The sequence below is a fragment of the Scomber scombrus genome, chromosome 8, assembly GCF_963691925.1.
Source record: "Scomber scombrus chromosome 8, fScoSco1.1, whole genome shotgun sequence".
In the NCBI taxonomy this organism is placed as follows: Eukaryota; Metazoa; Chordata; class Actinopteri; order Scombriformes; family Scombridae; genus Scomber; species Scomber scombrus.
The window spans coordinates 11,698,804-11,770,722 of record NC_084977.1 but is presented as its reverse complement, the minus strand read 5'-3'; the positions used below and the strand labels follow the sequence as shown (position 1 = coordinate 11,770,722).

The 71,919-nt window shown below is 40.1% G+C and overlaps 5 protein-coding genes across 6 annotated transcripts; 1 reads left to right on the top strand and 4 right to left on the bottom strand.

Moving 5' to 3' along the window:
- Positions 1-2,815: 2,815 nt before the first annotated feature.
- Positions 2,816-10,070, bottom strand: rgmd (RGM domain family, member D). Its single transcript, XM_062424067.1, has 3 exons — positions 9,903-10,070; positions 6,130-6,641; positions 2,816-4,385 (listed from the first exon to the last, which is right to left on the bottom strand). Exons 1-3 carry the CDS (start codon positions 9,994-9,996, stop codon positions 3,684-3,686), a joined length of 1,308 nt encoding a protein of 435 aa, XP_062280051.1. The 5' UTR covers positions 9,997-10,070; the 3' UTR covers positions 2,816-3,683.
- A 41,026-nt stretch (positions 10,071-51,096) lies between these two features.
- hsd11b1la (hydroxysteroid (11-beta) dehydrogenase 1-like a) lies at positions 51,097-55,281 on the bottom strand. Of its 2 annotated transcripts, none has more exons than XM_062423604.1 (6): positions 55,099-55,281; positions 53,289-53,419; positions 52,840-53,043; positions 52,590-52,683; positions 51,522-51,687; positions 51,097-51,283 (listed from the first exon to the last, which is right to left on the bottom strand). In XM_062423604.1, the coding sequence occupies exons 1-6, from the start codon at positions 55,181-55,183 to the stop codon at positions 51,148-51,150; spliced, it is 816 nt and encodes a 271-aa protein (XP_062279588.1). In that variant the 5' UTR covers positions 55,184-55,281; the 3' UTR covers positions 51,097-51,147. The 2 variants fall into 2 exon arrangements, with proteins under 2 accessions (XP_062279588.1, XP_062279587.1); XM_062423603.1 differs by having other exon boundaries at positions 51,097-51,318; positions 55,099-55,279.
- A 3,671-nt stretch (positions 55,282-58,952) lies between these two features.
- On the top strand, positions 58,953-62,095 carry micos13 (mitochondrial contact site and cristae organizing system subunit 13). The gene is made up of 4 exons (XM_062424155.1): positions 58,953-59,113; positions 59,517-59,673; positions 60,710-60,767; positions 61,593-62,095. The coding sequence occupies exons 1-4, from the start codon at positions 59,085-59,087 to the stop codon at positions 61,688-61,690; spliced, it is 342 nt and encodes a 113-aa protein (XP_062280139.1). The 5' UTR covers positions 58,953-59,084; the 3' UTR covers positions 61,691-62,095.
- A 96-nt stretch (positions 62,096-62,191) lies between these two features.
- LOC133984700 (spindlin-1-like) lies at positions 62,192-67,703 on the bottom strand. Its single transcript, XM_062424154.1, has 5 exons — positions 67,621-67,703; positions 66,838-66,880; positions 66,192-66,439; positions 65,834-66,067; positions 62,192-64,444 (listed from the first exon to the last, which is right to left on the bottom strand). Exons 2-5 carry the CDS (start codon positions 66,855-66,857, stop codon positions 64,239-64,241), a joined length of 708 nt encoding a protein of 235 aa, XP_062280138.1. The 5' UTR covers positions 66,858-66,880; positions 67,621-67,703; the 3' UTR covers positions 62,192-64,238.
- A 1,350-nt stretch (positions 67,704-69,053) lies between these two features.
- LOC133984979 (mast cell protease 1A-like) lies at positions 69,054-71,397 on the bottom strand. The gene is given in 5 exon segments (XM_062424511.1): positions 69,054-69,529; positions 69,725-69,979; positions 70,133-70,262; positions 71,106-71,259; positions 71,355-71,397. Coding segments are annotated over 5 exon segments (756 nt in total). The 3' UTR covers positions 69,054-69,355.
- Between the last annotated feature and the right edge of the window lie 522 nt (positions 71,398-71,919).

Sequence of the window (71,919 nt, the reverse complement as noted above, 5' to 3'; positions counted from 1 at the left end):
TCAGCTGTTCCCCACTGTTACAGTAGCACTGCTGAAATGGCAGGAACTTGTAGAACTTGCAGGTTGTTCTCCTTTAGTCGTGGCATTTTACCTTTAAAGGAGAATACATATGAAGATGCAGAAACCCAGGGGATGCAACGTGTTTACTAAAGTAGGACTGCCAATCATACAGTGTTACCCCAACCACCCACGACTGCTACCACCCCCCATACCCCTCAAATCTCTATCACAGAAGCCAGGAGTGTATGATTTGATATGTAGGTCACCCATTCTGGAGTGAGCCAGTGGGTGAGATGTGTCTAGTTGCTTGCTGTCACTCCGATTATTGAGGAGACACAGAAGGATTGAGTTGGTCAGGTATGAGAGAGCCTGCGGTGTGAGATAGCTGTATAATCGCTGCGACTAGAGCTGTCTAAAAAAAACAACAACAAAAACACACACACACACACACACACAAACTTTCACACTCTCACACAAACTCCCTGAGAAATGAGTAACTTCTCGCTCTCTGTTCTGCAGCAGTGACCCATGTAACAGGGTGTAATGCGTGTGTGTATGTTAAACGTCTTCCACTTGGTGCAACAATCAGACGTTGAGTGCATCATTAAGCAAAATGCTTCGGCGAGAAGGTCAGGGGGTCTTAGCAGTCATCAGTAACTGCGAGAATAACGCACGGTGATCATCTAAGTAGCTACTTATGAAAGTGAAGGCAAACACAACCTCACAAGAACAGCTGAAGGGATTTTACAACTGTGGCTGACGAACATCCCACGCGCCATTGAACGTGCATACTTTTGCATCAATTAATCTACAAAGAGTCTTTACTGCTGCACATTTGAATGTTGTTGTTTTTTCATATGCAAGATGTTTTATGCAGCAATCATCCCTTTAAATCAAACTCTACATTATCTGATATTAATATTTTTAGCTTTGGGTAAACTTCTCTCTAACTTAAATAACAGTAAAAGTAATTTGAATCTCCATGAACACTTGATCATCTTGTGATGCAAAAATGTCTCCTCATCAGGCCACCTCATTTAAGTCCCAGGAACATCTTGCATTAAGACAGCCATCAATCTATCCATTATCAATCAAGGAGAGGACTCACACACCACTATCTATTTATCTTGCCAAGTGCTCTATTAATATCAAATTAATTTCCCCATTGAGAGTATCAATCATTCAAGCACATTTTTTTTCCTCAACTCATTATCTTGGTAATTGTCCTTGTTTACGGGGGAAAGTCAAGACAGGATGGCTCAAAGAGGGTGGACGAGCAATCCATACAGGCGTGAGCAGTTTCCTGCATCCCTATGCTACATCCTCCTCACTAATACTTTACATGGACAGGACTCCGTGAACAGAGAAAAAAAATAACTTTTCAATGTCAATATACATTTTTTTTAAAGGAGTTTCCAAATTTCAAGTTGTCAAGAAACCCCTTTCAAGCGTGAGAGAGGGCGTTCTCACATGGGGTTATTATATAAGGCTGGTGCTGCCTGACAGTGCTGTCACATGGCTGCATCTCAACAGATGACATGAATCAAGTCGAGGCCTCAAGCTTTTTTCTTTTTCTTTTAGGTTTGTTTAAAACTATAAAGCAAATAGAGTCTCATCATCTCAGTGTACAACTCATCTGAAAACACACATCGAGAGAAAGAAACATTGTGAGTTGAGCCAAAGGGAGATGCTTGATGAATGTCATCAATGCCAAGAAAAATTACTTTCAAAGGGTCCAATTAGTGGTAAAAATCTGTTTTACTTTTGATCACCTGCCTCCTTTTCTTCATTCCCCTCCATCTCCCTGCCTTCCTCCTACTATTAATAATTAGACGATGAAGTCACCCAACTTCATTCAGAATATCTGTAAAGTGCTTAACATGTAATGGGTGAAAATGGTGACACGTTTCATTGAGCATCATCCAAACCAAGCAGCTCAGTGGTGTCTTTATTTGAAGAAAATGGTGCATGGAGAGATAAAGTATTAGTACATGAGTGGGAAACCATGCTCAGAGCAATATGAGGATCAAGTTACTTTTAACTCACTTCAGAATATAAATTTAATCTACATCTGCTAATTAGAGAGCATGAATTGTTAATGTCTCCATAAGGAGCGTGCAGGGCCTCTCTTGATTGCATTTTTGATGGCGATAAAAAAACTGATGATGTCCCTCTCTGTAATCACAGCGCTCATTGTTCAGATATAATGTGAATATCAGCACCCTGTGCTGTTGTTGTTGACTCTAACCTGGTGTTAACCACACACTAAATCCTATTTGGAGCCGTGCAGCGCTCTGGCAGACAAAAGCAAAGCAGCAGCCAGCTCAGCACTCAGAGGTAGCATTTACACAGGGGACTGAGAACATACTGTGGATCCCTACAGCTACACAGCCAGCTTGTCAAAACCGTCTTCATACTGAAAGCTGTCAGGCCTTATAGACTGAGGACCCCACCTGGACAGAGAGGGGATCGCAAGCACACATTTAGCTAACACTGCCATTGTGCAACACTGGAGATTTTTCCATGTTTTGCATGTATATGTTATGTGCTGTTACTGGTTGTCTGGAGGTCTTGAACCAAAAACAGCAAGAGCATTTCCATTTTAAGGCTACAGTAACTACAAGAGTTCATGACCTCTCGTTTGGAGGATGATAGAAGCTGATAAACAACCTCTTACCACAACTACAGACCATGATTTGTGGTGGTAAAAAATGTAAATACTAATCCTCAACTCTATTCTTTTCTCCTAGCAAGATTTTAAGTACAAGTGTGACAAAAAAAGGAGGAAAAACAAACCTTACTAAGGAGTGTCCAACACTTTAATACAGAAAATTACAGATACAGCACAACACTTTTACTTTTCTTAAAATGACTCAAAAATAACCTACTAAACACAACAAATGTAAAACATATTACAGTTAAAACATCTATACACAGGCAAATGTACACAATATAAAACACATATATACACTTTTAATATATTATTATATAAAGATTTGTGGGGTTTTTTAACCTTTAAAACTGGAAGCCAAACAGCTTGAAGAGGGAGTGTTTTTACAGAAGATGAGAACTGAGAATTGTTGAATATCACACTGACACATCGTATATTATGCATAGGTAGTTTTTACATACAGTTGTTGGATCCTGTGTATTTAAAGAATTCTGAAAGAATAGTTGTAATAGACAAAGAAATAACATTTAAATACACAAAACTTGCTGTTAAAACCTTTAAGTGCTCTTGATATTACTGGATTATACAGGATCTAGAAGCCACATTGCTCCGTATAACAAAACTGCTTACATACAGTATGGAGTCATATGCATCTTCATACATGGAGTGTTTGCAGGTTGTGCACTATGATGAGTTGTATATTTACAAAAGCTAATCTCTTTCGTAAACCAATTATTAGTGAGCATGTGAAAACAACATTTCTTCAAAATGATGTGACCAATGTGTGAATCACCCAGAAAAAATGCAAAGTGGGAGAAACACCATCTTTTATGAGTGTGAATTCCTTCAAATGACAAAAACAGAAAAAGATCACAACATTCACAAATTTAAAAAAAAACAATATATGTCAGAGCTCAAGTCACTCTTTCCTCAAGCTGGTAATGCTTCCACGTTCTGTTTGTTTCCATGTTTCACTCTTTAAAAAAAAAAATCATTTATATATAATTTTTTTTTACAAAAGCAGCAGAATGAGGAGTAAGAGTGCGAGCAGGGAGCCGCTGTTAACTGCTGCTGATGTGTGTGACATCCCTCTGTTGTGGGGAGGAGGAGTCCTTGGTGGATTCTGCTTCAGTTTACTGGGTGGCAGCGCCTTTAAATCCTCCAGAGCGCTGTAGGCTGCCATAGAGAACTCAGGGTCTCCTGTGGTCAGCAAGTCAAACACGCAGGACTGAAAGTACACATCCTCCACCTGCAGAGTCTCTCTACACTTGGCTGTGGCCCGCTCTACCGTATAGACTTGGTGAGGAGGCCGCAGTGGACCCAACTCTGTGTTGGTGCCCTGCCCAGCACCTGGCAGGCGGGGCTGCTGGCGGCCCAGCGTGTGCTCTTTGATGAGCTCGTTGCGTGGGCATCCGTGCAGGCAGAGCTGCAGACCGCCATTGTCCTCCGAGAAGTCCAGGGTGTCTTCTGGCATGCGGATTGCGAAGGTCAGGTAGCTGCCCACACGCCGGACGATGATGGACGTGCCGATGTAACGGGCCTGTATCTTCACCTGCCGGCCCACGCCAGAGCCTCCTCGCTCTACGATCGTAAGGCTGCCACTCTCACCTCCGCTGCGGGTTCCATCCTGAAAGGCAAGCGGCAGATCTTCTGTGGTGGCCTGGTACACCTTCTGATCTGTACAGCCGTGATACGACTTGAAAATCACTGTGATCTGAAACAGGAGGAAAACATAAGATCAGTATTAACAAACCGTTTCATTTTGATAGTTTGCTACATAAATCAATTGCCCAACACGGTCACATCTTTACTGAAATATACTGATAATCACTTCATTGTTCTTATTTCCAACCTGGGAAAATACACCAAAATGAATCCTGAACAAGAGCAGTACCCACTAACACCACAAAGTGGCAGCAGCGAACCAAACATGTAAAACACAGTGGATGACAACACTGACCTTTTTACCTACAGTGATTTTTTTTTCTCTGGTGTAATGTAATGCAGGTTAATCCATGATGGGATTGGACTACTGGTAATATCAACCAAACAGATAAGCTCTTAAACAAACCACAAAGTATAAACATAACTATTGATTTTACCTAAAAAATATATATATATATATATATATATATATATATATATATATATATATATATATATATATATATATATATATATATATATATATATATATATATATAGACACACACTGGAGCTAAAAATAATGGCAATAACTCATCTAATCTTCCTTGAATGTCGGATCAGGCAAACACCATTTCATAACTGCCTCCTCATCTCCATGTCCTCCATCCCTCCTGCTACGCTGGCAATGCTCGTACTCGCTCAGTGACCGACTGTGATTTGTATTCCAGCTGAGCTTTGAAAAATCGGGGCCTAACCTCAGTTTCTTCAAAGTACCTTAACAAAGCGGTGGCTGTGGTTACGTTTACACTTGCGAGGATACTGTATTTGATGGATGATTTCCTGTCTTAAGTCTGGCAGTTGAAAACAACTCCAAAAGTGTGATGGGGGCATGCGGGTGCTGGCAGAGATAAACCCACCACAGGTTTGTATTAGACTGCACCACCAGGACACACCGCAAAAGCTTTTGAAAGAGCTTGTTCGGAAATCTCACACGTATTACATTGTTCGTTTTCACGTTGAAGAATTAAAATGTGTAAGTTTAGCAAAGTCAGTGGCATTAGCTGAAAGTGAGAAACCAAATTATTTGCTATTTAAACATAAAATTCATATCATAAAAGCAGCTTAATGGACCAATGTTAATTTCAAGCACCAAATAGAGATAAAGATATGATGCAGCTTTTAACAAATGACTACAATACAATTCAAGTCCCCCTCAGGATGAACTCATTCGAGCAAAAAAAAAGCATATTTAATTATCTACATTAAAAAAAACTTGCCGTTGTTCAATTATTCTTATATTTTTCCACATTATTCCATATTTACACAAAAAGCGCACAGTTAATTATTTGACCAGAGGGGTGAAAAAACATTCCAGATCATGCTGGTGGAGGAAAATGTTTGAGTGAGCGTTAATCACTACCATATGACCACCCATGTGTTAAAGGTAGAGCGCTCAAGCATGTCTGTGATTCAACACCACTGAAGGACTCCCTCCTCTCTTTTTCCCCTCATAGATCTGAAGGAGCTCCAAGACAAGAGGAATGCTAGAGGCTCGAGAGGCACCATGGAATGACGATTAACTTCACATGTTTGATACTTTATGGCAATACTTGAGGCTAGTGAGCGAGCGAGCGAGCACTCCAAAGCAGCTTACTCATGCAAGCCGTTAGCTTCAAACATACTAAAATCTGAGGGTTTTTTGTGGATATAGGGTGATTGTTGTGAGAAAAGTAGAAGATTTCCATCACATTAAAAACAATAAGCAACTAAACTGACACTCGCTCTGGCGCACCCTTTACATTTGCTCTTACCTTGCTGGTCGCTGTGGCGCTGGAGCCGAGGACGACGGGCACATTGGTCACCTGCACCGACAGGAAGCGGTTATCGATCAGAGGCCACGCCCCTTCCACCTTGCAGGTCTGAAATTCGTCTCGGAAAGTCCGTAGGTGCGGGTCTCCGAATAATCCACAGTGGGCATATTTCTTCTGCTGACCAGCTGAGCCGGAGACAAGGACCCGATTCTCGTAGTCGCACAGCTCTGACATGGCCGGCCGAGACGTGCTGGGGACCTTTGCAGAGGAGGTGGGCCCGTCGCTCGAGCAGTTGTGCTGAGAGAATAACTCCTTAATGCGGAAGACAGCCGAATGGTAGACCAGGTCACCCCGGCAGCTCCGTGCCTGCCGGCGGGTGCACAAGGCATAGGCCCGCAGGGCGATGCAGTAGTCCACATCCAGAGCCACGTCCTCCTGAAGCCCACTAGAGGGTGAGGTAAAAGCCACATACTCCGCATTGCAGCGCTGGATTCGACACTGCTGGCAGTGAGCTGAAAAACAAAAACAATCATCATCAGTATTTTTGCAGTGCAGTGTCATTAATATGTCACCAAGTTTGTGAAAATGTGTGTTAGTTGTGGGTTAATCTGTCTTCTCTGCTGACGAAGATGCTATTTGATACAACTACTCCAGAAACTGATCGTGTAAAGCCAAACCAAACAAAATCATTTATCCCTAATAAGAATCTCAAAATCCGTCTGACATTTATGGGTACGTTACCTCAGCTCGGTGCACGAGGCAGAAGCAGAGTCAAAACTTTTCCACTATCAAGTTTAGCTCAATCAGGAGAGCCATTAAAACCCAAATGCATGAGCTCACGAGGCCATGATCCCACACTGTGCTACAGAGTCAGTCAAAACTTATTTCCCCCAACTAGCCCTCACAGAAATAGCATGTAGTCTCACCGTAGGAGGAAACCAACCTGTGTTAGTTTGCCTGAGGTTGCTGAATGTGGTTTGGCTGTTGCTGAGGTAATTGAAGTCCATTAAGCTACACTACATGGCACGGCAGGGCTCGATTCATGGGGGCAACTGAATTCAAGAGGATCGCAAGAGGAATATCACAAAGAGTCAAACTTGCTCAGCAAAGTCAAGGTCCAAACTGGAGGCTGATGGGAGTGTTGGGGAGGGGGCAGCAAGACACAGCGTGTTAATTTTGGGTGTTATAGCCCAATTTTTAGGGTTGTAGTCAAGTTATGGCTCTTAAGAGTATATTAATGATCAAGGAAAACAAAGGACTGCAACTACTGCTGGGGGAAATAAAATCAAGGATATTCATCAAGTTCAGTAGAGTTCTGTGTTGCTTTAGGCTCAGACCCCTCGACTGGGTTGGATTTCGTTTTCCATTTCTAACAGACAGAAGTTCAGCATCAGCCAGCATCCACAACACATACATCACTTTTACTGCACATCCAGCACTCCTGTTGCAACACACTGCTTTTCTACTGCAACAGAATAATCTCCTGAAGACGCCGAAGCTCCATCTAATCTCCTAACGCCCGGACAAAGACGACAAGATAAGCATGAAGATTTCACATATTTTGCACCACTTCTTCCCTTTCAATTAAAGTCTGATGCACTGAGGGGGCATGACAGACGATTAATGCATCTCACAGTCGCTGCACTTCAACACGGGCCCTGATAAAACCGAGATGGAGAGCGAGAGGTCAAGTTAGAGGCATTCAACATCCCTCCTTTGAATTCCAACGGGCCTCCTCTGTCTCGCCGCGGGGTCACCCAAGTCTGCTGTGATTGACACTTTCTGACAACCATTGCCTGCACAGCCATCAGCAACCATGCATCTGCCTTAAGGCTCTTAATTCTGCGGTGCTTTGTAGACTAACAACAAGTGTGAAGAGCACGTGGCCAAAGTGAGAACAACAAAAAACACAGCAGTATTGATATCAGTGTATTATGTGTAAGTACATTATATGTGCAGGTGTTTATGTAGACAGATGGAAATGAAGAAGCTGTTTTTGAATGGCTTGGGCCCACTCTTTAGGCTGCAGCGGTTTAACACCCAATATTTTATTTTTTAAATACTCACATAAATAAACGCATTTTTGACACAGCTTTTGGCAAGTATATTTGAACGAACAATTATATGTGTTAGACAGAGTCTATATTATTATACCCAACTTCTGAATGACTTTAAGCAACTATTTTTTGCATATTTCAACGATGGCACAACTTTTAAAAACAAAACAAAAACAAGAAAACATCTTAGGTGCTACATCCAGTTAGGCCAAGCTAAAGTACCAAAACAATAAAAAAAAAAAAAAACAGGGGGCCTCCAGGAGTCTTCATCATCTTATCTTTATATTTGATTTGTCACAGGGATTCAAGCAAGAAAAGATTTGTGTGCCTGAAAAAGTAAATGTTTACAACGTAGTAAGTATTATATTAATTTAAAACTGCTCTTAGCTGAAACTGTAACCCCTATTTATCATGATTAAATTATTATTTTGAGATGTAATGGCCTGGTTTTTCATGTCTAATCTAGCATATTCTGTCAATTTGATGTCTTTAATACCTGGCTACTTTTAATCGTATGATTTTGTACATTTTGATAAAGACACTAAACATCCATTTCTAATCAATACTGTGATCATTATCAGTGTATTACTAATACTCACCAGGTGACTGTCTCATAACAGTAACATAAATAGATAGAGTAGCCTAGTACTGTTAATTTTAGTTTTTACTTGAGATCCAACAGAGTTAACACAACATTAACATCTAACAAAGGTCCTTGTTTAAAAAAAAAACTCGTATCAAATTTGTGCCAACTTTTGAAGTCTTTGACATAAACACAAAATTGAGACGCACTTAAAAAAACATGACCATAACATGTGAAACAGATGAACATCATTAGGTTTGGGTTTGGTACTCGTTAGCTGGTGGTTTGGCTTCTTGTCCTCTCGGTTTGGGGACGGAGCGACCAACACGTTCAGAGGCCAAAAAGTTGGACCCCCATGCATGGTAGCTAACACAGTTAATAAATGAAGCATGAATTGGGGAAAATACCGTGGTCCAGCTTGACTCGAGAACAACTGCAACCCCCAAAGTTCGGTGTTAAAGTTACACCTGTGACTTAAGTACTAAAAGTAACAGTTTGTTGTCCGGTTGGTGGTATTTTCAGTTTTTTATATGAATAAAAACAAGCTCCGTGGTTTTCTTTTGGTCCGACTAACGGAGGCTGGACGCCAGTCAGCTAGTGTGCTAACTTATGCTAACGGGCAGCTAAGCCGTAACTTCACGTAACTTGGTTAGCTTAAACTAATAGCAGCGACGCTTGCGTTGGATAAAACATGATAAGGGTTTAGCGGTTGTTGACAAATTGTTTGGTGGCGTTGTTTTGCGTGGGAAATGTGGTAAATTTGGTCAAAAACACGTCCGTGAAGTGAGTTAACTCGTGCTGCTCGGCTAGCGATACAAGCGGAGGCTGGAGGCTGGGATACTCGGCAGCAACAGGACATTACTTTGTCCCAACAGTGGACGGGATACTTTTCAACAACATCGACTTTTCTCCCTCTTAGAAACCACTAAACACTTAGAAACGTGAGCAAATAACATACGTGTAAGAAAAGTGTTTTTAAAAATCGTTAAAGACTTTGAGTTAAGCCACACAAACGCCAGGAAAAAGTTAACTTTTTCCATCTCCACCTCCATTCCGGGGAGTGCGGGACACAGCTTAGCGTTTTGCATGCAGTGCAAGAGTGGAGGAGCACGGATTGAAAAGCAGTAACTTACCTGATCGAAACAGCAGCGAAAGTACAACCATCGTCAACGTTACACAGTCCCAAAGCTGCCGCTTAGCCGAGATTTGAGGTCCGCTTCTCCCCATACCAATCCATTCAGTTAGAATGGAGTTCCTCGACTGCTTCTCATCGACGCTGTGGCTGCGGGAAATCAGACAAAAATTCGTCTTCCTTCCCAAGCGCTGTCATTCAAAAGGGGCCCCTGTCTTCAGGGCGGCTCAACGAGGGAGGGGTCTAAAGTGTAGACGGGGCCCAGAGGTGATTGCTGGCCAATGAAAGACTAATTATTCACTAACCACTTGATATTTACATGTAGTGGCAATTACTGGGGATGGGGACAGTGGAAAAGTGCCTCCAACATCAGAGGGGGCGGTGTGAAATTATAATTGCCCTGATTATAATTGAAGAATCACAGGGTGTTGTGTTATAATAGTTATACAACTGCCTATTATCCACAGTATATCTAAGCTGTGGTTAGAATTTGAGGCCATTCCGGGTATCAGAAGTGACATATAATAAAGGCTGGTATAAATCTGAGCCAAACTCTTCATTGCAGTAGACTGTTTTTTGCACTACAAAGCACTCAGGGCATTTGTCTTGCTTGACTACCCCTCCTCCTCCTGAGGACAAATGTTTGTGTGTTTTCAGCATTAAGCAGGATTCTCTCACCTGTTGTTTTCTCACTCCAGACAGTGCTTAAATAACAGGGTTTGACTGATAATCGTGAGTGCAAACTAACAGATTATATCTTGCTTAAATTATCTTTATTCATGAAGTTAGAACCCTTATTGCTCATGCTTAACGGCTGGCATTAGTGGCTGAAAAGTAGAGAATAGGTATTGACCTACACTGTGGGGTTTTCTCCATTTCTCTGAATAGTTGTTATATCTCCTTAAGTCTTGTTTTTAGTTGTTTATAACCAAGTGGCCTGTTACCTGCCAAAGAACATATGGGCATTGTTTATTTTAGCCACTTACAAAATTCAGATAAAATATTGAGTCAATTATTTTCTCTCAGCAAATCTCAGTGTGCCATTAATTTTTCCATTACATTCTCAGTTAGCAACTTTACTCTTTTCCTTTTGTGGCCAACTTTCCATCTCTCTCACTCCTTCAACGACACTCTGTCTTTCATTTGCACAGCTGCTGTGAGGCCGGACCATCTGCAAGGCACAGAGGCTCGTAAGCTTTCAGCCTTCGCCTGAGACACACTCTGTGGTTTTTGTGCCATGTAAATAAAGAATTTTAATGCACCAACCAATTACTGGATACAATATTGGTATTAAGAAAACCAACAGTCAGAGTTTGCATAATTTATACAATTAGATTAAACTTTAGGGTTTTGTTTTGGTGCAGCTGAAACATTTGGGTTGGAGCTATGGGTCTCCCTCTGCGCCTCCCTCCTGACTTTATGAGAGAGAAGTGAACCCAGACAGTTATTGGATCACTGGTTTTTCTATACACATGCTGGCTCCTCCGGCCACACAATTGTGTGATTCAGGTGGCCTGTCAGTCTTGTGAAAGGTCTTCACAGGCCCATGTTGATGTGGGACTGATATATATAGTGGAGGGGGAAACGAAGACAGCTCAACCCAAGTGGAACGTTTGGATTGTTCTGAGCTGCCAGAAGGGCCTCTGTCACACTGGATCCAGTGTGCCAAGTTTTTCCCCCAAGAGGGCTCTACCTTACTCTGTTTGTTCAGCTAATTTTGGAGGCTTGGTTGGTTGATCTGCTTTATGGCTGTGCTTTATGGTCACATTTTAATCCCCTCCCAAACAGGTTACACTCCGTATTCCCCTTGACAACTTGGACTCAGCGACACAGTGTGTGAGAAAGATTTGCTGGTTGTGAGGATTTACTGTGCAGCAGATAAATAAAAATGAATTCCTGCAAGGCATGTCTCACCTGTTAAAGTCTTCACAATCGATCAACGGCATTTCCTGAAGGAGAAAACACATTGTTTACATCAGTTTGTAACAGATGAAGATGAGAACATAATCCATTTTAGAAGTAGTGATACGCATAATTAGAAGGCAAAAAAAAAAATCAAAGCTGAAGCACAAATAAGACAGTTGCACTCAATAAGCTGCTGTCTACTAAATGAACTCAGGTTCCACACTGCAGGACTGATGACCAGTGAAGCAAACAGTTAATTGATCCAGGTGGACGGTAAGGATGAATTCAGCACATGAAAGAAACTCTTGGACCGCCTGTCAGGCTTGATGGGTGGAGAAAGACCTCTTTCTTCCCACGTTTCCTTATGAGCGTATTGCATTGCATGACCCAGCAAATATGTATATTCCAGCTCTAAAACAAGCTGGAGAAAGTGAGTGAGTGAGTGGGTGGACTGCAAGTGTGCATATCAGGTAAAAAACAAGGCCAGTATATTTCTCATGTTGACAGAGGGTCACTTGTTCTGGTACAATAGGAAAAAAATAAAGTCTAAAGAGGCAGTCTCTGTGGACCTCAGAAAGAAGAGGAAAGAGTTTTGAGTTCTGGACAAACATTAATAATGTTTGACAGAGACCAGGAGAAGTGCAGAGGATCAAAAAACAATGCTACTTTATAAAAATGCAGGACTTAGCGACAGAAAATGTAGAGAGTAAAAAGAAAGAGAGCAAGAAAGAAAGAATGGGAGTGGGGGGGATGGTAGAAGGAATGGGGATGGTGGTGGGGGGAGGGTTTGAGGGATTGGGTTTCCTCTGACTGTGTGTCTGGGCAGCTCCACATGTTCCTCATTAAGGTCCTCACACTGTGGGACCAGCTCCACACCAGGATGCTTGTTTTTGTTATTAGGCCCAACGTGCTGTGGTCTGGTGCAAGCCTGAAAACAGGGCCAGTCCAGGACCATCTCCTCAGCTCGCTCTTCTCCAGTGACAAACTAACTGCACTGACCTTACATACAGTATACACAGCGCATCATGGCAAACTTACAGTTTGTTTTAAGAGCCTGCAGAGTTGATGCATTTGGTGGCAATTAAACTGGAATATTTGTATTGAAATCTAATCTGACATGCAGTTATCTATTAAATTTCTGTGCTGCTGTTTTCAACCTGCAAACAAAAAGCTGCTTAATTGCACAGTCCTGAACCATCTGTTCTGTTAACAGGCATTGTTCAGTTTTTCCGGAAATACAATGTTTATAAAATAATAAAAAAGAACAGATGCAGGAAATTGACAATGTTTCATGCTTCTGATTTTTGCTTAATTTCATGCCCATCTAGATTTTTTCAACTGAGACATGTATCGTGTTTCTTCTAGGGGCTGATAACATCAGAGATTGGAATCAGGAGTAGCACGCGCCCTCTGTAGCCTCCGCTAGCACCACACGGTTGCAATATAAGAGACACACTTATTGAATTTTAAACAGGAACCAGAGCAAATTGACTGTTTTTTTTCTAAGGGCCCCTGACTGAAATTAAGTGGCCTATAGCACAGTTGAGACAGAGAGTGAGAGAGAGAGATGCAGAAAGAGTGTGTGTGTGTGTGTGTCTGGTTCAGGCCTCTCGCTGTTAGAGGGGATCTGTTATCTCAGCAGAGATAAGGGAAACTGTGGTGTGAGTGTATACGGGGCAGCATTGATAGTATCTTTACTCAAGGATCCCACTTACGGCACCCTGATTGATAGCTGACAGCACTCACAGGGGGGGCTTTTGGACTGTTTTTGTAGGTACCCCTCAATAGGTGCCCAAGCAGGCATCTGTTTACTTTGTTCCTTTGGATCTTTGCCTTTGCGTAAACAGGAATTATCACACATGCATGTCATGTGTGCAGAGAGTCTGCTGCTGCGCTACTTAGAAGTCTGAACTTACTCTATGTAGAAGCAAAGGGGATACATTTTATTCATTTATTTTAATATAAAACAAATGATTTCTTTCTGACTTTCTTTCACTTTTCTGTGTGTCGCTTTGGTCTTCACCACACAGAACCAAACCCTTTTCTTTTTCCTCCCTCCTTTTTCAAAGAACAAATGTTGACACAGCGTCAAGCTCTGTGCTCATGAATAGACAGTCAACTGACAGGTAACCCTAGCTCTGGGGTCACAGGGTCATCCTGGCCTGATGAGGGATGATGGGTAAAATAAATGGAGAGCAGCACACAGAGGGACCTCTGATGTCCTCAGCCTAAAGGGAGAGAGTTCAGGGCTATTTGACCTCTGACCTAAGCCCGGCCTATGTGTTTGTATATGTGTGTGTGTGTGTGTTTTGATGGTTAAACCTCACCCCAATCTTGAATTCTCAAATATTTTTCTGCCCTTCTTTCCTGGCCAAGTTTTTTTTTTTTTTTTTTTTTTTTTAAACCAATAAATCATATAGGAAAACAGTCCAATGTAAGAGCAACCTGTGAGGCTTATTCCAGAACAACTTTGTTTGAACATGCCTTCTTTTTCTTTTCATGATGACACTCCCTGCTTCCAGTCACCTGAGCCATGATGCATTGTGGAAACAAGCAACAAATTGCTTTGTAATGATCTTTGACAACTGTCTTTGCTCCCAGAGCAGAACTATTAAGACTATTAAGACCTCTGTACCCAAGAGCTAATTAATCCTTGATAGCCACAAAATTCTTATCTCATCGTTTTCCTTGGTGTGAAAGCACATAAAATATATTGTATTTTCATCTTTAGTTTGTAATTTATTTATTTATTTTTACCTCTCATCATTCTTTTTACATCATTTGTTTCTTTCTATCTTTGACTTTTTACTAATACGTTCCACAGATAAACACATTTTAAGCTGTTTGTATAGGGAAACTTTTTATCTCTGCTGTTCTGGCTGTCTTTACACTTCTTTACTTAAAGCTATGACATGAAAAGGGTAATGAAAACCATGTGTTCCATGGGCTTAAAAAATCTCTTCCTGAATCTTTAGCCCAACGAGAAGCATTTTTTTTGCCATATGCTGTCAACTGTTCCCCTTTAACACCTGACGGCTTGAGGCTTAATCTGCAGATGCATTTGTGATGAAGCATGTCCTTCAGTTAGTATGCAACCGTTGCTATTGTCTCTGCCTTGACCCACCCAGAACAACTGCCCTGAACCAGGAATAGGTACATAGACAATAACTCATGAAAGCCATTCTAATCTACCAAATTTTAATCTACCAAGAAGCTATTCAAAGAATCCTCCCCCATGCCAAAGTTGGTTTAAGGACATCAAAAATGGAGGAACATGGCAAGGATGTACACTTCTACCAACCAAGTTGACTCATTGCTACAGTATATACTCTCAGCACAGACCTGTTAGGTTGGGAAAAGTCCACATGCAGTGCAGGGGAATTGATATTGCTGTTTTGCCCCCCTTTTTTCTTTTTTGCGGATGTTTCTCACGTTCACATTTAGGTAATAGAAAAACAACAAATGCTTACATTCACTCACTCTGTACATTTAAAACAATACAATATTGGAAATCATCTGCTATGTTTGTGTTTATGAGTAATTACTGACACCCTGGTTAGCTAGTGTGTTAGTTTCTTATTGTTATTGAACACCTGGAAATGTATTAAACTTTAAGATCATAACTTTAGTGCCTTTTTTTTTCTTCAGTAAATTAACATTCAAAGCCAGTTCTAATAGAAACAGTGTTTCTATTAACATCATTTTCTCTGATCTTCAGTCATGTATGATTCTGAGTAAGTAATGCCACAGAGGAGGAGAAAAAAAAAGAAACTTACCTTGGATCAGTATATTTATGGCGTATGCTGTGTTTTGAATTGGGGCACTGCTCTAACAGGATTGGCAGAAGCTGTTAACCCTCGTTCCCCTACAACTTCAGCTGGCCAACTAAGAAGTTAGGGCAGCTACAGGGACAGATAGCCATTGGAATCAAGGCACATGACAACAGCTGTCTGTTTCAAGAATCGGCACTTTGATTAGAGTAGGATGGTAGTGAGCGATGTGGCCTAATTCCTACATATCTGGGTAGGGCACTTCTGAGAAGAGAGGGGAAAAAAAGTGAAAGCATAGAATGGAAAAAAAGATTGAAGACAATCATACGCATGCATATTCAGAAACACGCACACTTGCAAACACACCCACACTTATACTACTCTTATACTAGTCATATTCATAGATATTCTTAGGCTTGAAACCATGTGTCACATTTGGAAAGCTTCCCGTATTCTCTAAAACTCCATCAAACACACAGACAGAAGGATATGAGTGCAGCCGACCATTGGCCCCAGTGTAAGTTGAGCATGTGTGCAATGTGAATGAGACTTCTGTCTGCTATTATGGTCGATCCTCATGCACTATACCCCAGCCCCACCCCTATCTGTCTCTCTCCTTTTATAGCTATTCTTTGTCTGTTTTGGCTTTATTTGTACTGTTCAAACACCTGAGACACCTCTGTTTATGCTAGGTATCAATCACTAAAACACTATGGACCCACAGCTCTACCTACATCCAGCACTTTCATGTGGCGTCACTTATAAAGAACGATATGAGCAGAATTCACAAACAAGAGGGATCATGTCCTGTAATGTAAGTTTGGTTATAAGTTGACTGCTACAAACAGGCTGAGGAGATGTGAATGTGATTAACCTTGCCAGACTGACTCAGTGCACTCACTCCGGGATGCGTTCCTGGTGATTTATAGATGTGGAGTAGTAAGCCACAAGGCCTCAGGCTGAAGGAGAGAGAGGGAGAGAGCAAAACAACAGTACTTAATTCAAGTCTGACAAATATTCTGCAGGAAATCCATACAGACTGCTCGATCAAATCCTTTACACCCCCCTGGTTCTTCCACAGTTGTAATTTGCAACTAGTAAACTCACAAATTCCACATTAACAAAGCTGAAAGAAAAAAAACACATTGTCTGCTTTAGTTTACTTTATTCAGTTATGCACCATACTGTTTCTGCCTTGTCCAGACAGCATAGAAAATGCATCTTTGCAGGCTCCCTGGGAAATGTGTCTTGGAACAGATGTGAATTTCCAATAAAAGTGATTCTTAATCCTGCATGCATTTTTCAAAGTTGTGAAATTGCAAAATACCTCATAGGCTGCATATGATTCATCCCACATTGTTTTTTTCCGCCCTCCCAGAGTCTGTTCCGTCCAATCTTTTTAGGCAAGCAGCTGTTCATGCAGACAGCTGCATCGGCCATTCATTGCAGCCGAGAGGCAATTAAAAAAATCAAGCCAATGTTGTGTTTCAGTTGATCCATAACTATTTCTACATATAATCCACTCTCTCATGCCTCCCCTCTCTTTTACATACACACACATACAGCAATCCTTTCTCCAGCACACACACATGCACATGAACAGCCCCATCCAGAGTGTCAGAGACCACTGATGGTGAGATGGTATGGAGATTCTTTTTTTTTTCTAAAAACAAAAGCCCCAAATTGCAGTGACATGGCACCATTGGATTTAGGGCATTATTGAGGCCAGAGCTGAGAGGAGCCACGTAATCTCTAAGATTTACTGGTCCACAGATTTTTTCCATATCTTCTTCAGTGAAGGTATGCGGCCACACAAAGTCTGACTGGCGTCAGAGTGGCATTCAGCGGAGGGTTAAATTGAGCTGAGGCCATGCCTTGTGCCACAAGCACTGACGCATTCTATGTCCGTGCGCACGTAAACACACTCATTTATACAAGAGCATGCATGCCTAGTTGTGCTCTCTTCCAAGCACAATCATACATACACACACACATGCACACAAACACGCATACACACTGTCCATGCCTCCAGTTGTTCCCTCCTCTCACGGCACACAGCAGGTGTGAGGCGGAGTGTGATAGAGCTGGCCTGGGTGGGGGTGGCTGGGTGATCTGCAGTCTTAAGAACAGATTTTCTATTGTTTCAAATGTGTGTGCTCTTTTGGAATTGATTTGGAAAATGTAATGGGATTAAACCATGCACTCTGGTTTCCAGCACATCCCTCATTTACTGAGTATGATTTCGTTACATTAGCCCTATGTGATTCTTATTCCAAGGACTGTTTTTTTTATGTTCAACATTTTCTGGTGTTTTTTGTAGTGAACAGAGAGATTTCTCCCCTCACACATGACTAAAACTGTCACCCAACATGGTGTCAAAATGACTTAGCCACTGGTCAGCTGCGTTGACAAAGCGAGTGATGGCTTTGGGTAAAAGGACAAGTACTTTCAGCAGGAGATTTTGCAAATCAGATTCATCTCCAAGCAGCCACAATGTGTATTGTACGTGAAGAAGCAGCAAGAGAAAGTATGATGAAAGGAGACTCACTTGCTGAGTAATCAGAAGACAAGCTTGGATGCAGAAGAGCAGCTCCCTTTGTCAGGAAATTGCAGAAGCAAGCTAGCTTGCTCCTGCAGAGTTCTTATATAAAGGATTAGCCAAGTTATTGTCATGACTTGAATTAATCCATCGCAAAGAATAAAGATATTCAGTATAATATGACATCATTTTCCAATACTTTCTAAGCTTTCCAGAGATAAGAAAAAAACTGTATTTTCTTCTCCAAAATTTGCTTTCAGTGGTGGAATATCAAATGCTGAGTAAGCAATTATTTTCCTACTCTCCAGACAAGTAAACATCATCCTTGCTGCCAACTCTAATAGCTGCACCTCATTCTTAGTTCTGGAAGCATAAAAGATTCAGTTTTATTTTCCACAATTTTATGTGAAATGTGCCAAGATTGTCATCGATCCATGATTCAGAATGTGTTTCAGTTTGCAGGAGAACTATGGCTGGAGAAGACTAACTCACTTGTTAAATCTGCAGCATAAACTAATGATGTTTCATCAAAGTTCCTGTTAGTCAGTGCTATGTTTTAGATTCAAGGTAAAACTATTAAACTGACTCCAACACTTTATTCCTCCTTATTTTTTCTTTACCTCCCACACAAAATTGTATTTAAATATAAAGTGTGCTCTTCTGTTTGTTTTTCCTTTTGCTTTGCACTTGCTGTCTCTCTGCATGTTATTCTTGGCAGATGCCATTGCAATGTGCAAATGAAAGTGCAGAGAATAATTGTCCCTAACCAAAGAGATGGTCCACATGATTTATTTGTAGTAGATGGTGTACAGACAGACCATTGTGCAGTTTGAATGGCAGGCTGTAACCAGCTGTGAACTCACTGTTTCCACACACACTGAATATTTTTAAAAAGCACCGTCCTACATTCTGGGAAGACGGGAAGTATGGATCATATGGGATGGTGATTTCTGACTTCCTCTGGAGTCTTGTCTAATGATTGCTAGGGATAAAGGGGCCATCATCTTTCCTGCTCCCCCTTACCCCTCATACCCAAATACTTCCTGTTTGCCACATGTGTGCTCCAGCATCCAGACGTCCATATTCCCTCTTCTGGTTAGATGGGACAGCTGCCAATCAGAGTGACAAACAGGTTCCAGGCCAGGATGCATTTTCTATTTTGAGTCTTTATATCTTTTAAAATCATTTGCCTCAGTACTGCAATAGAATTTTACATAGTTTGTAGAGCTACATCAAATCAAACACCGCTCCTCTCCTTTTTATTTGTCTCTTCCTTGTTCTCTTCCTCCTCTTCATCCATCTTTGCCTCCACCTCCTCCTCTTCCTCTTGATCCAGACAGGAGCATTTCAGAGTAATAGCAGTCGGCTAGGAGTGCTTTCGTAATTGCCTGGGCTCATGTGCTGTGGAAAGCCAGGGCAGGGGCCAGCGGCATCAAAGCCTGACTGATCATTCCTCAGCCTCCCTCCACTGAAAGGGGGACAGAGGGAGAGGAGGGGGAAGAAACACAAATACAGATGGACAAACAAACCAGGGGAAACCAGAAGTGGAGCAGATGTGCTGATAGCAGTAGATGGACCGATAGATGGACGGACAGGAACAGAAGAACCTTGGATTCACTTCTCCTTCTCTGCTCCAACACCTGTTAATATTTAACAAACAATGGGGGTGGCACCAACAGTAGAGATGGAAAAAAAAAAGAAAAGCAAAAAAGTGATGTTGAGGTGACATCATGGATTATTAAGGTGGGGGTGGGTCTAATAAGGGTCTGGTTTGGCCTGGCCGGTAAAAAGGGCAGGAAACTGAGGCAGAAGCAATTTGAGAAGTTGAGGCCTCAGTCTGCAGCTGTGCACTCAGTTTTTCTCTCCCAGCTACACAGCTGCAGGACTGACAATACTACAAGTATTTACCCATGACCTCTCCTCTACTTCACAATTCAATGCATATTTATTTGATGCATATGTTCCAAAGAAATATACAAATCTCCCATGCATTTTTCAATACAGTCGCACACATATTCAGAGAGGAAAAAATTGGAATTCATAATAAGCTGCAATTTTTTTCTTCTTTGTAGCTGCATAATGCAAAACTGAAGACAAAAGTATGTAAAATATTGTCCAAATGCTTTTTTGAAGCTATTCTTGGCATCTTTTCCCAGAGCCGTTTGAGTCAGTGGTGCAGCTTACTTCTTATTTATGTCATGTGTTTTTCCATGGAGACATTGTATCATGAGCGGTGCTAACATGGAAAACGCGCAGTCATCCTAGCAGATGTTGTCCAGAGTGCAGAGATTAGTAAAGTCTACACTAAAACAATGAGGTGAGGACTTATAAGAGACTGTTGGACGACGCTGCACCACACACTGTGATCAGAGTCACATACCAACAAAAAGATCACTGCAGACTGTGATGCTCCACTTTTGAACCACCACTCGTGTGTGTGTATGTGTGCAGGCGTGTTTGCTGTATCGTGCCAAACACAGAGAATTTATCTGTGGGATCATTTTATTGGCTGTGTTTAAAGTTGCCAGATTGTGAGCAGCTTTCCCCTTTGAAAGTGTGCGCTGCTTGTAGTGTCACTGTGCAGTGCATTCATCTTTGCAGACGCCTCAATTACAACCCACTGATATCCTTAAAGTCAGAGAGGAGCTCAGGAATGCTCTGGCGGGACAACAGCCAAACATTACTACACAACACCATCAGCTCCTAGCGCCCCACAGAGAGAGAGAGAGTGAGAGAGGAGAGAGAAAGAGGGATGAACATCAGTGTGTTTGCAGACTAAACCAGGAGAGAGAGGAGCAGGAGGAGAGAATAATATGTGGCACCACTCTGAGAGCTGAGCCCTCCGCCACGGCGCTTTTGTTGCCAGATCACAACCAGATGTGCCAAGTGTGTCCAAACAGGAATGACTGTGTGAAGGCAATTTTCGGCAATTTGTCAGGTTTTAGAGTTGCCCCCTCCCTCCCTCCTTCCCTCCGCCTTCCTCCACCCAGAGCCTCCTGAAAGACAAATACAAACGTTAGAGGAGCACAACTATCATTTCAAACAGGCTCCCACAAATGCTTGCTCCTCTCTTTGCCTCCAGCGCAGTCTTGTGATGAGAGATATACAGTATGATGTCTGAACATAGAAAGGGCAAGACAAGGCCTGCAGTATTGACAAATAACCACCCACCTAACTTTCATGCATCAGCATTACTGAATCTACTGATCCAAAATGTGCAGCGCGTTTATTTACCCTGGGCCTTTTGCTTGTAGAGTCAAAATCCCTGACAACATTCACACACCCTAAATCCATCATGTTAACTCTCTCTGGACAACAAAGCCACAATAAAGAGAGATAAAAAGAAAAAAAAGTTGTTAGTCTTTCTCTATACACCTCGTAAATTATAGTTTCAATCTCAAGGTTATGCAACCAGTTTAGACCAAGTTCTTTTCATTTCTAACCCTGATCCTTAGATAAATATTATAAAGAAATATAAAAACCCTTAAGTCTCCTAATAATAACCACATTTTCCTATAGACATTGTGGACAAAAATATGCTTTGTTACCCTTTTTGGCCTCTTTCATAGGAAATTGAGAGCAGTGTCTCGTCTTTATAGCAGCCATGAAATGTGTCAGCTCAAGGGATTGGGTTGGTAGGTGGGTGGGTACATAGATTCACCTCACTCTCCACTTTCCCCATTTCTCTGCATCTCCAGGCACAAACATCCCAGACCCTCGACTGGGAAGAGGATCATATGAACCCAGTCGATAGCCCCCTCGGGTCCTGCTCTGTTGTTTTGCCCCTCTTGACATCACGAGAAAATTATAGAAATGGCTTTTGTGCCCTTGCATGCCATTGCATGTAAACAGGCAATCTACTGACAGAGGTGAAGAGGTATGGGAAGGCAGCTCCCCAGCCTGATGAGACTCACAACTGCATTTTTGGCTCGGAGTGGCAGTCAGGAAGGCCTGGTTGCAAACACACAAGCAAACCAGAAGCATCAGGCGAGCTCTGATTCTGTTTAGTGCAATGAGAGGACACATGATGCTCTCAGATGCTAATAGGCAAAACACGTGGAGGTGGTTGGAAGCTCCTGTACAGCATCTTCATTGTCTGGGTCTTATGTGACATCTTAGTTGCTTTGTTGTGGAGTGACATTTGCTGGCTGCAACAGTTTTCTTTTAATGGATCCCACCCAGCTAGTTCTAGTTTTTCTCTTTCCTTGAGTCACACTTTTTGGTAGACAACAAGCCTAAATCCAAGACCGATGAAAGGGACAACTGTGGGAGGGTTTACATAACATTTCTGTCAGTCATGTGTCTTGTTACTCCGAAAGAGAGCTCAAATTCACCACTAATGCCTGTTTTAATTTGTTGCCTCATTGCTCTGGAATCCAGGATAAAATGCAGCCGTTGTTCACTTTGCTTACAAAATGGGTAGTCGCTTGGTAAGTTAGTAAGTGTTTACCACTTTTATTAAAGCTTGTTGTTTTGGTTTTGGTTATATAACAGAAGGCATTCTGCTTATGCTTAAGGAAAAAAGGGATGCTGAATGGACAACTCAACCATGCAATATTTCAATATAATTTCATTTGCAATATACAGCATGTAGTCCTTATAATGAAATCAGTATGGACATTTACTGTTTTGGTGTTACACCAATAAAAATGAGTAAAATTCAGTGTATGTGGGGATGACTTTTGATCAAAACTGAAATTGCCATAAAGAAAGACATATCGGCTGTTGTGGTGTAGACTGTCATAACCCAGAAATCGAGTCAACGCCAGCCAGTAAAACTGTAAAATTGCGGGTTTTCCCTCCTCGGGGTGTGTGTCTAGCATTATAGCTGAAAGATGGACAGCAGCATTGGAGTTTCCTTACAGGAATCTGTGTGGGTGTGAGAATGGTTGCACATGAACGTAGGCTTGGACTTTTTTTTCTCTCTTTTTCTTTTTCATGTTGGAGTTAGTGAGTGAGTGTGCATGTGTGTGTGTGTGTGTGTGTGTGTGTGTGTGTGTGTGTGTGTGTGTCTGTGTGTGTGTGTGTGTGTGTGTGTGTGTGTGTGTGTGTGTGTGTGTGTGTGTGTGTGTGTGTGTGTGTGTGTGTGTGTGTGTGTGCAACACTTGCGGCTGATCCAACTTATGTGTGGTGTTTGCATATGTTTGCGTGTTTATGCCATTGTGTCATGAGGGAATCATTTTTTTTCTCCTTCTGCTTTGAGCGACAGGCAGACTTTGTGCTGGCATGTGTGCAGACCAGATGTGGGAAGAATATTTTAAAATAATAGCCTGTTGTCTGAATGTACAGTATGCATCATTTGGCTCAGCAGTGGATTATGTTTGTGGAGGGAATATCTGTGTGTGTGTGTGTGTGTGTGTGCGTGTGTGTGTGTATGTGTGTGTGTGTGTGTGTGTGTGTGTGTGGTGTGTGTGTGTGTGTGTGTGTGTGTGTGTGTGTGTGTGTGTGTGTGTGTGTGTGTCTGCTTGTACGTATATGTATCTCTCATGCTCTTAGCTCGGCCATGTTTTTGCATACTTGTGGTTCTTTCTGTGAGACTTCTTTTGTCACAATTATGTTGGCATGCACTTATATGCTTACAATTCGATGGTATACATGTGACACAGAATATGCATTAGTGCAGGCTGTGTGTGTTTGTGCATACAGATCCATAACAGCTGCTGGGCAACACCTGTGGCCAAACCCTCCCTCGGGCCTGTTGTGGCTCCAAATAGTCCCTCTGGGTTCACAGGGACTCAGGCTGTGGATGTCAGAGATGGCGAGGCACAGGCAGAGACCTTGCAGGCTGGACAGATCCCTCTTTTGTCTGTCTCATGAACCATCACAGTTTTGTCCACAAATGCAAAAGAAATTCTCTCCTATGTTATCAGAAAACTGCTTATTCTCCTTCTCTCTCTCCTCTATCTTTCCTTCTCTTGGTGTCAGTCCTGCAGGTTTGTTTCTTCTTCTCCTTCTTCGGCTGGCTGACAGATGTCCATCAGCTTTACCCCCACCCCAACATAGTTCCAGGCCCCACAGCACGACAAGAAAACCAGGGAATAATTGCTCTGTGAAACAGCCCTATAAATAGACACTAATCTGGCTGTCAATATGTTTATAATGTTTAAAAAGCTGCTCATTTCTTGCATATTTGGTGCTGTAAATGTGATGTTATGAATAATACACTTACTTACCATAATCCTCCTATCAGCTGTCAGAAAATTGTTTATTGTCACAGTTTGTTCCACATGATTTCTATTTACTCTAGTCTCACCGACTTGTATTTAGCTCCAGTAAATACAAGCGCACAGTGTGAACAGAAACTTTCTCACCATGTAATAATGACACAGTCATTTTCTGTCCCTGATAGTGAAAAGTCCGAAGGCTCAGTTTTCATTCATTACCTAGCTAACTCAATTTCCGGGCTGAGCAGCAGATAGTTAGAGCCCATAACTTTAAGGTATGATTACTAATAACCTGAAATTAGTTTCATGTTAGGGAGCTGAGGGGCAGAAAGAGAAGAGAAGAGAAGAGAAGAGAAGAGAAGAGAAGAGAAGAGAAGAGAAGAGAAGAGAAGAGAAGAGAAGAGAAGAGAAGAGAAGAGAAGAGAAGAGAAGAGAAGAGAAGAGAAGAGAAGAGAAGAGAAGAGAAGAGAAGAGAAGAGAAGAGAAGAGGAATGTGACACATGTATTAAATCCTCCAGCTGCATGTTGGAATGTTAAACTGAATTACAAACATTTGCCTCTACAAAGGAGCCATCTTGTTTGTCTGCCTTATCTTTGTTTTTCTGTTACAATAGTACAATTGCACTGTCTCCATTTGGTAAACAGATAAGGACTATTTTCTCGAAGTAAAGCCAGAATATTTTGATAAGTCATTGTTTAATACCTCACATTCAGCCTGTGTTAGTAAGTCATCCATCAGTGAGGTCATCATGGATTATCTTATGAGAGATAAAAGGTAAACTAGAAAAACCGTCAACATATTTCTAACTACAAAAAGAATGAGAGTTTTTTTCACTGAAATAAAATTGACAAATGTGCCTTACTCATTCATATCAAGACATTACACATTCCCATTTTGCATCAACACTTTTTCCATCGCTGAAATGGCAGACAGGTTTGAGAATGTATGTGTTAGTAATTTGGAAACTTAGTTGTGGGGGTTACTGGTGTCATATCCCACAATGCAACGCTGAATTCCTTTAACATGTGGTGAGTCAGGAAAGGGGTGGTTGACCTATGCCTTCCCATGAGCCCCTCGGGAACAGCTTTGCTCTGTTGCTCCAGAAATCTAGGATCACTGCACAAACTGCTGTGCTAGCTGTGACTGGAATTGTAATCACCTTATATTCTCCTTCTCTCCTCCTCACCGAACTCTCGCTGTTCCTTCTTATTTCCCCCCCTCTCTCACTACCATGCAAATTCTTATTTGTGCCTCTCTCTCTTTTTGGTCTGTTTTGTGTCTGTTATAGTCGTGTTAGTATTCGGCACAACACCAACTTCGCACATGTAATCCATTATGTGAGGTAGAAGCAGGAGAGAGTGCAGAAAACTGAAGGTGAAACGTGTTGCTCTACTTTCTCCTGTTTCCTGTATGAACACATTTCTACTGTCCAGGCTAATAAGTGTAATATCATTACCATATTGTTCAGTAGTGTCTGTAGAGATGTTCTCAAATAGCTTCCTTTTTTAGGCCACCTTACTGTAGAAAAGCTAGAGATAAAGCCAGTGAATAACTTGTTTTAAAACTGTACACTTTGCTTTACAGTGTATGAGTCACATTGATAATTTAACAGTGGTGGAAAGTTAATAAGTACATTTATGTCAGTACAGTACTTTAGTACAATTTAAGTATTCTCTTTTTCTAGCACTTTTTACTTCCACTTTATTGTACTATAATGATATACTTTGTCTCTACTACATTTATTGTCAGCTATAGTCTTAAGTTTATAAAGTATGATGCATTGTTATACTACCCAACACTTTATAAAGCAGTTAAAATTAGGTCTCCCTCAACCTTACAAATCAGTAACCATAATCCAGTAGCGTATGTGTGATGCTTTGTCCGACTGAATTGTCTTGTTGTGATGTCTTAATCTCATTGAGACTTTGTGACTAAATAACGTTTAACTTACTAATATGTACAATAACAACATATCACTGACAGGGAGCTTCATGCTGCACAGTGACTAATCTTACTTTTAATAGTTAAAGGATAAAGCTGTCAATTTTATATATTTTTCTTATTGTCAACAAATCTAATGTTCAGAGCCAAACCAACAATGAACTGATACATATCCTAACCTCTAGGATTTCACAGTGTAGCACAAAGTAAAGAGGGTTTGTTATGTAGCACAACAAGCGAGCGAAGCTCTATAAACGTACCTGCACATGCACAGTGGTGTGTAGCTTATATGGAACTACTCTATGCAGGCTGAAACCGTGATTGCTGTCATTAGTGTTTGGAGCCATTTCAAAACAAACTGTGGTAGCCATTGCCTTCGTGGCAAAAGAACATGTCACCTTGTGCAGCAGTGTGGCTCACTGATGTGTTTTTAATAGTTTTTGAACAACAACAGATGTCTATGGCGCAAATTAATATGATATAGGGCTTTGGATATAAACACAATACTTAAAAGTCCATTCATTGTTGGTTTGGCTGTGGACATAAGATTTGTCAACTTTTGTTGACTTTAAGAAAAATATAGAAAATTGCAGCCAAATCCCTTCAAGTATAATATTCCTCTGTACTTTTATTAAGTACGATTTTGAATGCAGAGCTTTAACTTTAGATGGAGATTTAAACTTTTAAACCTTTAAAGTAAAATATCTGAATGCTTCCCCCACATTGCATTCACTGCAAAGTAGTTTACAGATCAAATCATGTCTCTCTCACTATATTCAATAAATAATACTCCACAATATGTTAATAGAGATAGAAGACCTGTTGAACAATACTATAGTTGTATTATCAACTGGGATATCATACACATTCTGTAATTAAAGGCTGGGAAAAGTCTGAAATAGTTAATAAACTGTACTTATATACGTACATGCATACACTGATGGCAGAGACTACCATGCAAGGTGCCAACCTGCTCATCAGGATATATCTAATGCACAGTCACACACACACACTCATACACCGCTGGAACAGTTATCAGGAGCAATTTGGGGTTCAGTACCTTGCCCAAGGACACTTTGATATGCAGATAGGAGGAGCCAAGAATCAAACCAGCAATCTTCTGAATGGTGGATGATCTGCTCCACCTCCTGAGCCATAACCACTCCAAAAATGGTTCTGGTGGCACGATGGCATACACCTCCATACAAGCATTGGCATCTTTATAACAAAAAAGAAGTTAGTATTGAAAATGAGCACAGACAGCCAACATGCCTGAACAGATAAAAACAGAAATAGTACTCACCCAAACTCAAATACCAACAGAAAATCAGGCTGGGGGACTAAGGCTTATCTCTGCTAATCATTTATAATGCCATGCCCCACAAATCCATATCTCAAAAGATTTATACTGTAGTGTCATGACCAGGATCCTGACTCTGAGTCATGCATCTGGCTACAAGTGCATTAATCAAGGCCAGTGGATCCCTAATTAGTGGAACAGCTTTTATCAAAGAGAACTAGTAACAGATTCAAAGGTCTCATAGATGTCAGTGAGGCCTAGGGGCGTAAGGAGGCTAGAACAGGGTTTTGGGTCAGGGTCATGAGAGGCATGTGTCCTGATGGCTTTATTGTGGCAGTGAAAGGAGCTGTGTTCTGGGGACGGGGAGCAGCTCAGCTCTGGTCCGATGGTGATAGTGGTGGGGGAACCGTTGGAGGGGACTCAACTAGTGGGGAGCAGAGATGGGAGAATGGGATGTAGACAGCTGCACAGGGGTGAATAGGAGGTCCCTTTGTGTCCTGCCAACACAAATCTGTGACCAATTATCTCTGTCTGTCTCTCAAGGGGGAATTCTTGAACACTTTGGGTGGGTGTACGGAGAAGAGGATGCATGTGGGGTAGTTGTAGGGGAGACACAGGGTGGTTGGGTAAGTTGGGTGCTACATTTGCTAGTGTCAGATCTTGTCTTTTCTTTAGCCCACAACATTTTATAGCACTTGCAGGGGACACGTGTAGCTTTTCTATTTGGGTTCTAGGTTGCTAATAAAAGGGGGGAAAAGTGCATAATAGTCAGAAAAATGTTTCACTGCATGGAGCAAAGGTAGACCCAGAAAGAATGTTATTTTGCATCTGCGTGTCTATTTAAAGCACAGGAAAATAACAATTTGTCCCACAATTGCTGAATTACGCCTGCCTGTGACTTACCCCCACCCCACTGAGAGAGCTTCCTATTTGTGTGGTTAGATTTCCAGCTATGTGAAAAGTGTGTCCTACAGAGAGAAGGGGAAAGTGGTTGAGAGAAGGGAAGTTGGGCCCATGGATGGCTTGTAAGCCATGTGTTAGGCATTAAATGGCTAATTACAGTTTTAAAAGCCCTGTGTTTACCGCTGAGAAAAGCCTTGTTAGGTATATTTTACTGTCTCCTCTGAAATTATTCATCCTTGACAAGCTCAATTGACATTATCATAATTACAAATGTGATTGCCGCTTAATCACTCTAATCACTATTTCGCCGTTTTAAGTGTCTGCAGCGGAAGTCAAATAACGCTCAACTGCTCCTCTCTGACCATTCATCACAAAACAGGATGCAGGATACAGGATAGTTGTCTTCTTGTAATGGCACGCTTGAAAAGAAAACTAACACAGTATGTTGACAAATGAACTTGTATTGATGCCATTCATCATTTCTTGTTGACAGGACAGAGGAATCAACACAGGGAGTACAAAAAAGTGGTGAGCTATCTTAATGTCCACTCTGGAGTTAAATCTGAAATAGTGCTGCAGTGTTCACAGGAAGAGGATGAAGGCATGTTGTGAACTCTGCCCCAGCCGGGTGTGTTATTGCATAGGTATAGAATAACTGCTGCCGCTGACCCCGCGGCCACCTCTCCCTTCCAATCCCACATGGTTGCCAATAGCGATGACTCCAGTTGATCTTCACCTGTCAAAGCAAAGCTCTGACTAAAGACTTGCAGCTTGAGGAGAGGGAAGCAAAACAAGAGGAAAAGAACAAACAACCCAACAAGATTCTTTGGCTGTGACTTGAACAGGATTTTCTTCTCAGGAAATAAAGCTTTAAAGTCACTAATGACTCAACATTTTTGAAAATAGTCTTTACATTGATTAAGCATTATTATAATGTTTACATCTGGGATTTTTCATTGATTATTATTCATCCTACACATCACACAAACTCTGTTAAAATTCTTCATGTGTCTGTTTTTGAATTAAGCCTGAGGTCTAAACTTGGTCTTTCAGTGCCTTCAGCAGTTTGAAAAGAAGAGAAAGGCGACAAGTCCCAATCAATCAATCGGCAGGCAGCCGGAGGTTGGCATTGTTTTGCATTTCTTGAGTTTGTTTCTTCCTGGGATTTTTCTTCTCTTGACAGGAGGTGCCGCAAGCATACCAACAGTTGAAAGAGGAGCCACATTCTTTCAGCAAAGATTCCTCCATCCCTCCTTTGTTCAAAGTTTGTGTTTGTTTGAGGGGCTTTCCTCACCTTGAACTCTTTTTATAGATAAGTCGACTTTTACCAACCGCACACAGGGCGAGGCTCAGTAACAGCCGCCTTATTGGCCTCTCTGGCACAGAATGTAACACTTGAGATTTGATATTATCAGAGCACTACTGAGTCGCAGATGAATGGCAAAAGTCACTTGTTGCAGTTTGTTTACGGTATGTGGTCACGTTCCGTTGTCATAATGTCAGGCCAGTATTAGCATGTGGGCTATTTTATTGGCTTTTCACAATTACCCATGTCATGTGGTTTCTGTCAGAGTGAAAGTACAATGAAAACTTTCTGTGTTTATAGGAGGAACAATTCTAAGGGAACTTGATTGAAGTTGCCTGACTTAAAGAGAGAAGCCTCCTTGTAAACAACCACTAACTCCTCAGTTCTGCTTGACTAACGTCCGACCCCTCCACCTCCACCTCAACCCCATCCCCCCAGCTCTTGGAAAGATGGGAGTCGAACATTCCAGTGAACGTATCCCCCACCCTGGGAATATTTTTAGAATTAAAAGACAAATTTGGTCCCGGATCCTTTCCCTGGGAGTTCTATTTGTCTTGTATCAGGGTTAAGAAAATAACCTCATGTCTTTACCTCAGTGTGGGTTGGGGTCAGGGAAAGGTGGGGGCTGGGGTGGGGTAGGAGGCCATGCATTCATCCACACAGGTCATTGTTACAGTAGAAAGCAGCATGGGGACGCTGACAATGGAACTGTAGGGTTATCAGACTCTCTTCTTCTCCTCTGTGGGTTTGTTCACAGTGAGAGATCTGCAGAATGCCTTTTATTCTACGAAGCTGTGGGGGTGAATGTGGAAATTGAGGCTACCTGTTGCATGAAACAGCTCAGGCATTATGCATGCTGCCGGCCTGCCACCCTCAGGGGAAAGAGAGTCAAGCTGCTGATGGAGACTTGGCTGTGGAGCCTAAAAGCACATCTGGTACACGTTGTGTGGACTTTTACTTTTTTTTTTCTTAAAAGTGCAGATGGTCTTGAATTGCTTTTTTTAATCTCTCCATTCTACAAAAAATAATAACATAAAATAGAACCAAGGGGAATTTTGACTTTCCCTTTTGGGGATTTATTCTTGCTGGTTCAGTTCCTAAGCTGTTCCTGGACACAGAGTACCTGCATGGAAGTGAACACAGATACAGCTGCTGAGCTACTTCAATCTGTTGAACAAAAACCTGTAGAGGTAACAGTACAACATTCAGCTTGTCCAGTTGTTCTCTGAAGAGGTTATGTAATGAACCCCAAACAGGTGATGTATGTGTGGGCAGGAGCCCTGAGCTGTGGCCCTGGCTCCTGTTGACACTGGCCATGTTCTTCAGGGCCTGTCTACAGGAGCGATCTCAGTCCTGTGTTCAGGCAGAACACCCCTTCTTTTGACATTCCCATCTTCTGAATTTTAGCCACTCACATAGCTAAGCTCTGTGTTGTGTTCTTCTCCTCACTAGCATAGTTCACATGACATTCTCGAAAACAAACAACTGAGAAAACAAACTGCAAACTAATAAGAATAAAGATATACGAAAGAACTCTGCAAAAAAGAGACAGGAGCAGCAAGGCTAGAACAAACAAACAGACTAACTGGCCCTCAGCATTAGACCATAGCACATAGACCTTTTCTGGAAGTGCCCAGTGTCTGTTGACTCTCACCAAGGTGCACCTTGCCAGCTATTCATACCTTCCTCCCACTCTCATTTTATTTTGCCAGCCAAATCAGTCATTTAGCCAGCTAACCAGGCCATCAGCCAGCCAGCCAGCCCACCGGCAACTTAGATGGGAAATTCAAGGCTAAAACAAAAACTATGACCTCTCTCCTCAATAAACTACAGAGAATCTTTGGTTTTTCCTATTTGTGTTATTAATTTAAAAATAGTATGATCAACAATCTGGTCGAGGTGTTGTTTGCATAATATTACACAGGAGAAGGGGAATATAAAGGCTTTACTGATCAGATCAGTGCCAAGGTCTAGACCATACCAGGTAAGTGAGGGTAGCATCCTTCGAAGAAAAGTAAACTTTTTAGAACTCATTGTGGCTATTTTATTAATCATAATAACACCAATTATACTAATCTTCCAATCCTTTTAAAGGAAAATTCTGGCTTGTTACAGCTTGGTTTTCACAATTTTGGCAATTATTTCTGATAGATTAGGATAACATTGTAATACTTAGATCTAAAAATGCAGCAACTTGTTCTACAGGGCAAGAAACATGAGCAGTCTGGATGTCCAGTGCATTCAAACAGGTTGTAAACAAGACAAATAATCTAAACCACTTTTCTTGAAGGTTAAACCAAAACTGAACAAATTTTAAGTGTCTCTATAATAATCCCTCAATGTGCAAGCGGACAAAGTTCAAAGTCAAAGTTGAACAGGAAGCCAGTCTATAAAAGTGGTGTGTGTTTACATGGACAGTTTCTGTAATAATCTCACTGCAATCCTTTGATTACTCTTCTGAATAAATTTGACTAACTGGGGTGTCCTATCTTTCAGACAAGACAATTAATACTAAAATATCATGTTACCAAATGAAAAGGTATTTCTTCTGTTGTGTTTTGGTTCAGAATTCAGTCTCATAGATTGCTAAGTACACAAAAGCAAACATCAAACACAGACAGCTCATGGAAAAACAAAGTGTGGACAGACAGACTACAGACGTCTGTTCCAGTGGTGAAGGCCATGATGATGATGATGATAATGATGATAGTCATGCAGACGAGAGGGTTGTACATCCATTCCCCTGGAGAACCATTGAAGAGCAGAGATGGTCTCTCCCCCCATTGCTCTGGCCCTAGACTGAAGCCCTGTTTGGAATGCAATCTGCCCGCCATCTGCAGGCCTCCACGGTTCTGTTTGATATTCAAACAAACACCTGTCAAAAGTCCATGTCTCATCTCACATAGCTCTTGGAAATTGGCAAAAATCTAAACTTCTTCCTCACACTAAAAACAGAGGAGAAGAGGGGCAAAATGTGGGTTTTTATTCCAACCATCTGTGCATGTGTTTAAATATAGATTTTTATGGAAGGCTCAAAGGACTAGTTCTACTTTCCACTAAAATGTCAACGAATAATAGGCTATTCAAGGTGCTGCATTCAGCGAGGTGTTTGCTCAATAAATTATTTCAAATTCAATTTGGGTTTTCTTCTTAGAATCAGCTGGCACTGCGGATTGAGCTGTGGGTGTGCAGTCATGGTGTACTGATGCCAAAAGCTTTGGAGGATGTTCTCAGATGGAGAAATAGTCATGGAGCCTTTGTACAAAATCTATGCTGTCCCCCTTTTCCTCCTCCTACTCCCTGCTGTTTTTCCACATCTCTCTTTCTCTCTCTCTCTCTCTCTCTCTCTCTCTCTCTCTCTCTCTCTCTCTCTCTCTCTCCTCTCTCTCTCTCTCTCTCTCTCGTCTCTCTCTCCTCTCTCTCTCTCTCCTCTCTCTCTCTCTCTCTCTCTCTCTCTCCCTCCCTCCCTCTAGCTCACTCATATTGAGATGAAGGGTCTGCTGTGGGATGACGGGGCGCTGCCTGGCAGCCATCCAGGCCCCACATCTGCCTGACTGCTGTTCCTCTCTTTCTACTCCCCCAATAGCCCCCAACAGTATTGGTTCAGTTGTCAGCCCATTTCAGGGTCTGTCTCAAGGTCTGCAGATGTGTTTCTCAGAGCAGCAATGATGGACTCTTGCAGAGATCTCTAGTGTGAGTGACTAATGGTGCGGAGACATCTCTGAAGGCATTGAGGAATGGATTTATCCAATGTCATTTATCACACTGCCTGTCAGTGCCAATATAAATGCCTGATTGAAAGCACACATCCACCTTTCCGTGGAACCAACTCAGTTGCTCCACAAAACGGGAGGGAAAATTTGCAGCAAATCATAAAATAAAGTATGTATGTACATCCTTTGAAAATGAAAGATTTGTATTCATTTTGATATTGAAAAGACATTCAGGATCAAAGCACATGACTGAAAATATTCCTGCAAAAATTCTGAGAAAGAGACAAGACAAGTTCAAGGAGAGTATGAAGAATACTTACTTTTGGTAGGAGACTTAAAAAAACTGAGACAAGAATACGACACGTTCAAGGCCACCTGGTTTTCCCATATCAGTGGCTGTGGCCCAGGCAGACCATCTGTGGAGGCCGTATAACTTTAGGTCTCCTCATCTTTTCCCTTGGACGGATTTTATGGTGTACTTTTTGCATCTGCCATCAGAGAGGTTTACAAAACTCTGTGCTTTCCAATGTGTCATCTCAGCAGCCATCCTGCTATGAGGATAACCTTGAATTAGTCACTTACACGTTTAAATTTACCATAAAAAGCAATGGGACGTAAAACAGCATCCATTATTCATCCTCACTGCATAAAGACTAATCAACTCTCGGATTTACCTGTTTGTCAGTGAGCAGAACATTTTTGCTTTTGCACCGATAGAGAGGCACTGCATGTTCTCTTCAATCATATGCGCAAGATCTGAGTAACTGGATGTGTGAATCTGTGAGAAGGAAACTCATGTCCAGATGCCAGAAAGAATACATTTGGAATTATAAAATGTTGCAAGACTGATCCAAAAAATAATGAAGCAGAAAGAAGCACGGACAATAAACCAAGCTCCGAGTTTTATGTAAAGATGTTCTAACTGGTGAGGGGGAGAGACAGACAGAGGGAGAGAAAGGTAAAAAAGGAACAAGGAACTGACAATTAGGGACAACTAATCACCAAGTGTGTAGCCAAGCGCATCCCCCCACGCTGGTGCCAGCGCTTGCACTGTGCTTGAACCTGCGCTGAATGCCAACGGCAGATAATTATAAACCCGCAGGGCAGGCCTCCTCTGTGCAGAGGGAGGGATGGAGCCTCAGCCAAGCCTGAACTCCTGACCTTCTTCACACACCAAGCTTCTGTTGTGGGCTTCGGGAGGTGCAAGATGGGTCACAGCAAGCCGTGAGGCAACTGGGAGAGAATGAGAGAGGGGTGGTAGGGGGCTAGGGGGGGGGGGGGGGGGAAGGGGGGTTGGGTGAGGGACACAGAGCCGGGGGTGGTGGTGAGGTAGGGGGGATGGAGGGTTTTGAGGGAGGTGGTGCTCACTGGAGGGTCACTTTGTTGGCATTCTTTGGTGAGCGCTCCTGACCAATCAGAGGGGAGAAGGAGCCACTTGACAAATCAGAGTGAAATCCCTTTTGTTATGCATGTTTGGTTATCTCCTTTCACTTTATCAGCATTCATTAGGCATGGAAATGTGGTCTGTTTACTTCCTTTGTATACAATGAGAAGCCTTTGTTTGAGCTTGATCATCTTTTAAAGTTTCCTTAACTTATCGTTACATTGTCATACATTATTAGCAGTTAATTGATGATTTAAATCCTTGATTTTCAATAGTTTTAAAGCGCTGATCTCTCATATTATGGCTTCATTAAACATGAGATCACATTAACAGATTGTTAACAGAAAATTGCAAGGATAACAGCGTGTAAGAAATATTAAATAATATTTCATTATACTGATCATCACTATGATAAAAAATATATAACAGATGTTTTTAATGTGGTGTGGTGCATGCATGTATGTATGTAACAACCTGGATCAAACTAGAAACTCCAATGCTCTTTCTATTTTAATGTATAATTTGCTTATTTCATGCAGATTTACACAGCCAGTCAAAAGTTTGGACATACTTTCTAAAAGTGTGTCCAAACTTTGACGGGTACATCAGTAAAACAGTGGCAAAGTCAACATTCCACAACAAATAGAGGTACAGAAAATACTCCAAATAAAATAAGGGAAAAAATGTCGATCAGAGTCCCAATCTTCATTTTTCTGTCTTCTCTCTGAAGTCAGAAATGTCTGCGGACCACCTCGGCTCATCTGGCCTCCTGCTCTCATCATGAAGATCTCTCTCGCTTTGCACTTTGCCAATTTCCCATGATTGAATGTAATTGGGACCAGATAACCCCCTCTCTCTCTCTCTGTCTCTCTTTCTCTCTCTCCAGCGGTCTTTGATCACTTCTGACCTGGCTCGAGCTCAACTCTGACACACTGGCAACAATTTCTTGGGTGGTTTGTGATTGCTCACAGACAGATAGAGAGATATATTGAGTATTGATATGTGAGTCTCAAAATCTAACATGCTGCAGGTAATATTATAGCTTTATTTTCTGGAATTTTTGTAGTTTGTGCAATGAGTTGTCTCACTGCCATAAATACATCCATGCAATAGAACAGCATGAGTTATTTGTGTACAGGGGATGTTTATGCATGTGTGCGCGCATTTCATGAATGATTGTCTTGAGGGAATAGAACAAGATGTGCACAAAGATTCCCAAATTCGATTCAGGAGATTTGTAAATCCTGTGCAAATTAGTGTTGCCTCTTTCTTTTCTCCCCGCCAAACTCCTCTTTGAAACTTGTCTTCTGAGGCAATCATTCCCAGATGGAGAATATTAGACGTAATCACTTCCATTTGCAGGCTCTTTTACTCTCACTGCGAGGTGACATGCCGTCTCCCTCTGACATCTCCTCACAATGGACAATTACTGAGCACTCATCAATCACTTTCAGCAGAGAATTTCGGCACCCAAAATCTGGTAGAAATCATCTCATTTGATAACCTAGAGAACTTTAAATTTGCTTCAATGTATTGTGCCCCTATCAATGCTGTTCTGTGCAGCATTTCAAAACATTGCACTCAATATAATTTCCATAAGCCCGTTACCTATAGTGTAGAGCACATACATACTGGAAGAGTTGCTTTTGATCTACCGTTTGATACAAATACTGTGTCAAGGGTATTGGCTCAGCTTTAAACATAGCCATGTGCTTACAGGTATTCTGCAGGGGGAAACTGTAATTTTGTTTGCCATATGGAAAAGCTGAAAATCACAAAGGAGACTGACATGGAATTTGAGGTGTCCGTCTCTCTACCTTCAGACTTTATACACTTTTATCCTCCATCACCCTACATGTCAAAACTTTCTCTTCTATCCTAATTTTTAATTAATTCCTTTTCCTCCCCGTTCTTCCCCACGTGCCTAACTGCCAGCCTCCCTCCTCTCCCATCCACCCTCAGCTCCTACCATCCCTCTCTCTCTCCTCTCTCTCTTCCCTCTATCCTTCATTCTCAGAGACAGACAATAAAGCAAGCTTTTCCATGGCTGACCTGCAATTCACCCCTACCTCCACGCCATCCCAAACCCCAGACAGAAGGGTGAGTTACAGCCCGAGATCCAATGTGGTGCAGAGCGGTCCTGGTTCCAGGGCCAGATTTGGGTCCCACAGGGCTTTCGGCCCCTGTGGCCCGTCTACTCTGTTCGGCTCAGCACTGATGGGGTCACACAGACTCCAGACATGCACACAACACTCACATCACTGGTTTCATCGAGGGAAATTCCTTTGGGTTCGGGAGGAATAAAGGAAGCAAGATGGAGGGGAAAAAAACAGAAGAATGCAGAAATGAAGGAAAGAGGAAATTCTGTTACACTGAGGGAGAGAGGGACCTGTAATTGTACTTGGGCCAAAGAAATGACTCCTCTAAAATGTGTCCATTTTTGAAAAAAAGAAACTGAGAAAAGTTTGACATCCATTTAATTCTAGGCACGTGCTTCATCCTGCTTTTCTCACGACCCTCATTTGACACAGCCACATTGCTGACCTTAAGATCTGTCATTGGGCAAGAAGTTATAGTTCATGTGAATCAGATGTTACACAGAGGAAACTGAGTGCTCCTTCGTTGCCTGGCAGCTCAGCCAGAGGAGGAGCACCTGTTTCCAAATAAATCTTAAGATAAAAATGATATACTGTAGCTCGATCATATGTCTGGAAATGTGGAAATCTGATTCTTTACGCATGCATACTGTTTTTTTACTCCCACGTGAATTCTTCATCTATCACCTCGAGAAATAAGTTCCCAGTTTGTGCTTCCCTTATCTTGAGTAAATCCTAGAATTCTGTATTCAAAGCAGAGACCAGAGTCACATGTCTCTGCTGCTGCCTTCATCCCAGAGAGGCTACAGATCATTTTGACCCCGGGGTCCCACGGCTGAGGTGGAGGCCCAGCCAGCCTTTACTGGTGGAACCATGAACCGTGTCAGGTCGTGTCAGCTCTCTGCTCAGCTCCCCTTACTTGAATGTAAATAAAGCCAGTCTGGCTTGGTTCCACACCACCAGCACCACTCCACCACTTTTGTCAGCCGTTGGATGACATCCTAACAGGAGCTGTTGTTCATCTTCTTGGAAATAATAAAGTAGGGTCAGTAATATTCCTGATGATAAAGTAGATTAACTATTACATTTTGTGCAGATTCAGCCAACTAGACATAACATGTGAATTAGTGAGGTTTAAAAGTGCTCATATATAGATTTGTTACTGTTGGACAGAGACTAGCTACTAGCCTAGCTGAGCCAGAATAGCTGTTTCCCTGTTCCCTTCATGCTAAGCTAAAGCTAACCAGCTGATAGTAAATATAAGAATAGTATCAAGCTTCTCATCTAACTCTCTGCCAAATAGCAAATTAGCATATTTGCCCAAATACCTAACAATTCTTTTAAATGCAAGTTTGTATTATTTTCATACTATATCTATGAGTATCCATGAGGCCTCTTACTTGACAAAAGCAAAATCCAATCAAGGTTTGCTCAATCCCCAAGAATAACACTTTTTTGACAGGGCACCTTATCCCAAATTAAAGAAAGAGGGGAGTTTAGACCTGGTCCCAAAAAGTCATAAATTGTTGAGCTAGACCCAGTTTGGGCAGAGAATTGAGTGCAGGCAGAAGCTCTCTTACCAAGTGCCAAGGTGTGAGTCTTTTTTATCTGAGGTCAGGTGTTCTTTGTCTTTTCAGTTCCGTTAATTTTGTTTTAAGACCACGCCACTTGTCATAGTAGCTTTGCATTGCCTGGGTTTGGGTGCTTTAATTCTGGGTATGTGTGTTTGGATGAAGTGGGAGGTTGATGGAGCTTCGGAGGTTCAGAGGTTAAAGAGGGAGGTCGATGAACAGAAAAAAAGTAAAAAGAGAAAATAAGAAAGCAGCACAAAGTGTCCCGTGTTTAGGTGTCCCAGGGCTGCTAAATAAATGCTGGTGTACCAGGGCTGCTAAATACATTTTGGTGTACCAGGGCTGCGAAATACTGCCTGGAAATTGGTTTTGAAAATTCCAAGCCACCATCTGCACGATTTTATATACCCTGTTTTCGAGAACACAGACAACCAGACAGCAGCCCCGACAATTCACTGGACTTGTGGACCCCCTGCGTGGAGTTTGGTGGCGCAAACTGTGGTTTTCTTTGACTTTTCGGTGACTGAGGGCTACATAATTGATTCCGTCAGTAACATATGCACGGCCAAAGTAAACTCTAAATTAGAAAGGCTTCAGTTATGGTGCATTTATCAAGAGCCAAAACACATGGGGGCTGTCCCCCGCCATGCTGCGTAGACCGTAATTGGTGGGCAGTTTGATTGGGGCAGTACACCTGACGAATGGTTACGTAGGTTTTCAAAGTGAACTCAGAAGAGAAACCTCCCATGGAGTAGAAGAGAAAAATTAGCTTGATCTTGATTTTCAGTATTAATTTTCCGTGTGAACTTCAACGATTATCAATTCTCCATTGGGTTTGAAGCATGAGGTAAAAAGTTATTGTAAGGAAAACTAAAGCGATGTTGCTCATTTTTCCTATCTTATCATCTGTTGTGACGTCGCTCTTTCATTCCATCGTGTTGACATCAAGCAGTATGGAGTACCAGGGGCACGAAGGCTTATACAGTGGGGCGGCTGTGGCTCAGGAGGTAGAGCGGTCGTCCACCAATTGGAAGATTGGCAGTTCGATTCCCGGCTCCTCCAGTCCACATGTCGATGTGTCCTTGGGCAAGACACTTAACCCCAAATTGCTCCCGTTGCTGTGCCAACGGTGTATGAATGTGTATGAATGATTAGCTTCCCCTGATGTGCAGGTTGGCACCCTGCGTGGTAGCTCCTGCCATCAGTGTATGAATGTGTGTGAATGGGGTGAATGAAATGTATTGTAAAGCGCTTTGAGTGGTCGAAAAGACTAGAAAGGCGCTATATAAGTACAGGCCATTTTACCATTTACAGTGTACCTTGAGTTTTTAAATATGCTTTATTAAATATACTCTATTACATTTTTACACCAGGAGAATTCATACATACAATAGTTAAAGTAATTTCAATAAAATAGTAATACATTTTCAAAAATAATACATCACAAAAATACAAAGTATAAATCTACAATGTAAACACTACAACTACCAAGGTGGTCATTTTGATTGTTTTTTAACATTGCAATGTCATAACCTTGTTGAATAAAACCCATTTTCCTGTAGTACCCTGACTTCTCCTAAATATGTGTATATTTTATTTTAACATTGCTATTTTATTCAAATTATAAAACATAAAGGAGGTCTGAATATTTTTACCTAGAATGCCCATAGGTGGTCAGATTGACCTATGCATTATAGAGTCATATTTGGTATAGGTGTCATATTACATAATTGCTAAATTTCCCACGATTGAATATGATCTGCCTGGCAATGATTTTTTTTCTGGGGGGGGGTTACACTGCTGTGTTTGTGTGTGTGTGTGTGTGTGTGCGTGCGTGCGTGCGTGCGTGCGTGCGTGCGTGCGTGCGTGCGTGCGTGCGTGCGTGCGTGTGTGTGTGTGGGAGGGGGCAGGAGGTGATGTCATAAAATATGACAACAGACATGTAAAGCTTCTTTCAGAGGCTTTGGGTGTCAATAAAATGACATTCTTTACCCTAATATATCAAGGGTCAATGGCCGGTCTGTGGTAGTTCTAGTAGTTATGGAATTCCGGTAGTTTAACTTTAAAAGAGTCTAGTGGTCACTCTCACTAAACCTTCTCACCTCCTCTCATTGGCCACTTTTTTATTCAGTTGACTGATTTATTGGAGTTCACAAGGGAGAAAAACAAGTATAGCACAGCAATCAGACTTGCCTGTGATAAATGACCCAAGCAGCTATCTTCATCTCAAGTGGTACCTCTAGATCCTGGGTGAGAAATGGTATGTATGTGTACATGTACTGTATGTATGTACATGTTTATTATGTGTAGACTGGGGTCATTTTTGGATTATACTTTAGCATAATGTGCTAATGATAGAAGAGCAAACAGGATCAGAAGAGAAAAGTCATAAAAATATCTTCTTCTGTGACAGACATGAGAATAAATGATCTTTTTACATCATTGAACAAAAAAATTAAACTAAATTGCAGTCAATATATGGTACAGTCTTTATTTCTCTGTTTCACCAGGGTCCCCCCTATCCCTGGTCCTGCCCCTGGCTGGCCCGATGCAACACAGCCCCTCTTCTCCCCAAATGAAATTCTTTGGAAAGTCATTTTATATCACCCTTTGACTGTGCATTGAACTGTAAAACCACCCCATTGGAAACAAAATAAAAGGATAGGAGAGGGAGAGAAGGGGGGATGGGGCAAGGAGGTGAATTATAATTCTTTGCAGGCCTTTGGTATTAACCCAAACACCAGAGCTGTCAGCAGTTCAGAGAGGGAGGTGCGAGGGGCAAACATTCAGTGTTAATTGGCACTTTGTAAGCTCTGAGCCTTCCTTTTGTGAGGGAAGTGGAAGAGAGAGTGAGTGAGCAAGAGGGGGGAGGAGGAGTGGTCAGCAGAGGGGGGTGAGGGGGAGAGAGAGAGACAGAGAGAGAGAGAGAAAAAGAGAGAGAGAGAGAGCGAGAGCTCTTGTTCTGTTAGGTTTGTTGGGCCTTGTTGAGGGTGTTTACGGTTCACTTCTTATCCTTTGTTAATTGGGCTTTCTCTCCCCCAATGAAAAAAAGAAAAATTCATGTAACCCCCAGCCTGCCACCCATGCTCCCTGTGACTCTCCCCACCAGCCTGATCAGAAAGAGAGCGATAAATGACAAGAACATAACAAAAGGATTGTCCTGCAAACATCATTAAACTCTTAAAAATACTCAAAAATTCGGAATATGGCTCTATATGTTATCGATTGAGACATGTCCGAAACTGTGCTGGGTAGTGTTAAGCACATAAAATTTGAAAATATAACTTTGAATCATTTCATATTTTGATGCTAATTTTGGTATTATTATTAATTTGCTTCTTCGGGTGCCAAGACATCTAAAGAGAAATCTGCTGCAACCATCTGATGCTCACCGAGTTACTCAGAAGAACAGGAATAGAGCAATGTCAGACCATTAGGTACAGGATGTAAAAACACCCTGTCTCTCCTCTTTGTGGATCCTCTCCTTCCGCTGATGTGTTTGGAGTTATCTGAAATAATTAGAGAGGAAGAGATTGGCAGACAGAGAGGGAGAGAGAGAAAGAGATAGGAAGGCACCTGTCTTTGAAAGAGAAAGGCGGGGTGGGGGGTGTTGTTGGCATGAGGCTGGTGTACTCTGCTTCACAGCACCTCTGGCCTCTTTCTGTCTTTCCCTCTCTCTCCCACTGACTGATGTAAATAATAATAGTGCCAGTACTGAAAGGACACAGGTGTCAACCATTGTGCTGGTCTGAATGGACCTGGGGGAAGCAGGTCAGGGGTCACAGGGCCACCTCAGCCACCTCTCACACCCACAGTTTTTATTCACACTGACGCTCTCTTTCATAGATTTTCAATTTACCCCCACCACCCCAACGCCCCACCCCCGTCTCTCTTGCTCACTCTCTCCTTTGTTATCATAGCTCAATGTTTTGGGAAAACTTTTCAGAGGTCATGCACAAGCTTGGTATTCAGGAAAGATTAACATTCTTTTCAAAATTAATCGCCCTGCACAACTATGTAGATCAATGGCTGGTTTCAATTTCAGGAAGCAATAAATGAGTATTTGATTCAAGGAACAATTTAAATTTATGGTTATAATATTTACGGTTATAGAATATTTTATCAGTGATTTAAGTCATTACTTGTATTATTCAGAACATGTTCACATAAGTATTTATTCAGCAGTGTGGTTTTATTCAGCCGCATAATGTTACAAGCTTCTACAGGCTACCTAAATACAATACAATTCTGCAACTTTACTGCAGTTTCAATATAAAACAAATCTCTGAACTAAGTTTCTTAGTGTTGAAAGGAAAAGTGTGATGCTTTAGGAAATACGCCTGACTTAGGTAAGACTGAACTTGCATATCTGTCCTCGTAGCTGGGGGAGCAGCCAGTTAGCTTAGCTTAACATAAAGACTAGAAGCAGAGAGGAAAAGCTAGCATGGCTTTGTCCAACAACTTAACAAAATATGCCTAAATATAATATAATGTAAAAAATTATAATTTGCCGTTCTCCTGGGGTCTGCTGTATGTATTGGACTATTTATTGGCCAAGACCCCACGGATACAGGCAACACACAAATTCTTTTTGCTAAGCTAAGCTGGAGGGAGTAGCTACATACTAATGTATGTACAATAAGTAACTTATTGTACATACATGAGTATACTCAGTCCCCTGATCTACTCTCAACAAAGTGAGATAAGTATATTTACAGAATTTCATGAATGCATTTGATTTAAAACCAATAAAATTCCAGCTTGTTTTTAAAATTGAATTAATTTTTTGTGTCAGTTTTTTAAAATGTCTTCTTTTATCTCTTTTTCTGGAGTACTGTTACACCACCATACAGGTAAAAAAAATAACATTCTGTGCGTTTTTTATTGCTCATTGTTTACTTGCCATCCCCACTTCCACCTTCAAACAGAAGGCTCCTGAGTCTTATTCTCACTAGTTGGCCACCCATTCTCTAGCTAGTGGGTGATAAATTTCACACACACACAAGACACACAAGCCAACAAGTATGCATGACACGATACATGTGTGTGTATGTGTGTGTGTGTGTGTGTGTGTGTGTGTGTGTGTGTGTGTGTGTGTGTGTGTGTGTGTGTGTGTGTGTGTGCACCAAAGCCGTTCTTTCTGTAGTGCTCAAAGTAACTGATGGGTGAAGCTGGATGGAGAGTTGTGGACCCAGTGTCCTTTGTGTTCAAAGAACCAGGACAAGAAAGACTCATAAATTGAGTCTAGTGCATGATGGTTGAGGTGCACCGTACTATTTCCATGGATTGGTGACTATTTATGGTCTGAAACCTGACATTTCTGCTGCATCAGCAAACCTTCTGAGCAAATGTAAAACTGAGGACATATGAAAAAAGGTTATAGACTTATTTTTCATGACATTAGATGTTTTACTATTGTAGCACATATGCATATTGTCATTCTTTATCTGTCCACATAGAGATTAATTTACTGTATGTGCTGCATAGCAGATATTAAAACATAATGAAGTTTCAATCACAAACCTCTGTAGGTCCAATTGGCCAATCAGTCTACCACCTTTCAAGTTTTATGTGTAGTTAGTAAAGCAGCCAACCTCAGCTTTAGTCTTGACCTTGAGTGTTTGCAGTCATAATGAAAATATTTGATATTGATATATGGCAGAGTCTTAATCCCTGGTTTAAAATCACAATGATACTGAACCTGCAAGTCCACTGTAGTTTGTTTGCAACATACATGGCAGTGGATAGTAACTGAGGAAGACATTATAAATCCATGGATACATCAAGATTTGGAGTATTTATATTTGTTTGTCTGTGCATAATAATAACTGTTTTAGGTGAGGTTGGATGCTCCTCAGCCTACAAGAATCATGCTTGGTGGAGATGGAGATGCTCGGGAAGGGTGAGAGGATTTATTACCAAGCATTAGGAGCACTAATCTGTTGCAGGTGTTTCTGGCTGTTCACCCAGTCCATGCCTGCTCTCCTTCCCAGGAGGCCCCACCATGTTTGTGTATGTGTGACAGAGAAAGAAACAGAAGGACTGAGAGGAAGGAAGACATTTTTTTCACTGCATCTGCAGAGGGATTATACCATCTCCACAACCCTCTCAAATCATCAAGAGTGTCAAGATAAGAACAAAGAGAACATGTATTTAATGACTTCTCCCCATCAGTCATATCAAATGCAAGACCACAAGAGAACAGCAGCAGTGCAAGAGGACTGTGCAGTCCCCATGCCAAACTTTTAAATTACAGATTCAAGGCCACTTATTCTAAATTCTAGGAGAGTCACTTATATGAATCCAAGAAAACTTATTTTTATTTTTGTTTCTCAACTTTTTAAATCATGCCGTAAGTTTTAGTGTAGCTTATTTTTTGTGATGGTGACAACTCACTCCAGGTATACAGTAGAAAACCACTTTATCAGCAGGGTTTTTATTGTATTTATTACAATAAATAAAAGACCACCAGGATGGATTGAGCCAACAGCTTTACAGGAAGCCTGTGGTGCCTTTGGGGATGATGAACAAAGACACAAAGGAACCTGCTGAGAAAGTCCTGCTCTGTAGGAAGTCTGCAACACCTACAGTGGCAAGCTTTAGAAAGATGAAACTAAATGAAATAGAGAATAATGGAGATGGAGAGGAGTCCAGAGGTAGAGAACGGTGCAGTTAAGAGAAAAGATGAGGATTGATATTGTGATGGATGTTTCAAAAACAACAACATAATTCAGTCTGTGAACACACACGACCAGTATTATTTCTTATAGAAAGTCAGTATTTCAAAAAGTGATTTTTGATTACTTGGAGGTCTTGTAGGCTGGGGAAAACAGCGAGTACAGAGACATTCATAATAGAGCATCTTATGTCTCTACTTTGGCACTACTGCCCTCATGTGGAAATTCAAAGTACTGTTCAGATAAGGGTAAAAAACACTTTTTCAACAAGTGGGTCATTCAGTATACACTTATATTGGTTCGAAATAGTATGTATAACGGAATGTTTCACTTACAAAAATAGTATATACACACATTATCTAATAAGAGTCCACTGTCTATAAAAAAGACAGAACAAAAGAATAAATGTAATTGTCCATGTTAGCATGTTAGGAGAACATGTATTTGTACTTGTTTTATTCTTTTACTAAACATATTTCTATAGATCTGCAGTAGTGTGAACATTTGAGGTATCCTCTGCATTTCAATAGCTTCATTTTCTTTTTTTTGAGCCTCAGGCCACATGGTCTTCCACTGAACACTGCCACGTGTGTCATCTTCCGAGTTGTAAACAAGGATTTTTAAAAACCTTTTTTAAATTTTCACAAAAGGACTACAGTAGAAGGTGGACTGCACTGGCTGTACTGTCCAGATAGGAACAGAATCTAGGTATAGGCTCAGGCTCAGGAAAAAAGCCAGTAGACTGTAACTGGACATCTCACATGACACGGAAGAGAGGGCAAGGATCAAATGCTTTATAGTGACCTCATCCATTTGCCTGTGATGGAAATGACTTTTCCAACTGGAAATGTGAAGATTTGGGTAGATAGTGTATATGAACAATAATATGAAAGCTAAGTTTGGGTAGAGGAATACATAAAATATAAGACAGGGCTGTCCAGAGTCTTGTCATGGTGAGCATATATCAATAAATGATATATAAATGATGCCATAGGTTCTAAACCAATGAATAATCTGAATTTTAGGACATCTAATGTATTAGACTAGATATATTTTTTATGGGCTGTCTTTGGTGAGAGTCAAAATCTGGGTGAACCAAGGGTACAAGAGCTCTGACTGTCTTGTTGCTCCAGTAATGATGATGTTCTTGTCTGCATCTGTGGCATGGTAGGCTGGAACACCAGTGACTCCCCTAGGATATAGAAAATAACTGCACTTAAGTACTGTGGATTGCACATCTTAAAAAATCTAAAAGCTATCAAATATACAGAATATTTATCAGTTGTGATGTAAATTGTCAATTGTTGTAAATGTATCAGCGTGCACTGAGCAAAAACTAACCTGAGACAATTTGATTTGGGCTTAATTATAAAACTCATAATATACTTGACTAACCTGACTTTCTCCATAGCTGATTCAGTATCAATTTGTTGAGGTATATGGTGCCACTAAGGGACTGGGCATTTTACCGATGAAGCATCAAGAGTCAGGTCTCCTAATTCAATTTTGTCATGTGTAGTTAGACTAAACATTTGAATACAATCATTTTAAAATGTGTATTAAGTGTTATCACATTGATCAAGTTATCTCAGTTGTATAGGTTGTTGCAGGTTAACGTCTATAGAGACATGTCTCAACTTTGACTCTTTGCTCGTTATCACAAACAAAAATCACTGACCTTTAGGCAGAGTAAGGTGGAACTATTGGCCATAATCCTGTCTCCTCTTTATTGTGGCTAATGCTTAGATACTGCATTCATTTAGTTGCCTATTTCTGTACTCATTTGTTTCAAATAAGCTGCTACATTTTTTTAAAGTAATTCAATGCAGCTCCTCTTACAGCAAACCTTTGCATAATGTCAGTGAAATGTATGTATGATGCAGGTTTAATAAATGTTCCCTCTCCCACCAAGGGACTGCTTAACCCCCATCCTACCAACATATAGATACAGAAGTTCAAGATAGTAATAGTTTACTGTATAATAAGCAAATATACAAGCCGGTCCATGGAGCAGAAACAAACTTCAAATCTGAAAGCTCTGTTTTATATAGATAGATAGATCTTTATATACCCAATTTAACTGCTCCTTTTGTAGAGTTCAGCTTCAATACACCTGTTTTCAAAATCTCCCAAAGTTCCCACTATTATTTTTCATCCATAGTTATTAATTTTCAAATAATTGAGTTATTATGCTCTTTCTTTGAAACTAATTGCTCATCCCTCAGCAGTCATCATTTTCATGTAGTACTATCGGCAGTAGTATCAGCACATACCTTTATCATCTGGCGACTTTATTTTCAGTCCAGATAAGGTTTCCTTGTGTACTCAGTGCTGGCTCATAGTGACCTGACTACCCATCTTGCCTTCCTGTGTCACTATTCTTTCTCGAGCTATCATAAAAAATAAATGCCTTAAGGCCTTTAATGATTTAATATCTTGATTGTGAACACAGAATTTTATAAAGTTCCTGACTCAATGTTTAAGTAAACGATTATAGGTCTTGATTAATACCATGTTGATAATGTCTCAATCAAATACAAAATATTCCACAATATTTAACATATTAGGACTACAGACTGGGGTCTCTGGGGACACCTAGAATAAACTACAGTAAGAAACAATCATCTTAACAAAAGAAAATAACCTATTTTCTCTCAAAACATTATTAGTTCTGTAATTCATGTCACGTCCAGAAACAACAGGACCCCAGAGCAGACCAGAGACAAGAGACACGAACTGTAGGTAACACAAAAAAGGGTTTTAATAATAGGCAGAGTGGGGGTAGTGAGGGAGCAGTGGCTAGGTCTGAGGTAGGGTTCCAGGGAAGGTTGGTGAGGGAATGTCCAGGAGAGGAAGGCAGTGTAAGAGGAGAGGGATCCAGGGGACAGAGGCAGGGTACCAGCAGATGGGGAAGGCCAAAACTGTGGAGGGGACAGGAGAGAGGGGTTACAACCAATACTCTTCACTAGGCAAAAAACCACAAGAAGTACGGCCCAGCGTTACCACATGCGTAGCGGAACTATCTGGCGATGAATGGGAAGAAGAACCGGTCCTAAATACTGCAGCAGCTTGTTGAGGTGATTGAGGTCAGGTGTGGAGATCGATGATGATGAGATTGAGGCCAGGTGTGGAGAAGAACAGGCAGGGGAGGAACCAGGAGGCCACACACACACACACAGAGACAAAACACAAAGGAGAGGGGACAAGACAGACAAGGAAACTCAGGTCACAGCTGGGTCTGTGACAATTCATGTAATCTGGAAAAATATTATTTTGTGTGTAAAACGAAAATATATACTTTTCTTGAATACAAATTGTAGCTTTTATCCCGAGGACAATCTTACAATCTTACCACCAAGCCTTCAAAATGACAGAGTGCTCCTACCTCCCTGATAGTGTGTGAACTGGATGCTTTTGACTGGGGTCCTTTCAGGACCAGCATTAATTAAAATAGAAACAGAAACAAATTGACTGACAAAGTCATGAATAATTGGGATGATAAAATAAAGCATCTGTGACAAATGATGAAAAGTATACCTCTGGAGTCTGCCGGTACCCCAGTGGCGACGATTAAGGTTAAATATGATGACATAATATTGCCGTATTTTGTACTCTGTCACCATCAAGTATATAGTCGCATCATGTGCACGAAGCTGCTGTAGAAGTTTTCATAGGATAATATAATGTAGTAATTGTTGAAGGGGATGTGAATATACACTATTCCATTCACTCAAACCATATAATTTCATTACTTGTGGAAAGTCGGTTGACACTGCATCTTTATAAATGCTGTGTTCTCTCTCTGATATAAGGTCTCAGTCACAAGCAAGTCACCAATTACTAGTTCATTTTGGGCCTCATTTACTAAGTTACCCCAGGGACACATTGAACTTTCATCATCATTATCATTATACAGTTATTATTATTTTGTCCAGTGCAGTGTGTGGTTGTCCAATGTCCATGTGGTTAAGGCCACTTGATCCCAGTTATATGGTTCACACTACAATGGACCATGCACCCCAAAGTGATGGTTGGGGTTATGGGGCGCTGTACTGAATTTGCTGAGCAAATTTTTGCATTTTTAATAGTTTTTATTACATTTTTGGTTTTGTTTTGTTTTGGTGGGTTTTTGACTGAAAGTCATAAAACAGTGACTTCAACAGGAAGGGATATTACAATAACACAGTCACAGCCCACTAATTAATCATCATGTAGTACTGAACAAAATATCAATAAAATGAGATTTTGGTGATTATAATATTGTGAAATGGTCTGAGTTTATATTTCATGGTGTGTCTTGAAATTAAGACATAGAAAATAATCATCTAAATAATCCGCCTCAACAAATTAACAGCACAGTGTGTTTGTTTGATAGTACTACTGATTTTCCTGCTCAGATGAATTATCCCCAGACATTTATATAATTATCTGCTACATACATCACAATAAGATTCAGGAAAATATTTAGCACACATTTCTGTGTCAGGTCACACCGCCTTTTGTCACTCACAAGGTTTATTTGGTATCTTAGGCTTACCACTAGACCCTTTTACAGCTTATGGGTGGATCTGGGTGGAGACTTGTGGACCCAGTGTCCTTTGTGCTCAAAGAGCCAGAACAAGAAAGACTCATAAATTGAGTCTAGTACATGTTGCACCGTACTATCTCCATGGATAAGTGGCTATTTTATGGTCTAAAAATGACATTTTTGCTGCATCAGCAAACTTTCTTGGCAAATATAAAATTGGGGACATATGAAAAAAGGTTATAGACTTATTTTTTGTCATTTGATTTTAATCTTGTAGCACATATGCATATTGCCTTTCTTTATCTGTCCACATAGAACTTAACTTACTGTATGTGCTGCATTATGGATATAAAAACAGAATTCATAAGCTTTAATAAGCTTTGGTCTTGACCTTGAGTGTTTGCAGTCATAATGATAATTTTTGATCTTGATATAGGGCTGAGTCTAAATCCCTGGTGGAAAGTCACCATTCTGCTGAATGTGTAAGTTGATTGTAGTTTGTTTGCAGCATGCATGGCAGCGGATAGTAACCAATAAAGACATTATGAATTCATCCATCAATGCATCAGGGTTTCAGCATTTATATTTATTTGTGCGTTGGCGGTGAATTATGACTATTTTATATGTAAACAACAACACATCCTAAATGTATCCTTGTGAAATAAAATCAAGTCAAGAAGACCATTAAATTAGAATATCAAAATCAGTGAGTGCAGCACTGAGCAGCTTTTAGCAGACTTTAAGTTGGTTTTGAAAGTGCTGTTACAGTTGCTGCTCCTCACATCATCAGGCATGGTGTTCCACTGATTTGTGGTTGTTACAGAGACAGCTGATTGCCCATATGGGCAGTGTGGCAAAATGATATGGTCCAGTCTTGTATAAAGGATATTCTGGAGGATGTAAAAGAATTTACTGAGCAAGTGTACACAAAGTCAAGGGCCAAACCATATATTACACATTTTTATAAACCAGGCAAAAATGTTAAAATAGTCTTAAATTCTCAAAGCTCAGTTCATTGTCTGCTACATTAACTTTTTGTCCAGAGTTTTTAGTTTGTTTGAAATTGTTTAAAAAAACAAATGTTTTTTGAAGGTTAAATTTCCAGTCCAGTACCATGCTGAGATAATTAAGTTGATGAGAATATCAGCGTTAGGAGGTTGTGCAGTGGTTTTACAAAAAAACAAACATACTTGCAGGACTCAGACATGATTTGTCAAGCCAATATGTGATCCTTTCCATTACAATTAATAGCTTGGTGTCTGCTAACTCAAAGGGACCAAACACTGACCCTTGTGGAACACCCAATATACACTTTATGTTACTGGACAGTACATCACAAACTTTAATAAAATGCATCCTATTAGATAAAAATGAAGACATCCATACCATCACAGTCATAAAATTATATATTTAATATATATAATATATTACATTTTTATGGGTTATAGTTATAGGAGTTTTGGATGATGTAGCTTGTGGTCGAAGGGAACCAGTCTTTGATGAGAATTAAAAACTGGGTGAACCAAGGGTAGAAGAGCTCCGACTGTCTTGTTGCTCCTGTAATGATGATGTTCTTGGCGGCATCTGTGGCAGGGTAGGCTGGTACGCTAGTGACTCCCCTAGGATATAAAAAAGAACTGCAGTAACAACCGTGGAATGCACATCTTAAAATCTGCACAGAGTTATTAAAGATACTGAATATCTATCAGTTGGTCAAAAATGTATCAGTGTGCACTGAGCAATGTAACACTGATCAATTAAATGTACCTCAGACATTTTTATTTGGGCTTAATTTATAAAACTCACAGTAGACTTGACTTACCTGACTTTCTCCATAGCTGATTCAGTATCAATGAGCCCCAGTGTACATATAGAAATGGACACGTTGCTATTCTTCATAGCCAACTCGTGCTGAAGGGCCCCGAAGAAACCGTTCAAGGCAAATTTTGTTGAGGTATATGGTGCCACAAAGGGACTGGGCATTTTACCTGTGAAGCATCAAGAGTCAGGTCTCATAATTCAATTTTGTCAGGTGTAATTAGACTAGACATTTGTATACAGCCATTTTAAAATATGTATTGTGTGTTATCAATTTTGTCAGATGTAATTGATGTATTTATACACTCACAATTGTATTTGTGCATATGTTGCATAGAAATAAATTAAGAAATTCATCACTATTGTACTTACTGAAAATGTTCATGAGTAAGCAACCAAAAAAACAAAATAACCAAGTAACCAAATCTAAACATGGACTACTTTAAACATATCTAAATGGGGAACTATTTAAATGATTTGTGGCATCATGTTGGCCAAGAAAAAGCAAATTAAAATATCAGATAAAGTATAGAATATAAAAGATTTAGCTATTCAACATTTTTCATTATTTCACAAAACAATCTTAGTCCACCTCTTAGCTTTTGGATCATATCATACAATCATAAGCAAATAGTTTTGTATTACTTCCTAAGGTGCTAGAAAATTTTGAATTTCAACTTTGAACATCTCCATTACAACTGGGCAAACTCCACCAGCTAACTAGGCTCGAGTGATATGATCGAACAGCTACTAAATGGACCTCTACGTGAGGTTTTTAAGATTTCCAAGATCAAGACTTAACTTTTAAACTTCAATTTAATTTTGGCCTTGTCTAATTTTTTCCCTTTTTACATCATTCATCATCAGCATTATTTGTTATTAGGGGGGAAAACACAGAACACTGGAATGGTTCTATAAGCATCATTCCACATCATTCATTATTCATTCAATAACACAATAACCATCACTTTTAAAATGTATCCATTATAAAGTCTGCAATTAATAATGTAAGTACTGTATATTTATACTTTGCTTACTTCAACATGTCCTTAAAAAGAAATAACAAACATACCTAAAAGTGATGAGACAATCACTAGTGATCCTTGACTTTGCTCAAGGGAGGGCAGAGCTTTCCAAGCCATCTGAATATAGCTGAAGAAGTTGGCCTTTGGAAAGCACACACACACACACACACACACACACACACACACACACACACACACACACACACACACACACACACACACACACACACACACACACAGGTAAATACATTGCCCCACAATTCGCATGGTGGTAGACCATCAAAATGCTTCATCTACCTTCATCAGCCACTTGGTATGTTCAACATCTCCATCCCACATGCTGAAGGGGCTCGGGCCAATGTGGTTCAGGACCAAGTAATCCAGACCTCCCAGCTTGTCCAGAGCAAACTCTACCACCCTGTCAGGGTCTGATTCACTGGCCATGTCTGCTGCTATGTAGTAAGCTTTCTGAGCTCCCAAACTCAGACACTTTTCTGCCACCTATGAGCCAAGAACAGAATAAATATGGTATGTATGTTATACCCTATGCTGCTACAGAATAGAGCATAAGAATATATTTAGCTTACTGTAATTCTGTCCTTTCACCCAACTAAAGAAAGTTTGTTATTAAACAATAACCAGATTTTATAATACTTTGCAGATGCAGATGCATAATTGTTCAGCCATTGGACAGAACATTGGTTTGGGCTTTGAGTCCATTTATGTATATTGACAGATTCACTGACCTGTTGTAACACATTACCCCTCCTTGCTGTAATTATTATCTGGGCACCAAAGTGGGCATAGTGATATGCCATTTGTTCACCAATACCTGTACTGGCCCCAGTCACCAATACCCTGGCTCCTCTGAGAGATTCTGTAACAAATTCATATAGTTTTTGGGTAAGGCATTGCTCAATATCAATAAAAAAAACAAATCCTATCAGAGTGTAACCACAGGTGTGACAACTGAAATAAATAAACATTCAATTTGAGTATCACTGATGCGTCCTTTGAAATATTAAATAAAAACAGGCCTACTGGTATTTTGCATGGGCAGATGTTTGTGCCTTTTGGTAAATATGCATTTGTATACAGTCATTTCAAAATGTGTATCAAGTGTTATCATATTGACCCAGTTATTTCAGTTTCATTCTATGAAAACAGTATCTCTATTTTTTCCTGGAAAAATCTGCATGTAAGCTGATAACATAAAAAGATAAACCAATCAAAGTCCTCTATAGGTTAATTTAAGGTTAATGTGTATTGAGACATTTCTCAACTTTGACTAATTTCTCGTTATTGTAAACAAAAATCACTGAGTGAATCACTGGAAAGGACGTGAAACTAATATTCACAGACACAATTTCAGCATGTGTTGTGCTTTGTCGTCGTCAAGCATATAGTCAAGTCACATGTATGAAGTTGTGGTAGTAGTTTTGATTGATATAATGCTGTAATTGTTGAAGGGGATGTGAACATACAATATTCCATTCACTCAAACCATATCATTTCATTATTTGTTGAAAGCCGATTGAACGCTGCATCCTTACGATGTGACATAAGGCCTCAGTCACAAGCAAGTCAGATTATCACCAATTACTCGCTTGGTTTGGGCCTTGTTTCCAAAATTCCCCCAGGGAGACATTGAACTTTCATCATCATCATCATTATACACTGATATTTTGTCCAGTGCAGTGTGTGGTTGTCCAATGTTCATGTAGTTAAGGCTGCTTGATCCCAGTTATATGGTTCACCTTGTAATGGACCATGTAAATCCCCCTGCTCCAAATTTGCTGAACTAAGACTGATGGAATTTTATGACATTTCTCCTGAAAGTGATACAACTTCATCCGGTAGGGATATTATGGTAACTATGGTACTACTGATTGTCCTTCTCTTATGAGCCATCCCAAAAATTCTATATTGTTTTAATAAAATAACACACATTTGGAACAAACAGACATTTGTATAATTATTTGCTACATACATCTCACCAAGAATCAGGAAAATATTTAGCACTTTGTCTGATTTCTTTCAGGTCACTGCCCCTCTTTACTCAGATAAACCCTGTAAAAGCCTGTCCATTATCTGATTTTTTGCTTTAATTATCTGACCTGTATGTTCATGACTTTTTACATGCATATACTGTTATTTTATTAAATATAATGAATATTAACTAATACATGTTTCAGATATACAGTCTGAATATAGCAGACACACATTTGACCGTAAATATTTCAAAATATCTCAAAAGAATGTAATTATACTTAGATTTTTGATTACACCTCACTGACCAGCTATTGGATAGTTTGGGTCTTGAGGAGGGTGTAAGTGAGGGGAGATGTACAGTATTATCAAGCAGCTGAAGCTCATCAAGGGGTTTAATAAAGAGTCAATTATTATAATTAAGTGTGTTAGAGTGGGGAGATACCTAAAACATGCAGTGCAGTAGCTCTACAGGAGCAGGGTTGAAGACAACTGGGTTAGATATACCTCAATTTCAGTTAAGCACAAAACAGAATCACTTTGATATTGCAGTTGCATTTCTCTTACCTGCATGGAAAATTGGTGCATTCCACTTGACAGCTAGGAAAGCAACAGCTACACTAGCTAAAAAGATCTTTGTACAAGTTTTCATTTTGTAAACTAGTTGTTAGCTTATTTTCTTAAAAGTGGTTGGCTTTCAGGAGTAAACCCAGAATTCCAGGACTGTCTTGCACAAGAAACCAAGGGCATTTTATATAATCCCTATTCCCTCCCCCTTGACTGCAGACGTAAAAAGTGGGTGTGTCTCAGATAAAAAGGTTCATTGAACTTTAATCAATGTGGGAAGTAGGAGTGTGGAGGGTACTGCAGCAGCCCCTGGTGGACGGTAGAGGACCTGCACCTTTACAACTATAAACCCTCTGTTATAGCTTGTCCGGAAGAGGCTAATAACGCTCCAAATTTAGAACTGACATTGCCCTCGGCTCATAATATCTGAACGACAATCTTGGGTAGTCACACAAGTCTCCCCTTAACAGACATGCCCACTTCACGCTGATCCCAATTTTAGACAATAACCATGCAGTTTATTTCGTACAGAATAAATGTTACTTTCACTTATTCTAATTTGAATATTTGAATTTGAAATTTAATAACTTGGGTAAAAGTCCCCATAACAGCCATTTCATTGTTGTGAGACTTTTTAAAAAATGTTTTATTTGACCTCACTGTATAAAATGACATATTCTAGGGCTGGGCAAGACGATTATTTTTGTAATCGGTTAATCTAACGATTTTTTTTTCCGATGCATCGATTAATCTAACGATTCATTTTTTTCAATTCGATTCGAATTCGATTCGATTATCGATTATTTTCCCATTATTTGACTTATATAGCAATTTACATATGCTAATTTATGTATCTCACTGAAAAAACACCAATTTCATTCCAACATATTTTTATTGTTTTTACCAAAAATTACCAAATTTCAAAATAAAATTCAAGTAATGAAAACAATAGTGCAATATGACGCCAGAGGTAACATTTAACAAAAAATAAAATAAAATAAAATACTTTCAATAAATAAAACTGTTATCAAGAAAATGTTATCAACATAAAATAAATAAAATATAAACAGCAGCAGTGTTCTTTTTGAACCAACAAAATATAAAGTGCTCTTCATTCACAGGAACATACACTCTGCCTTTTCACTCAAGAATACTGTGTGTAGTGTGTGTCTATGTGTGTGTCTGTGTGTGTTTAATCCAAGACATGATGTAGTCATGCATTGGAGTGGAGGAATGTTAGCATTTCAACATGCTCAGCAGTCAGACTTGCCCTGATTACGATTTGGCTAAAGCAGACAGTGTGGGGAATCTTGTTGCATTATCCTTCCACCATTTAAGGGGGTTTTCCCCAAAATACAACAGCATCAATTTTATGATAAGCCATCTCCATTTTACACAGCTGACATACGACAGAATGGCCTCCTTTTACGGAAAAATAGTCCCATACCTTTGAATTACGAGTTCGTTTTTTACATTGATCAGAGTCAACTGACTCACTGGTGTTGCTGCTAGTGATGTGTCGTTCGCGAACGAGCCGGCTCTAAGAGCCGATGCTTTGTAGTGAACGAGAAGAGCCGATGCCCGTCGGAGAGAGCCGAATCTTCAGCCACCTGTTCAGCAGTCCGTTTGCTGAGACTCCATGCAGGCAGGGGTGGGAGTTTATTTTGATGGGCACACCATTCGGCCAATCACATGCGAGGACAGACTAGGATCATACCATTATGTGAAAGAAGGAAGGGGGGCAGACGCTCCAAAGACAGTGAGTGTAGTGGTACAGGCCAGATACACACAGCAGAGACAGAGGAGGATGTGAGTGCAAGCAAGTCAATGTGTTCAGTTGTTCTGTGTTCAGTTCAAGGTTTTTCAGGTGTTTAACAGTTTGATTAAAATGTTAAACAAAAGTTACTGTATTTTTTTTGTAATGGAAAAAATGCATACAAATAAGGCTTTCATGAAAAGACTGAATGAAAACTTGCTTACCAATACACAAACCATTCATAATTACTAAATCAGGCTAATATAGAACGCTCAGAGTGATACTAAATGAAGAGCCGTTTGGGAGCCGTAAGAGCTGGCTCTTCTAAGGGAGCCGAGCCAAAAGAGCCGAATCTTTGAAAAGAGCCGGTTTGCCCATCACTATTAGCTGCTGCCGCTACCGCTACTCGCTGCCGTCGTTTTTGCGTCGACGTAATCGATGACGTCGACGCGTCGTCCCAGCCCACCTCTAGGGTTATCACAGCCTCATGCCATCCATAAACTGGAGAACTTGAAAATATAGATAGAAGATATGTATGGCTTTTCTAGATGTATTACCAATACAAATAAAAACATTTTTAAAAATGATACTGAGTGGTCAAAAATTACACCAAATCTGTGAAACAATTATCAACCCAAAATTAATGAGATGTGATAGTCAAGTGATGTCTGGGAACAGTAGCTTGATTAATGACTGATCATTACTGCCCCTTGACCCTTTGTAGTTAACATTGTCAACTGAACAACTCAGAACCACCTCGCCCTACTAAGTTGAGCTTTGATCTTTCCTGTATATGTCACATTGTCAGGTCTATTGTCTCAGACCCACTCGGAGCCAGTCCATTCACTGATAACCCAGGACATAAAGATAAGATAAATGGATTGATCCCACAGTGGGGAAAATTCATGACTACAGCAGTTCAAAAAATAGTGATATAGAAAAAAAACAAAAAAAAAACAAATGTATACAACAATAAAATGAAAAACTAAATAAAAGGACCCTAAAATGCAATTATAACACACAATATATATATATATATATATATACAACAATAAAATTATAAACAAAGAAAAAGGACCTTAAAGTGCAACTATAGTGCAGCATTGTACAGTCTGACTGCAGTTGGAATGAAGGACCTGCGGAAGCGCTCTTTCTTACACTTGGGATGTATGAGTCTGTCACTGAAGGAGCTGCTTAAGGCCCTCACAGTCTGATGCAGAGGGTGAGAGGTGTTGTCCATGATGGAGGACAGTTTGGCTAAAACCCTCCTCTCTCCCACCACCTCTATGAAGTAGGGTGCAGCCACAGACTGAGCTTGCTCTTTTAATCAGTCTGTTGAATCTGTTTTCCCCCCTCTCAGAACATCCCCCTACCCAACACACCACTACATATGAGACCACAGATGCCACCAGAGTCGAAGAAGGATCTCAGCAGTGGCTTGCACACACCAAATGATGCAAGCCTCCTCAGCAGGTGTAAACGACACTGACCCTTTTGTAAACAGAGTCAGTGTTGTCTGACCAGTCCAGATTACTGTTGAAGTGAACACCCAGGTACTTGTATGTCCTCACTGTCTCGATGTCAAGTCCCTGGATGTTCACCGGTGCAATTTTGATTATTATTCCTTTTATAGACAAATATTGTAGGTCTATGCTCATCAACATATAGAACATATTTGAAGGGCCATAGTCATATAAGAAAACATGCACAATCAATGTACATTTTACAGCATATAAAGGCTAATATATAAAGTTATTTTTTATATGAGTGTTAAGGTTGGGGCCCCCTCATTATGCTACCCCCATAGTAATACCAATTTGAAACATGTTCCCATATGAATCAGGTTTGGCCTGCTTCTCAGAAATGTAAGAATTATATTTGTTTGATATTAAAATATCACCCCATTTATTCTATTATAACCGTCCTTTAAAAATGAGAGTGTCAAATTCTTGGTTCAAGTGGCTGCAAAGAAAAAAATAAACCGAGGAGAACGAAGACGCCATAGATAGTTATACGTCTATGGAAGACGCGGCTCTGACGTACCTAGCGCTGGCTTTTGAAATGGCAACTTTATTGACACAAAACTTGTGCACAGGGTTGAAGGCAGGGTTGCCCTTCAGTGAAGCTAAAGCGATACATGAGCTAAGCTAACCTGGTAGACGTTACCCCGGTGTATTCTTGCTGTACTTGGAATAACTGTACTCAAAAGGAAACCATATCGCTGTGGACCATGGCGGCAAGAATTTTGCCTGTTATAAAGTGAGTGTTTCTTATTTCATCTACGTTTCATATACGTTTTTGCTGCTGTATTTGCTAACTGTTCGATTAGCCAGTGTGGCTAACTAACCGCAGTCTGCCTGTGGACTCTCCAGCTGTCATCTTTTCTTTGCCTTTTTATTAACTTAAGCGAATCATTTTATTTGCTGTACAAATTTATTTGACTTTGACATTGTTCTGAATTGTATGAACATTCTGAGATAATGTTTAAAACTAACAAACTAACTAGCGTTAATTTTTGTAGCCTAATATTTGCCCATCACTGCAGTAGTACTAATATGTACCCTTGTTTTTAATAAGGTTAATGCTACTTTGACATGGTTTACGGTGGGTATTACGGTGCGTATTTTTTGCTATTATCTGAGTGCCTCTGTTTAATTTCCAGACTGGCCACCAAGGTGACCATTGCAGGAGGAGCTGTGTATGTTGCCTATGACTCTGGTCTACTGGGAAGCAGTGAGCAGGGCTCAGTGGCTTTGGAGAAAGCCAAAGCAGTAGTTCCACCTGCCGTGGAAGAGTGGATGAAGTACTTTGGCCTGGAGGTACTGATAACATGCAGTGCTTAACCATCTTGTTCTGATCCAGGGCTGCCCTGTAATGGTCATAAATCAGTCCAGTGGCCAGATGCATAAACAGTGCATAGGCACAAAAAACACACAGACGGTTTTTTGTAAACACAGAATGTCTGGTGAGATTGCATTCTTCAGACCAGGCGTTTTTCTAAAGTGACACAAGTACACATTTATAAACGTAACATTAATTAATTTTGTTTTGTGTGATTAATGTATGATTCCTTTCATTTACACAGGAGTCAAAACATTGTTTTGCTCTTAGTTTTCGTCTTATTTTATCCTCAGTTGTGTCACAACTTGTAAAGTTGGTGTAGATATGAGCACTTCAAACTAATAATAGTTTACACATCTGAGATATCACTTCTAATGATGGTTTGCAGGCCCAGGTAATGAATTAATTATATGGATGGTATGTATTTTGTACCGACCAACAGTCCACAACCCAAAGAGATTAATTTTACTTATTTGAGAAGCTGGAGTCAAAGAATTTGGACAAAAGATTAATCGATTGTTTAAACAGTTGGCGATTAATTTAGTAGTTGACAACTAATTAATTAATTGGCTAATTGTTGAGCTCTATTCACAATAAGCACACAGGTTTAGTTTACTTTAGCTCTGCTTTTTAAGAAATTACATAAATAGTAGACACTATTATGTGACTTAAGTAGTAAATAATCAAGTATCGATTCAGTATGTTCTTCCTACAGTGTTTCATAATGTGTTTACTGTTCGTATTCTGTTATAATTCTGGAGTATGACTATTCCCACTTGCCAGTAAAGATAATCATTATTGCTAGTAGAAGGTCTGGTGCACTGTTTCTACCACATATATTCATGTTAAGTTGCAAATGAATATTGATCAGCCAAAATAATGTCTTTCACATTTCAATCATTATTTGAACTTTTTTGAAGTGCTACAAGCTTTAATTTGAGTGTAATAAAATGTACATAACTATAAAGCATTGTACTACACTGTTTCCAACTAATGAATGACCTCTCTCCTCAGGCTCAGCTTCCAACGATGCCTACGATTGAATTTTCCCCTGTTGAGTCCTGGAATTCTGGTAAGAACTCATTCATAAGCTTGTGATCCTTTTTTAAAGAGTGTGCAAATTTAGTCATGGGTTTGTGTTTTTGAGTGTGCCCAGATTAGAAATTGTGGCCACGCATCTCAATTATTAGATGCATTGATGCTGCTAGCGTTAAATGGATGCAGTAATCAATTTAAGCATCACTTTTGACTTTGAGATCAGTCGGGGTAACACAATTTTGAATCCATCAAAATGAATTTTGCATTTCAACCTTCGAATTCAAAAGCAGGATCAGCAATTCTCCTAGCATAATTTTTTTGTGTGTGTCTTGTGTTTGAAGGAACGAGGGGGGAAAAAAGCATTATTTCAGACAACATTATGTAGCTTACTGATGACAGAAATAATAGAGAAACAACAGAGATGGAAAATCCTCCTGCTTCCCTGAAGCCACCAATGTGGCAACATTTTTGTCAGTTGTGAGACGAATGCAACATGACTTTAAATTTAGTTTCCTCTTTAGAAAGCCAGCAGGATTAATATTGTTGGCTTTTTTCATTTGAGGAAAGTAAAGTAATCTTCTGCCATCTAGTGGATCTTTTTTTGTTTGTGTTTAACAGTTTGTTTCCAATTCACTTGTGAAATACGGTTATTGTTATTACATTTTAAATAAATTATTTAAATTTGACATGGCCTTAGTGTGGTGCACTCCAAAAAAGATTGAAAAATTGAATCATTGATTTGGAAAATTGTACCCCCCTTGAGATTAGTATCTGTTTTTGGCTTAAGACCTTTAATGCCTTGTATGTAATGTTGATGCCTCAAACCTAAACCATTGATTTTTATTTAATTGTATTGCAGGAGTGCGATGGACGATTTCATCTCTTTCAGATGCTCCAACAAAAGCAACTGAGTACACAAGTCAGGGTTTGCAGTACGTCAAAGACCTCACCAAGTGAACAAGAATTCTCTGGACAACCTGATATTTATCAATATTTTCTTTTGACTTTGCACTTAGAGAAATTACCTCCTCAAAAGTTGTAGTCCCTCAGAAGAAAGAAGAAACACCCAACATGAAAGAAAAACTGCTAGATGAAAAGGAGTGTTGTCTCCCAAGTGGGTACTGTGTTCTCTAAATGATTGTGGCATTGGCTGTGAGTTGTGTTGTACATAACAATCAAACACAGAATGTTTTTAAAAATGTGTTCTTTCATTCTGTGTATACCAACAAATTTAACTTTGCTCAACGGTCTAATATACAATATTTTGCTCCCCTTTGTTCTCCAATCACACAAATCATGTTATGAAGATGTCTGTATATATGCAGTTTCACCGTTTGTGAATAAATACATCAATCTCAAACATGTCATGCTTTAGTACGATTCATTGAGTAAAAAAAAAAATCTATACTATATTGAATGTTGATCATGGCAGTGTGCTTAAAGAATACCACCACCACAAATGTGCAAAAGTCTTTATTACCCATGACAGAATAATTATGACAGAAATTGCCTGTTGATGTCGCTACAACTTCAGAGCAGGAGGAGGGGATTGAAAGCGTGAAAAAAGGAGCACATACAGTCATGTGTATTTCCATTCTACACAACACAGAAACACACCACAATCCCACTGGCTGTAATGTACGGTGTTAACCTTTTTTTTTTTTTTTTAATGCAGGTTAAGCAAACAATACTTGATTCAGTCACAGTTACTTCTCTACCAACCTAATAACTGAGGTTTTGAAAGTCTCCAGGCACTCTCTTCAGATGATGGTGCATGCGGAGTCTTAACAGCCAAAAATAACAGTAACAGTATACCTACTGGTGGACTAGTTTACTAAGGGGGATGCCCTGAATGACATGAGGAAGGCTGTAGTGACAGAGTTGGGTTGAAATACCTACTGCAAGCATAAATGTCATGTTGCAAGATAAAGAGACAAAGTTATAAAGACTAGAACCAGAATTAGTTGTCAGTTGATTATACCTGTGATATATTCCGCTTATAATTGATGTATATTAACAACACTTTTACTAAAAGCTGGTGGTGTTTTGATGAGATATTCACATGAATGAGAATAACCACAACAGGTAAAATTACAAGGCATTTTACACAAATTGTACAGATTAAATACTGTCATCTGAATGTATTGCAACTTTTTTTTTCTCTTCTGTTTATTTTCATGCATGTGATGGAGAGCATATTTTTCCACATTTGCTCTTAAAGAAAAAGCATTTTGGGGAAACTACATAGCATACCTTAAACTAAACATGTAAACTTTATACAATAAAGTGCTCCCCACAATATTAACAGTGAGATTACACAGCCATAGATGATGCGTGTTATATTTAAAGAACATTTTCATACTGCATAAAGATCAAAACACAACACTTAATATAAACTGATGATCACAAAACTTTCCTTAAGCTGTGTCACCATACTGTTAAGAAGAGCTTGAATGAAAACCAAATAGCAGCCTTCATATGCAATGATTGATTAAGAGCGCAGATATTCAGAGATACTGTATGTGCAATATTGCAATAAAATGACGAGCCTGAAGGCACTTTATGAATTTTGTGAATTCAGAGTTGGGAGTGCATCTTCATCAACAGCACTAAGGATCTGATGTTCCTCATGCTGTTTAAATTAGGACTTGAGAGCCTGTGTACAAACCTTCCTTCAAGGTTAAAAGACAAGATGCCCTGCATGAATCACATAGTTTATTATGTAGCCAATTCATATAGCCATGGATACAACAATACTAAATGTGGTACAAAGGTGCAGGCGTATGTTTCCACATGATCATAAATTCACTGGAATGGCTTTTGAAAATATAACATTATGGTGATTTTACAACGCTGATTCCATTCATGTCTTCCACTACTAACATTGAATTTGATAGTAATGCTACATAAATAATGTATTCATATTTACCGGCCCTACTATTCAGTAAGTGCTTCAGTGGAAGGGATCTATTCCAAACATGTGTATACTGTAGCATGCTTATTAACTATTTAGATAATCCAAAGAAATGTGGCTTTAAAAGGCATTTTTTTTGTACAGCTTAGTTAATCAGTTGTTATCTTAAAGACAACGATGGAAGTGCAGTAATAACTGCACATAGGAGCTGCTGGGCAGTGCAATCTTCAACTGTCCGAACTTAAATGTATAAAGTAGAGCAGCAACAATCAAACAAGTTGACTCTCCCTTCTCGAAATAGCCAAGCATAGCGGTGCTACAGTTCTGCTGCGCACACGCACACACACACGCACACACGCGCACACACACACACACACACACACACACACACACACACACACACACACACACACACACACACACACACACACACACACACACACACACACACACACACAGATTGCACTTTCTTCTGAACAATAAAGCACATTTACTACTCAACCCTGCCATGGCTTTAAATAACAGTTTATAATGATGAGTGAAACAGAAGCAAGATGGAGGCTGGAGAGTGACATAAAGTGTCCACTATGTCTAGGTGGTTTTGACCAGGTCATAGACATGGATATGAAAGTCATCATCGTATTTGATGTAGTAGACGGAGGGCTTTGCTGGGACCTGGTAGATTACCAGACCCGTCCTCTTCACACCCTTGTCAGTAACATACTCCACTTGTTTCCCCACCAGACTCTCTGTCTCCTCTCCTGGCTTCCTGTCTGCAGGCAACAGGTGCTTGTTTTCTGAAGAAAGAAATGAACAATGGAGGGGGAAAAATCATTTTAAGTTTGATATTACAATTAAACATGAAATTTGTCTTATGAAAGTACTATGGCATTTTGTTTTCTTTTACAGTTCAAGTCACAGTTTAAATATTAATGAGTGTAACTCAACACTTACTATAAGTAACTCGAAGAGGGCATAACAACAAGGGTTCCTTATTATTTTTTGAATGGTACATTGCAGCTGTCCAGTCATTACACTTTATCACTAAAAATGCAAAAACTGGCTTCTTCTCTCTCATAAGATGTATATACAGATGAATTTGAAAAAATCTCATGTATCTTTTACAGAACTGGAAATTTAAAAAACAAATACTTCAAACCCAAGACTTTAAAGACCAGTGTATGAATCCTGACTATTTTAATCATATCCTAGTTAAGCTCTTAATCTGTTTACTGAACATTATCATGGACAAGCTCTGACAGACTAAAGTATCAAACATTTTAACAGACTTTTACAGACTTGACCACTGCACACTCAACTGACTTTACTGTGACTTTATTAGGAGCGAGCAATGTGTTTAGCCTCTAGCTTCTTGAAACTGTGTAATATGTATCCTTGTAATGTTTTTTTTTTTTGGGGGGGGGGGTATTTTGTGTAATAGGCTATTGTTGTCATGTCCTTTGTAAAATGTTCCATATGTAGTGAAACTACAGGCAAAATGTGTTGTTCAATCCTAATAAAGTAACAGTAAAGTCAGTTCAGTGTGCAGTGGTTAATTTTTATTTTTATTAAAATTTTCCTGCGACCGAGCAGGACCTGATTGAAAATAAAGGCTGCAGAGTTTTGTTTACAGTGTTCTACACATCATAGTATCTTGCATAAAGGCTATTGAACTGTAAATGTTTAACTTTACCAAGTCATTTGAATATTCTGAATAAGAAGCAGCAGCTTGTGCTTGTTTAAACGCACCCATTTCCTCTTGAACAGCTCCAAAAACAGTTGTGTGATGAAACCACTGATAAGACATGACCATAAATATCTAATTCTCCCACAAAACACTGCCTGATTGAACTCAAAGTATTAAAAGTACTTTTTCTAGAAAATTGTCACTTTTGATATGACATGTCAAGAGAACAAGAAGTGCTTATTTTAAAATAAGGAATTTTGCACATTTGCTCATGAGAGTCAAATCACTTTATAAGGACCATGTGAGTTCACTTCAGTGGTGAACTCACATGGTATCCATGCCAAAAACAATTATATGATCTTTCAAAGTGGAAAAATGATTTAAGTCTCATAGTGGTTAATCTTGATCTCATTTATGAAGCCTCGGGCAAGATTATAAAAGACTTAATGAAGCTCTTTTAAGTATCAATCTCTGTTTGTTATGCACAAATTATCAGTACCTGCTTCAGGCAGAATCCTGAGGTCTCCATCAGCATAGTCGTCCCACAACTGGTACATATAAAGAACGGGGTCCTTTTCATAAGTGATATAATACCAGTTGGTCATGATTGGAGCTCTGGAGAGGACCATGCCTCTCCACTCATTCTTCTCTCCATCCTCCTTTTCAAACAGATGCTCCACAGCTTTGCCCACTAGCTCCTCCGCCCCTGGAGGTATCTTGATTTTGTTGTTTACTGTGGACACACGTGCAATAAGGCAAAATATGACCCTGAGTTTGTTATCTGACTATCTGTGTCTAAAACATGAATGGTTGAAAGTAGCAGGCAGAGATTAAAAGAGAAGCCTCTCTTAACTCACCAACTTTTTCTGACAGGACTTGTAGGTTTGACACTCGCTCATCCTTGAACAGCTCGATGCCATAAACGCAGTCAAAGCCATCATACTTCACCATGAAGAGAGAAGGGTTTACGCTAAGTCTGTCCAGCACCGTTCCTTTCCATTTACTTTGGTTGCCCTTCTCACGCCAGTTATGCTGAATGCGAACTCCCAGAATGCTGCTGGGGTCAGGGCTCACTGTGTCACTCAGTTCCCCGCTACTCCGCTTCCTGGAAAAACCAGATGAATATGAAGGTCTGTGTGCGATTAAGGGTTTAAACACAGTACAGTGTGTACAGTACTTCACACATACAGAACAACTTCATCATTATCAGGCTGTGTAACATTTTCAGTATTTCTTTACATGAGTATTTGTATTTGAGGCCACTTCAAATAAAGTTTATTATTAAAGTCTATTTGCAACAATATCCAAACTTATTTTACTATCTTAAATGCAGCTGATTAGTTTCTCCAAAATCCAATATGAACTTTTGTTCTATATTACAGCTGTAAGTCTGCTATTTGTTAATTTCAGTGGCTCATACCCTTCTTTGTGCCATTTCCTTATAGAACTGTGACATTATGGTTTTACTGGTTTAACATATACAGAAGCTTTGTTTCTACATACCTGCCCCTTTTCTTGGACATGCCTCCAGAAAATTCAAAGGCTACTGAATAAGAGAAAGACAGGGCAATGTTGAGTTAATATGTGACTTGAGTATGGCAGCTGTCAAACTTCACATGCATGCCACAACATGAGGAAGGCCTCTCCTTCAGCTGAAAGGCTTGCCTATCTGAGGAGACCTGTGACAGGCTGCAGTCTGCTGAGCAGAGACTGACAAGTCCAACAGCCAATGGCTTAGCATGATGGAATAACTTCCTGGGTAATTTACTTATAACTACTCCAGCCATGGAGGTCACTGTTAGTGAAGCACAGTCTTCTTAGGCGACACTGTCTGGCTCAGTTATATGTCAGAACAAATTTACTTTAAGATAAAGTTTAAAATAAAAAGCCAGCGACAAAATCTGACTGATACAACTTCAAGCGAACACGTCAGCAGAAAATCTGACAAATTGCAGCATGTAACGGGAGTCGGTAACATTTTGCTGCATATAACTTATAGCTACATTAGCAACATACATTGAATATGATGACACGGGCCAGTAGACTACACAAGCCATGCCGTAGCCCACCTGTGCTGAACTAAACCTCACACACCTACACTGCACACTGTAGGTTATCAATAACACTCGTCTGTCCTCGCTCTACCTCAATGCAGATGTTACTGTAAGGTAAGAGGAGGCGGCTAGCTACATCCGCCTTTTCTGTGTCCCGGTGGCAGCTAACACACAACAGCAACAACTGGTGGTTAACAGTCTTATCCTGCTTTTGGAGACACATTTTGCTCACCTGTACGCAGATTTCATATCAGTATCGGTCACTTCGTCTGGCAGAGAAATGTTGCCACACACAACCCGCCTGTGTAAATCTCGCGAAACCTGTGGAAAATGGGAGTTACGGAGAAAAGACTCAGGTTCCCAGAGAGCCACCGATCACCATGACCACAGAAAAGGGCATGAACAGGCGCGCAATGAATACTGGGAATTGATGTCTTTATTAAAATAATATAGGCTCTGAACCGGAGTTACAGTTCTAGTGAATAGTGCTGCATACTGCATTTGCGTTATTACGGTATTAGTGCACGTAAACGACACGACACAAGACAACCGAGCTCAACAGGTAAAGTGACGTCAGGACTTTCTGTGACGCTCGTTATCAAAATGTTTCTTAAAGGGGCAGACAGCATTAGAGAGGTGTCAAAGTTATAAAGGAATACTACTGTCAAGTGTGATTTTAGTATCATTTTCTGGTTACACACTTTAATTTTCATTCACATTAGATGCCACTGATAGGACCATGATAACATTTTGCAGTAAAAAGTACATTAGGTACATTTAAACAACAAGTAGGCTAAATAAACTAACACAACATTAAGTGCTTGAAGCACATTTTGTCCTCTTCATTACTGCAAGGCATACATAACACATAGGCTACATGTGTGTGATCTCTAAAAAATGAAACCCAGACCTATTTATCTTATTCAAAATGTTAAGCCAAACCATTATAACCATTGGTCAGCATAGGTGATGACCACATTTGATCACAAATGATCTTGAAATATTTAATGAATGCTTGAGTGATATAAATGCACAGAGCCACAGGACAACTAGTCACAGTCATCATTGACCTATGTTCAGGGTTAGTGAGAATGGGCGAATAATTGGGAATATCTGCTCGCTGGGCCTTCACAAATATTTCATAGTGTGGCCTTAATATTTTATCCCAACTGACTGTGTTCTAGTGTCCTGAAGCACTTCCCTTCTGCAGAACCTCAAATGACCTTTAATTATATTATTATGTTACTAACTACATTGCAAAGTTGTGCAACAGTTTATGCAGACTCTGTCTGTACCCTATGCTTACTGAGGCAAAGACCAGATAAAAAGATAAGATATAGGCCAGCCAGCTGATTTGTAGATCATCTGATTACGTTTCCTGCTGTCCAACCACCCGTATTGCTTATCTACAGGAAGCAAGTACAGTGTGGCCCATTTATGCTCCAAAAATGAATCTGACATGACTAAGTTGCAGGTATATTGTTCCAATGCAAGCCAACTGTTGCACAAATACTTAAATACACCACTCCTCAAAGCTACAAGTTGTTAGATAACACATGGCAATAAGCTCGGCCAACTCACCAAGGCGGCAGATATGAAGTAAGAGACAATATAGCTGTAACAACTAATAGAATTCATTGTTTTATTCTACATGTGAAGGTGCTATCATTGTTTGGTACAATATTTTCATTACAATGCATGGAAATACATTTTTATTTTTAGTTTATTATTATATTCAGCTTTGTGTATCTTCAGAATGAATGTTAAGTAAAAAGTAACAGTTTGTCTGACCTCTGACCCGTGGATGATGTATAATACTAAACAAAATCAGTCCTTTTGTGTAGCAAAAACAACTAGATGTGGAAACAAAAACAAAAAATGTTGCCTTAACAACCACAGCACTATCTTTATATTTTAAAGATTTTAAGAGTCTTGAACTATATGATTCAATACAGCATATTTGTGCACTACTGTTTATCATAATTTTCCTTATTGTTGTTCAGTACAGTTGTAATCCATTCCCTGAAGGATGATATGCGCGTGTAGACATCAGGGGTTCTGGGGTCACCGCATCTCTGGCCAGAGAAGGAGACCACGCCTGCTGTTTCTCCATCACACACCAATGGACCACCTGAATCACCCTTAAACACAAAAGACACAACACACTTAACAGTGGGTGTACTTTAGAATAACCTGAATTATTTTTTCTTTATGTCCAAAAAATTGTTGTCAACTGCACACCTAAAAAGTCTTTCCTCATCTATACACACTAAAGACATCATCTTCAAAGATCGGTTTGCATACTGATCTCATGTGTAGCAAGTGTTTTTTCTTACCGAGCAAAAGCCTTGAAACACACTGGAACCAGTGCCACAAATCATTAAGCCGGTGATGGGAACCATTCCCCATCATCTACGACATGACCTCTGTGTTATGATGGTTACGTTGACTTCCTGAAGCGTGCTTGGTAAGGTGTTGTTATCACCTATATCTCCCCAGCCAGTTGTGATGCACCGACTGGTTCTTGTTACACGGCGCCTCATAAGAGAGATTAGCTGCACTTCTGATGTCAGGTTGGCCTTGCGGTTGAGCTGAGAGGAGGATATTCATGGTGTGTTCAAATTTATGTGGTCTCACATTTTTAGTTTTTGTGTGAACTAGAAATAATAATGAATTCTACTCAAAATATGAACAGATTTGTCACACCTACATTTATCATTTTTAACAGTTGAAAGTGTCCTCACCTTTAGGAGCATGATGTCATTTGCATGTCCATCATAATTGGGATGTGGAATTGATCTAACAGTGGTGAACTCCTGCTTTGTCGACTCATTACCTGACAGGGAATCAACTCCGACCACAACTTTGTACGGTCTGGGAAATAAAATTGGTTGATGATTACAGATTAGATAAAATGTTAAGGCTGCTAAATGATCTCTCTTGACAGAAAACATCAGCCTCCCTGTGTCTGCAGATATGAGCGAAAACATACTTAACATGTTCAGATCATGACCTAAGGTTTTATTCAGTGGTGGTTTCCATTCATTTGAGTATAATACAACACCTTGCAGTGACTTAAACATGTATTTCACCACTGGGGAACGTTTCATTGTCAAAATTACTAGTAGGAGCTGTTTTATAACTCTTCTTGTTGATGCATTGATTTAAGCCTTGAGAGTAAGTAGACAAAAAGCAGCCTCTCATGTTTGTCTTCAGGTTTTAACTGTCTAAAAGCATTTTTACTCATGAATGAAATGGCCTTCAGCAGGCGACTATGAGCCCTCAGATGGCAGAAATTTATCATGGAATGCACCAACAAGAAGTTTTACTAATTGTTCAGCAAGTTAGCTTCAGTTTAAAAAAAAAAAGAAATATAAAATGTAATATTCACTGTGATTAATTACTCACGGAGTCTGGCAAATATTCAGACCAGGCAAGTTAATTTTTTATTGATTAGACATGAAGTGAAACCAGATGTTGCAATGAATTAATGTTGCACACAACAACTAAGGTCAAGATATTGTCTACTTTGTGAATTGACCTGCATGTTCTCATAGAAGTCCACATTCCTAATTCATTTGTGTCAGGAGAGGTTTTTAAAAGTGTTGACATTGTTTAAAATCTCCAGGTATCTGTTATAGTTATGTTGTTAAAGTATTTACATTATTGCTGGAAAGAAAAAAGAAAAAAAAGAATGGCCTGTCTTTGAATTCTTACCTTGATATCTCACAATGTGCGGCTGTGAGCACAAAGTCTTCTCTCACCAGCACTCCTCCACAGTTGTGGCCACCTCGAAACTGCAGTGAGGCCATGTAGGGGCGTGAATGTGGGGGAGCATCTCTGCCTCCAACAATACGAGACCCATCAGCTCCTGAAACACAAAATACTTTTTAATGTTATTTTGGCATTTTATATCTCCCCCACGAATAGAACACACAATATGCTTCTAGTTATTAGACTACTTACCATTTAGGACAAAGAACAGCAAAAGCACGAAGTGGACTGCCATGGTCCTTTGTCAAATGTACACCTTAGACCCTTGTTCTTATAATTTTTGGAGAACACAATCTTGCTTATTTTGTGGTCTCTATTGCTTCAGTGTATTTGCTAACATCCTGGTGGGTTTACAAAAGACGTGGTTTTCAAAGAGTTTCATCATGGATACAAAGAATTAGTGGTGTTAAAGCTGTAACAAGTAATCAAAGAGTGGCAGACAATTCTTAAAAAAGTTCAGGTTGCCAAAATCATGTCTTGAGATGGATTAGAAGGCAAACACTGCAAAGGTTAACATTTTAGATACATTCTAATGAAAATCCATGATGTCTAAAGGAGTTACAGGAAATTGACCCAAATGCAGAACAGCAGGCAAAGTAAAATTGAGGAATAACTTTTATTAGATTCAGGCATGCAGGCACAGCAAAACAGAAAAAAAGATCATCCAACAAAACTGAACTGAAAATCACGACTTAAATACAAACTAAACTGATGAGTTGCAGGTGGAACAGGAGAACAGGAAAAGAGCTGATTGGCT

Coding starts and splice junctions, on each gene's coding strand:
- LOC133984700 (XM_062424154.1), bottom strand. CDS start 66,857: ATGTCCAAGAAAAGGGGCAG. Junction 66,068..66,191: donor AGTCCTGTCAGAAAAAGTTG/GTGAGTTAAGAG, acceptor GTGTGTCCACAG/TAAACAACAAAATCAAGATA. Junction 64,445..65,833: donor CAGGATTCTGCCTGAAGCAG/GTACTGATAATT, acceptor TTCTTTCTTCAG/AAAACAAGCACCTGTTGCCT.
- hsd11b1la (XM_062423603.1), bottom strand. CDS start 55,183: ATGAAAACTTGTACAAAGATCTTTTTAGCTAGTGTAGCTGTTGCTTTC. Junction 53,044..53,288: donor GGGGTAATGTGTTACAACAG/GTCAGTGAATCT, acceptor CTTGGCTCATAG/GTGGCAGAAAAGTGTCTGAG. Junction 52,684..52,839: donor ATACCAAGTGGCTGATGAAG/GTAGATGAAGCA, acceptor TGCTTTCCAAAG/GCCAACTTCTTCAGCTATAT.
- micos13 (XM_062424155.1), top strand. CDS start 59,085: ATGGCGGCAAGAATTTTGCCTGTTATAAA. Junction 59,114..59,516: donor AGAATTTTGCCTGTTATAAA/GTGAGTGTTTCT, acceptor TTTAATTTCCAG/ACTGGCCACCAAGGTGACCA. Junction 60,768..61,592: donor TGTTGAGTCCTGGAATTCTG/GTAAGAACTCAT, acceptor ATTGTATTGCAG/GAGTGCGATGGACGATTTCA.
- rgmd (XM_062424067.1), bottom strand. CDS start 9,996: ATGGGGAGAAGCGGACCTCAAATCTCGGCTAAGCGGCAGCTTTGGGAC. Junction 6,642..9,902: donor TTCGCTGCTGTTTCGATCAG/GTAAGTTACTGC, acceptor TTTGTTTTTCAG/CTCACTGCCAGCAGTGTCGA. Junction 4,386..6,129: donor GCGCCACAGCGACCAGCAAG/GTAAGAGCAAAT, acceptor CTCCTGTTTCAG/ATCACAGTGATTTTCAAGTC.